This window comes from Lissotriton vulgaris, chromosome 7 (assembly GCF_964263255.1).
Source record: "Lissotriton vulgaris chromosome 7, aLisVul1.2, whole genome shotgun sequence".
Classification (NCBI taxonomy): Eukaryota; Metazoa; Chordata; class Amphibia; order Caudata; family Salamandridae; genus Lissotriton; species Lissotriton vulgaris.
Genome location: NC_141695.1, coordinates 385324908 through 385396996, shown reverse-complemented (window position 1 = coordinate 385396996; position 72089 = coordinate 385324908). Strand labels below are relative to the sequence as shown.

Sequence of the window (72089 nt, the reverse complement as noted above, 5' to 3'; positions counted from 1 at the left end):
TGCAACTTCTATATATACTGCATCAAGCAGCACACATAGAAGTTACAAAACGACATTTAAAGAATCTTTCCCTACAACGCAGAAACCCTTGTACTATGGTTCAAGGGTGTCTGTGGTGGTGCTAGGCAGCTAAATTTAGCACCAATGCAGGGGGAAACACAGGGCTGCACCATATTGTTGTAAATATAGTGCAGCCCTGCGTTTCAGAAGTGGCGGAGTGCAGCATTAAGCCAAAGAGGCTAACACTGTGCTATGCCCCTTCTATTGTAACTATGCTCCTCAGTTCTCCTGGGGTTACAGATTTTATTACCCAGGACACATATTGTTTTTTTTATTTTTAATGTCGTTGGTGGGGTGAAGCACTCACTGTGGCCCCCAGCAACATAAAAAAATGCTTGGTGGTGTCCCTCTAGAGGCATCACCAAGCTAAATATAAATATAAATAGCACTCGCAGGACATTATGGAGTGCTCTTTCAAGGAGCCGTAAAAAATAAATGTGCGGCTCCTACAGCTCTTTTATCGTTGACTTTTGTTTTTAATATTATTTTTTTGGGTGTCCCGGTGCCCAAGTACTCAATACAAATGAGGGAGAAGGGGCGCATAAAGGTCCAGCATACAGGTCCCAAAAAATCCAATGTAGTAATGAAGGAGTATGCAGTTCCTGGAGGGTGGAGAAAGAAGAAGGAGGCTAGGTTGGTCAACTTCCTTACTCAGTAGTGGAGTGTGGGTGTCTCTCAATTTGGGAATTGGGGCCCTCACACACTCATTTGGGTGTCAAGCTTCATCATAGGGCTTTCTCCTCGTCAGGCCAGCGCTGCAATGCCTGACGGGCATCCTATGAGGGGCTCTTTGTCGGAGATCTTTTTCCCACGCCGTATAGGTGAGGTGCATGTGAGGGGCCTAGTGATGTGGATGTGAGGAGAAATGAAATGAGGTGAGGTGGTGCTCCAAAATGAATTTTAATCTGTGAGCTCACTGATCTCCATTAAAACCAGAATAGGGATACTGCTATTTATAATGGTTGGAGGTGTCTATATGTGTGTACATATGTGTACATAGGGCATGTTTCTTGCCCTATGTGTGTAAATCACTCTGCAATTATTCAAGACCTATATATTTTTTTGTGTTTTTTTTGTTGTTTTTGGTCCTCATTTACCACCATTGTTTCAGGTGTAGCCGCAGTCGGGAATACAACAATCTGTCACAGATTATAAACCTGGCAGGGATTGGTTAAGGAAGGCTACCAAAGCTACCAAATTCCCTCAGAAATGTTGTACCCTTAGAGACAAAACATCTAAGAAACCAGAAAAAGGATGAACCACAGATTAGAAAAATACAAGTGGAAATGAAACCATTGAGTACCAAGCTTCCAGATGAATCAGGACTTTGCAGGTTCAATGATACCACAGGTGTATAATTATCGGACCAGGAAAAAAAAAAAAAACCCGGCCAACTCAATGGCCCCAGACCAACTGATGCCAAAATGCTCTCTTAGCTGTGTTTCCAGTTCTTGCTAGATCTAATGTGGAAACTTGCAAAACTGACGCCAGCCAGTCCGTAAATGAAGGGGGAACAGGGTCTTTCCACTTTCTGCAAATCTCCCTCCGGGCAAGTAGAATGGAATAAAACAGCAGGTTCCTTGTGAGAGAGCGCAATTTGAATGAAACATATGCCCGTACCATATTTACAAGCCTATAGCATAAAGTTAGAACTTGTAATGTAAAGATTAGCACTATAGCATAAAGTTAGAACTTGTAGCGTAAGGTTAGCACATGTAACTTTAGTAATAAGAAATGTATCTGTATTTACTCCAGAATGTGCATTAGAATTAGAAAGGCCCGTATACATAGGTTGGGCTAATATAGAAATGTGAAAATGCTTAAGAACAGTAGAACGTGCTAAACAGAGTTCATGTACGTATGTAATTAATTAAACGGAGAAAGAGATGAAATGTAAATTGAAGAAATGTGCAGACTATATAGCACTGTGTAAGAACAAGAGTATAATGTTGTATTTTTATGTAACATGGATTCGATTATAATCAATGATTTGCGAATTCGATTATATATATATATGTGTGTTAAAAGTCATACCGTGTAGAAGAGTTTGTAGGAATTTTAGAATGGTGTGATCATATGCTATTTTAACCTAACGGACCAAGGGTTCGCAAGAGTGTAGTCCACTGCATATAATTTAGTGGCCTCTCAGGAATAGGGGGATAGCTTTGATCTGTACGTGCGAGCCAAGAGTCAAAGGTCTTGTTAAATTAAAGTGACAATACTGGACGAAGTTTATGGCCTAGTGAGATAAGGGACGCTTGGAATTTGGGGTCCTGTTTCGAAGTGTCTGTTTTCGAGGTGACCAAGGGGGTTATAATCACAACTGTAATGAATAGAGCTCTGTTGAAGTGATAGACTTTGGTCTGAAAGTGTCAACTGGAATGTCATGAGGTTACCAGCACGATGACGAAGACGGCGCCTGAGAAGAAAAGGTCAACTTAACAGACGACTCGAAGAGACGTAACGATGGAAAAAACCCAGAAGCGGGACTACGTGAAATGTGTACATGGTGGGCGTCTCAAAGGGGCGTTCCATCCATACTGTGATTTTGTATTTAGGGACAGCACCCCGGGGAGAAGACGGAACGCAACAGAAGGAAGAGCAGAGCAGAAGGAGAGCAGTAGGCCGAGGACCCTTAGAGAGCGGATGGGTAGGCAGAAAGGGTACTGCTTCTCGACATAGGTTTCCATCAGAGATTAAGAGAGTTTGAACTTCTTTGGAAGTCAAACTGCTGACACCTTTTTAGGTAAAGGACTTTCTGAGTAGGGATGTCATCTAGCATAGAGTAGGGACAGATTTAACTTGTTTATTCTTTTATGTAAATGACGCATCATATCCATTTTGTGTCTATGCTATTCAATTTGCTGATTCTAGAATTGATTTTGATTGTATTCGTTTGTAGACTGAGATTCTTTAGGGAATTTATGTTCCTTTTAGTTCCTGTATACTTGTTGAATCTTATCTTGAGAGGATTGTATTTGCAATTAACGTTGGGTTTATATTAAACTTTTTAAACTTTACCAGTCGTAAGTGGTTCTTCAGAGTTGCGTCAGTCTATGGGGTTGATTTAACTTATGTGGGTTTGCCTTTTACTCAATGACAGTCAATAATCGATCCAAAAAGGACGAATGAGATAAGTATCTAGGTGATCAGATAAGATATCAAAATCTCATTCCCCGCAGTTGGTAGCAGAGAAAGATGGTAGGCTTCTTGAGGAAGGCAACCTAGGTCAGGTCTAGATTACCCCAAGGTCCCTAGTCATCGACGACCAGATGAAGAGTCCCTGCCAAAGAAGGTGCTGACGGTGCGAGAGAGAAAAGCAGCAGAGTCGGTCGAGAGTGAGTATAAGGGTCATGCGTTGCCAGATTGCGGTGTTTTGTGTTGTACCTGTGTTGTAATGTCAAGCGGAGTTGAATGCCTGTAGTGTGATTGTGGGAAGGTTGTGAGCGCGCGCAACCGGATAAAATCTTAAGTCCAGAGAAGGGCTTAAGTGGTTCGGGTGTATCGAACACCCAGAGTAATTGTCTACCATTGTAAAGGGGGTCATGAGGTACCATTGATCGCCCGCAGGACCGAGATAGGGGGAATGTCTGAGTAAGTGTATGAGTAACGGACGCTGGTCGGACGTTTACTGTGTGTAAGTAACCTATCAGATAAGGCGAGCGTCTGAACGTGAGAGGAAAGACGTCTCGTCAGTTGAGGTGACAATTACAGTTAGACTGTGGACGTACAGTCAAGAAAAGTGATCGCTTGGTCGGAAGTAGTCATTTTTCGGCGTATGAATGAAAACGCATGCAAGACCGCGAGACGAGCTGAGAAAGGAGGGGAACTGCTGCAGAGGGGACGAGTGACGTCAGCGTAAGAGCCGCGCTGGGATTGGCTGTTTAGCGTAGAGTCGCGCTGGGATAGGCTGGTCAGCGAGAGCCGCGCAGGGATTGGTGGTTTGTCATCGGGAAGTAAATAAGGAAGAGAATTAAGGAAAATCGTAGATTCTTGAAAATGAAGTGTTTTAAACGTTTAAGGGCGATCTTTAAGAGAGATAGAGGAAACTCGTATGCAGGGGAAGAAGCCCCACCGGAGGGCACACCAGCTTATTATATGGCTGTGAATGTAGGGTTACACTCAATACTATGGATCTCCGAGTGGAGTAAGCTAACAGAAGGAAATAAGGAACTGACGTTCCCGAAATACGGGACGTTTCGGTTAGAAGCATTGAATCAGCTGAAAGCGGTAATGCTCGCAACGAGACCTCTACCGAGGCCAACACAGTTCGAAGCCCTCAGTGCATGGTTCAGGGCGGCAAACGACAGGAGCTTGAATAGACGCCAAGAAAGAGTGAGACGATCGGTAAGAGCAGTGCAGGATGCTAAATGGGATGATGAAGCCAAAAAGTGGAGGGTGCAAAGAATAGAAGCAGACAAACTGTACCCAATGCTAGAGGCTACGGGAGAAAAGAAACCTCCAGAAGAGGATGAGGAGAGCGAGACGGAGGAGGATCTGATAGATAGGCTATTATTGGACAGACCACCTCCGTACAACAGAGAAGCCGAAAGTCCCGAACTACAGCAGGGGGACGGGGCTAGGAAGGGGGAATATAGACCGCTCCCCACATCAGAGTGGGAACCCAAGAAAGGTGAGGAAATACCTCAACTTAGTCCCGTACAGAGAGTAGTAGGAAGATTTGTGGTCCAGAAGGTGCCAGAAACGGAGTGTGCAAGGTCGTATCAACTGCCGGATGCTCTACAAGTACCTGTTACCATAGGTCCTATAGTGTCAATCTATAACCCGGAGGGAGCCCAGCAGGAGGAACAGGCACGGTGGGACAGGGAAAGGGCAGAGATGGAAAGTAGGAACAATACGATCAATTCCCAAAGGCAGTTGCTAGGACCAAGGAGTCGGAGTACCCCATTGGGTCCAGTAACGGATCCCTGGATAGAACAGGGGGGTCAGAGAGGACAGATGGATATGAGGGGACCGAAACCGAAATCCTTTAAGGAGTTAAGAGAATACTTGAAAGAATGGGATGCTGCCGTAGAGACTCAGAATAAAAGAATAGAAACAGAAACAGAATGGAGAGATCAAGATAACAGGATCCTCTCTCACTGCGGAGCTGGCGAAAGCAGCCCGGAGTGGGAGGGAGGGAGTCAAGGAAGCAAAGGAGATACTTGCCATACCATCGGTGGCAATAGACAATTGTGTGAAGACAAGAGTACAGGATGTGGGGGGATGCCTCGCCCCATCTTTAGTGAGGGAGAACGAAAGACACAGGAGTACCGAGATAGTTTCAGGTGCACTCACCATGCCCCGGACGAAAATGTGCGACATTGGAGTCACGAGGGTATGGGGAGTCGCGAAGGGTCTCGCCATGCATCCGGTGATCACGGGCGGGATCGCGGGAACATGGAGGGCCGTGAGGGACCTTTCCGTTTATTGAGTGACACCAGACAGCAAGGGAATAGCAGTGATTTAGAACAGAACGGAGGATCCTATCTTGCATCTAGAGAGACCGAGCCAAAAAGACAGAATGCAGTGATGGGGAATAGAACGTTGTTCCACCATACCCCTAGGGAAGATGGGAAAGCTTGGGACCTAGAGAGGTGGGAACAAAGAGAAGCAAGGAGGACTCCTCATAACTCACCTGTGCCTAGACGTAGGACTCGTAGTGGGGGTGAGAGGGATGTAAATGAACCACCTAGGAGTGAGGTACTGAGAGCTGAGATAAAAGCAAAACGGCTCGATGTAACCAGTTTGAAATCAGATTTGGATGAAATAATAGACGGCACATTGCCAATGGAAAGGATCGATCTGTATGAACCGGATGAAATACTGTTTATGTCTAAGGATGTTACTCGGAAAGCGAGGTCAGTTCATGAAAAATTATCTGAGTTGGCAAACAGGTATATGATAGACTTATCACGAACTAAAGCTTTACAGAGTAACCACAGGCTAAACTGCACGGATCAGGATCTAGATGAGCGTAGGACGATTGGTCTGAAAATACACATAAAGGAACTGATCTTGAGTATCAGATTGTGGAGGAATTTGGATAAATGGGAGGAAAGATGGTCCAAGAGGGGATCCGTCAGAAGGAGTACACTTGCGGGGTCCCCGGAGGGAGGGCTAATGCGAATGGAAGCTTTCCCTTTGCGAGAAATCGCGAACGGAAACTACGTGCATGTGCCCTGGAGTAGGGGGGATCTAGCGGCATTTACCAATTCTTTCCCAAAGCTAAGGGAGAATCCCGTCGAATGGTACAAACAGGTAGAGAGGTTCGTGAAGATCTCTAAGGTGCTGTGGGTCGACTTGAACACCCTGTTTGATATTGTAGTACCCGGAGATTTGTGGACGGCATGTAAGCTCAGTGTCGAATGGCCCATTTGTGAACCAGATAGGGATGCCCAGACGAATGGGCCATCAGAGAAAGTCATGGAAAAGTACGAGAGGGTAATGGCATGGTTGAAAGAGAAGGTGCCGTTGCAGGACATAGACTGGGTTAAGATAGATCGAACCACTCAGGAACCTAAAGAGACCGTTCACGAGTACTATGAGAGATTGCTGAAAGCATTCAAACAGTACAGTGGATTGGACGTGATGGATCCTAAAGACATAGGACAGTTTGTGTCGAAGTTCGTCCTGGGATTGAGATCAGACATAAGCCTAATGATTCAACAGCATTTGATCTGTTGGCAAAACAAACCTTTAGATGAGATCCTGAGGTATGCGAGATACTGTAGCGATGAAATAGATTCGAAAGCAAAGAAACTTAAGGAGAAGCTGATGTTGGTGCAGATGCAGTCAGCTGGAAAGGGTGGACAGCGGCAACAGGGAACAGGAACCCTAGGGAAGAAACAGATAAATCAAAGCAGGGATGAGGAGGAAAAACCGAGACCTAGGGTAGATATCGCGACACTGAAAAAGACAACGAGGTGCCATCAGTGTAACGAGGTGGGACATTGGAGACGCGAGTGTCCCTATAATGTCGAGACGGGGGAATTAGAACAGGAGGAGGATGAGGTTCAGAACAGCCTGGTAAAGGGAACCGTGGTTCCGAAGGGAAAGTTTATCAAAGGGGGGACTCAGACTCCTCGACCTCAGTTCCCTCAACCGCCTTGCATTGCAAAGGGAGGGAAAACCTATAGACAACTGCCACTGTTCGTAGGAGGAGAAGAATGCTACTACGTTGATCCCCTTACAGGACAACGAGTGAATAGGGAAGAAGACTGTACCCTAGGGGCAGCCCTGGAGGTAGATCAGAGGGGACCATACGTGGAGGCTGAGGTGGCTGGATGTCCTACGACCTTTTTGGTGGATACGGGGGCCACTCGATCCACTTTGAGATCGGCGGTAGTCCCAGGTCTGCCAATGTCGGGAGAAACGATCCAGGTGGTAGGAGTCGCAAATAGGAGAATGACGAATCCTCTGACAGAACCAGTATCAGTGAAGATAGGGAAATACAGTGATGAACACCAGTTTGTGATTTGTGACTCAAGCCCTGTGTGTCTGCTAGGAAGAGATCTGTTGTGTAAACTAAACTGCACCATATATTGCACACCTGAAGGAGTAGAAGTGCAGACTAACGATGATGATGCCGATTTTAAGGTTGTAAACTCGCAGGGATGCGTGGAACTATACCCTACCCTAACGGTGGAGGAGCTTCCACAGGACTTAAAGGAGACAGTGTCAGCTGAGGTGTGGGATTTTACTGGAGAAGAAATAGGACTGATTAAAGGGGTAGAACCAGTAAAGATCATGGTAAAACCCAATGCCGACTATCCAAGAACACCACAATATAAGTTGACACCAGAGACGATTGCAGGAATAAAGCCTGTGATCGAATCCATGATTAAACAGGGAATACTGAAGGAGATCGTGGGAAGTCCATGTAACTCCCCGATTATGGGTTTGCAGAAGCCTAGTGGGAAATACAGAATAGTGCAGGATCTTCGAAAGATTAATAATATTGTTGTTTCATGTTGTCCAGTGGTACCGAATCCATCAGTGATATTGTTTCAGATACCGTTCCAAGCTGAATGGTTCACAGTGATAGATTTGTGCCAGGCTTTCTTTTCAATCCCTCTAGATGAGGAAAGGAAATATTTGTTCGCTTTTAAGCTGGAAAATCACGTTCTAACATGGTGTCGTATTCCCCAGGGGTATACAGAAAGCCCATCGATTTTTAACCAGCTGCTGAAGAAAAATCTTGAAAGTCTAGTACTGCCCATGAACTTGGTTCTGGTCCAGTACATAGACGACCTACTTGTGGCGTCAGAAACTGAGGAAGCTTGCAAAGTAGACACCATCACCTTACTAAATCACTTGGCCGAGAACGGACACAAGGTGTCTCCAAGTAAATTGCAGTATTGTCTGACAGAAGTACAATACTTGGGCCATAGGATTGAAAAGGGAAAGCGGAAGGTGTCTCCAGACAGAATAGAGGCGATCATGAAAATGAGTGCGCCCAGAACACAAAGAGAAGTCAGGATGTTTCTAGGCATGGTTGGTTATTGTCGGCAGTGGATAGCCAACTTTTCACTGAAGGCAAAACCTTTACAAAAACTGACGCACAAGGGGGTGAGTGATCCGGTACCATGGGACAAGGATTGTTTGATGGCGTTTTTACAGCTGCGGGAGGACTTGTGTCGTGCCCCGGCTTTGGGAATGCCTGATTACGAGAAACCATTCTTGCTTTACTGCTGTGAAAGGGAAGGTTGTGCTTTATCAGTTTTGGCCCAGATACACGGAAATGCCCGTAGACCAGTTGCATACTTTTCGGCTACCTTAGATCCAGTAGCCGCAGCGTTGCCCGGATGTCTCAAATCCGTTGCTGCAACGGGTGTCAGCATTGAAAGGTGTGAAAATGTGGTTATGGGACATCAGTTAGTGGTGTACGTGCCGCATTCTGTGGAATTGTTAATGACTAGGACCAAGACTCAGCATCTGACGAATAGCAGGCTCACACGCTATGAGCAAGTCATATTGGCTGCTGAGAATGTGACCCTAAAAAGATGCTCTGTCTTGAATCCTGCTACTTTGATGCCACTTCCTAATGATATTGATGATGAAATTTGTACAGATCATGACTGCCTTGATGTGACTGAACTATGCACCAAACCAAGACCAGATATCGTAGATGAGCCATTGACTGACCCTGATGAAATATTCTTTGTTGATGGTTCATGCGTAAGAGACGATATCGGTCAGCTGAGAGCAGCATATGCAGTTTGTACCATTACCGGAGTAGTGGAAGCCGCCTGCCTGGAAGGAGTACACTCCGCTCAGGTAGCTGAAATCATTGCTTTGACCTGTGCCTGTTTGGCAGGCAACAAAATTCGAGTCACCATATACACCGATAGCCAGTATGGTTTCGGGGTAGTTCACGACTATGGGCAGTTGTGGTCTCAAAGAGGTTACATGACCTCCTCGGGTTCTCCTATTAGGAATGGAGAATTCGTGAGATTATTGTTAGAGGCATTGCAAGGTCCAGCAGCTATAGCGGTTGTTAAATGTGCCGCGCACACAAAGAATACAGATTTTGTGTCGCAAGGTAACCAATATGCAGATGAAGTCGCACGTTACTGTGCGGAACAGGGGTATTCTCTCACAGAGGTAGAAGTGGGGGGAATACAGGAAAGAACTGATTTGACTATGTTGCTAGATACTGTAGAGACGTGGGATGAACTGAAGTGCGTCCAGGAGAATGCACCTGATTTTGAGAAAAAGGCATGGGAAACAGCTGGTTGTACCAAAAGTGAGATGGATTTTTGGATCTCCGCAGATGGGAGAGCAGTTTTACCAAACGAACTTGTTAGTCCAATGGCAAGGAGATTGCATGGACCAGCACACATAGGTAGAGATGCCATGGTGAGAGTATTCAGACAAACGTGGTACAATCCGAAGTTTAGAGTAGCGGCAGAAGCAGTATGTCAACGTTGTGTGATCTGTCAGCAGCTAAACGTAGGAAAGAGGACACCAGTCACATTGAGTCACATAGGGAGGTCTGGGGGGCCTTTCAATAGAATGCAGCTGGATTTTATTGAAATGCCCAAGTGCAATCGACTCAGATACGTCTTAGTGATTGTCTGTATATTTTCCAGATGGGTTGAAGCTTACCCTACACGTAGGTGCGACACACTTACAGTAGCAAAATTGTTGCTTAGAGAGCTGATACCGAGGTTTGGGGTGCCAGCCTCTTTGGAATCGGACAGAGGAACACATTTCAACAGTGAAATAGTGAAGATGCTATGTTCAGCCTTAAGTATTGACCAGAAGCTCCACTGTAGTTATCGACCAGAAGCTTCGGGGATTGTAGAGCAAATCAACAGCACCATAAAATCCAGACTTGCCAAAGTTTGTTCATCGACATCCTTGAGCTGGCCTGATGCACTTCCATTGGTTCTTATGAGCATACGTAGCACGCCAGATAGAAGAACAGGTCTCTCCCCACACGAGGTGCTAATGGGGAGAGCTATGAGACTGCCATCGGTTCCGACTGCAGCACTATTGAACATCACAGACGATTTGATCCTGGACTATTGCAAGGGTCTATCTGACGCCATTCATTCTGTGTCCCTCCAGGTGCAGGCTGCAGAGGTTCCATCAGCTCAAGACCTGTGCCATGACCTGTGTCCTGGTGACTGGGTCCTGGTGAAGAAACATGTCAGAAAGAACTGTCTAGACGTGCGCTTGCGTGGACCATTTCAAGTCATACTAGTTACGAACACTGCAGTAAAGTGTGGAGGTTTGCCCAACTGGATACACGCCTCACACACCCGAAGAGTTCCAGCACCTCTGGAAGAAACAGCTCCTCTCTCGGATGAAAATCCAGCGGAAAGCGGAGAAGCCACAGAGAGGGAAAGTCAAGCTGTAGAGGTGATCGAAGAGGCTGAGCCTGTGTCGGAACAGGCTGAGGACGGTCAGGACACCAGTGAGACCGAAGTTGCCTCAGAAGAGGAAAGTAGCTGGGAGTTCGGATCAGACACCGAACAAGCTGTAAGTGGTCAAGATCGAGTCCAAGAACAAGGAGCGGGAGGACAAGGAATGGAGAAGCTAGTTGGCCGGAGAGAAGGAGAAGGTCAAGCTTGAGAGCGAATCCAGAGAGAACCCTTGTCCCGATCTCTGAAGATTCAGATCTAGACGAAGGAGCTACGGACTCAGACTCTGAGAGTCCGAGAAGATCAAGGAGAGTACGTGTGCCCTGCAGAAGATACGCCACCCCTGAGTGGACCTATCTAGCAGCAGATGTCTTGGGGACAGAGATCTGGGAGAGTGAGAGAGGTGCAGGTGACCAATCTCGATTCAACTGTGACAGTGGAGATATGGATGTTGACGCCTGGAATCGAGACTGAGGGGTTACTGACCTTCACACTCCCCATTCCCCTTTACCTAAGTCGGATCAAGAACCTGGTGCTGAATCGATTAGAGTTTCCAACTTTGGGTCATCCAGTACCAGCACAGGAAGAAAAAGTCATTCGTTAGAACTGTTGGAATATGCCATTAGAGCTGCAGGTACTAGAATCATTGTAGATGCATAAAGACTTTTGTGATTAAGCCATAAAGAAGAAGATAACCTAGCGCCGAGTGGAAAGAAGAATAAAATTAGGGATTACATTTAGAGGACGGAGAAGGGTTAGGGTTGTCTGTTGCTGAAGATAAAAAGACATTGTTGTGAAAAAGAGACTTTTGTTGGTTAAGAGTGCTTCACAGACTGAGAAATCAAATAAAGCAAATAAAGACCTGAAAGAGAAAACTTTTCCTCGAAAAAGAAAAGAGCCACGTTGTTTGATAACATGGAGAATGGCAACCCAAACCGAAAGGTCAAATGCATAATAGGTACACAAATAGCAGTAGTAATTTTTCTCATTATTACAGTAGTTACCATATCATACATAGTAGGACATGCAAGTGTACAGGAGACAACAGATGTAAAGCCTGTAACGACTTTGAAACCTGCTCTTGTTGGGAAGAAGGGGGAGAGCAATGTAATCCGTGAAAAGGCGTTACTGGCAGATGAAGATCGTAGGTTACACGTAGACGAGTCGCAGGGAAATTTTAGATCAAATGCATATGCCAAGTTATTGTACGAGTATATTGATGCCATGGAGGCCAAAGATTGTTATGTTTGCATGCAATTGCCGGCTTCTGTAGATGAAGGCATCAGATATCATCACCTCCCACTGACATATGGGATAACATGTAGTTTATTGCTTAGTATATTTTATGGTAGAGAAGGGTTTGAGTACTACTTTTCAAATTATGATTCGGTACTGCCTGAAGTCCCGAATTATAAACAAATGAATAAGTGGGACTATCACAAAAAGGAAGATAGATTAGCAAAATTCTTTCTTCCTTGGGATACATTAGATACTTCATATGCACGCCGAAATAATCTAACTTGCAAAGTGTCAGAGGTTGAGAAGAAGTTTATTGGACAAGTAGATGACAGGTACAGGAGGCAGAAGATTCTAAAAATGTCAGGACAATGGAAAACAGATTGGACCGAAGAGGAAAAGGCACACAAAAAGAAGGGTAGTAATGGTCCAATAGCTTTGGATAGAACGCAGAAAGGAAAGTTATGTTTAACTCGAAGCAAGACATATTATGAGAGTGTATTTGTAGGTGAAGTTAGTTGTGAACATGCTTTTCGGTTGGAATATTACACGAAAGATTTCATGAAAGGGATGCAAGCGATTCCTAATGTATATTTTGTATGTGGAAGAAGTGCCTATGTAAAATTGCCTGACAATTGGTATGGTTCATGTTATTTGGCAATTGTCTTCCCCAAAATATATCATGCAAAGGATTTAGAGATCATAGAGGGAAAGGCTTCGACAAGAGGGAAAAGGGAAGTAGGAGATGTTGAGGTAGTTGGAGACGTATTCGGAGCAATGTTTCCTCTTTTAGGTTTGATACTTAATGATGTTAAGATCAGGAGACTAGCTACAGTTGTGGATAGATTGTCTGCAAGTACTGCAAGGTCATTGATGCTAGTAGAAGGAGAGATGCAGTCGATTAGGGCAATGGTTCTTCAGAACCGTCTTGCTTTAGATGTTCTGCTAGCAAAAGAGGGCGGAGTTTGCAAGGCTTTGAAGGTCCAAGAATGTTGTACTTACATTCCAGACAATTCAAAACCACTTGAGAAGGTTATACAGAACATTACTGAGATACATCAAGAAATAGAAGATTTGACAAAAATAAATGTGTGGGAAAAAGTAGGTCATGGAATGGGAAAGGTTGGAGGTTGGTTTGCCAACCTTGGTAAAAGTGTTGTTTGGTACATTTTGAAACCTGTCTTAATAATATTGATTTGCATAATCACATTGTGGGCTTTAGTGAGACTGTACAAATGGTATAGGTCAAACCGGTTACAAAGGTCCATGAGAGAGCAAGAAAGAAGATTAGCTGCTTTGCAAGATCAGCAGTATAGATGTTTAAGAGCTCTCAAGACGATAAAAAGAGGGAGCCTTGTAACTAGTTCTGTGTAAAGCGACATTCAAATTGAGGTGTTAGTGATGACCCCTAGAGGTCATCAAAGGGGGGAACTGAGAGAGCGCAATTTGAATGAAACATATGTCCGTACCATATTTACAAGCCTATAGCATAAAGTTAGAACTTGTAATGTAAAGATTAGCACTATAGCATAAAGTTAGAACTTGTAGCGTAAGGTTAGCACATGTAACTTTAGTAATAAGAAATGTATCTGTATTTACTCCAGAATGTGCATTAGAATTAGAAAGGCCCGTATACATAGGTTGGGCTAATATAGAAATGTGAAAATGCTTAAGAACAGTAGAACGTTCTAAACAGAGTTCATGTACGTATGTAATTAATTAAACGGAGAAAGAGATGAAATGTAAATTGAAGAAATGTGCAGACTATATAGCACTGTGTAAGAACGAGAGTATAATGTTGTATTTTTATGTAACATGGATTCGATTATAATCAATGATTTGCTAATTCGATTATATATATATATGTGTGTTAAAAGTCATACCGTGTAGAAGAGTTTGTAGGAATTTTAGAATGGTGTGATCATATGCTATTTTAACCTAACGGACCAAGGGTTCGCAAGAGTGTAGTCCACTGCATATAATTTAGTGGCCTCTCAGGAATAGGGGGATAGCTTTGATCTGTACGTCAGAGCCAAGAGTCAAAGGTCTTGTTAAATTACAGTGACAATACTGGACGAAGTTTATGGCCTAGTGAGATAAGGAACGCTTGGAATTTGGGGTCCTGTTTCGAAGTGTCTGTTTTCGAGGTGACCAAGGGGGTTATAATCACAACTGTAATGAATAGAGCTCTGTTGAAGTGATAGACTTTGGTCTGAAAGTGTCAACTGGAATGTCATGAGGTTACCAGCACGATGACGAAGACGGCGCCTGAGAAGAAAAGGTCAACTTAACAGACGACTCGAAGAGACGTAACGATGGAAAAAACCCAGAAGCGGGACTACGTGAAATGTGTACATGGTGGGCGTCTCAAAGGGGCGTTCCATCCATACTGTGATTTTGTATTTAGGGACAGCACCCCGGGGAGAAGACGGAACGCAACAGAAGGAAGAGCAGAGCAGAAGGAGAGCAGTAGGCCGAGGACCCTTAGAGAGCGGATGGGTAGGCAGAAAGGGTACTGCTTCTCGACATAGGTTTCCATCAGAGATTAAGAGAGTTTGAACTTCTTTGGAAGTCAAACTGCAGTGCTGACACCTTTTTAGGTAAAGGACTTTCTGAGTAGGGATGTCATCTAGCATAGAGTAGGGACAGATTTAACTTGTTTATTCTTTTATGTAAATGACGCTTCATATCCATTTTGTGTCTATGCTATTCAATTTGCTGATTCTAGAATTGATTTTGATTGTATTCGTTTGTAGACTGAAATTCTTTAGGGAATTTATGTTCCTTTTAGTTCCTGTATACTTGTTGAATCTTATCTTGAGAGGATTGTATTTGCAATTAACGTTGGGTTTATATTAAACTTTTTAAACTTTACCAGTCGTAAGTGGTTCTTCAGAGTTGCGTCAGTCTATGGGGTTGATTTAACTTATGTGGGTTTGCCTTTTACTCAATGACAGTCAATAATCGATCCAAAAAGGACTAATGAGATAAGTATCTAGGTGATCAGATAAGATATCAAAATCTCATTCCCCGCACTTGCTTGTCCTTGAACTTCGGCCGAGACCCCAAAGGTAGCACTAGAGAGATCCAAAACTACTTGCCTACACAAAGATGTAGAAAGTGTGTTGCTTATAGTATCCCAAAAAGGGGTCAGGCGAGGGCATTCAAAGAACATGTGGGCATCCGATGCAGCAGCCAGTCCACATTTAGCACAAACTACAGGGTTGCCTTAGGAAAATTTTGAAAACATGAGGGGAGAATAATATGCCCTATGGAGCGTAAATAGATGATTCCTACGCAACCATGCTGGCTTAACAATGTCCCACAAAACTTTACACGAAGTGCTCCACAGATCTTCCACATTGCAGCCTAACATGGAAGATCCCCAAAGCAGATCTGGTAATAGGAAATCGCCATCAACTTCTTCCAAAATCAGATTATACCAGAGGGAGATTTCCTTTTTGGCCGGTGGATTATCTGCCAATAGGGATACTAGATGGCTTTAGCCTCCAATAGGAAACCTATTTGCCAGAGACGGCCGTGCAAAAAAGGAGTGGGTCCAACCAACCATTTGCATATATTTAAACCTTGAAAGGTTCGGACCGATCTTGCCTCTTAAACACTCCCACGGAAGCAGACTACCATCCATAAATAGGTCCCCCCAGACCACCAACTCTGCTTCTTTGAGTGGAACAGCTAAACTATCGCACAACCACATAGGACTCTCAGGAAGGCCCCAAAGGGGTGCCCTACTGCCGTAATAGCTAATTTTTATGTCAACCATTAATTTGGACCAAGTTTTTATAAACCCCTGCAGGATCTTCAATTTGATATTTTTAAAAAACTTTGGGTTGCCAAATTTAAACAAAAAGCCTGACTGGCTAAGGCCTTCCCCTTTAAGTAGAACTGAAAATAAAGAACCAACTCCATAATCTGCCTGCATCTTTAAAAGCATAGGGCATGGGAAAGTTGAAAAGCCCAAGTGTACACCTGGAGATCTGGAGCAGCCAACCTGCCCTTCTCCCTACGCCTCCTGAGTTTCTTCCAGGCTATCCTTGGAAGTTGCTTGTTCCAAATAAAGGAAGTAATATCCGCCTGCAGTTTTGCTATTAACAAGGGATCAAAATAAAGAGGAATGGTGTTAAATAAAATTAAAAATTGGGGAAAATGGTCATTTTGATCAGATTTACTCTTCCTAGGAGAGATAACGGAAGTTGAGCCCAAGATCGCATTAGCTGACGACATAGCTTTGCCACAGCTGAAAAATTGGAGGCCACTAATTGATTTATATCCTTTGTTATGTTAAGACCAAGATAACGCATAGATGATCCTGGCTGTAAATTGATTTCACATTGGTCATCGTTCCAAATTATTATCTCAGTTTTTGAGGCATTCACCTCGAACCCAGATACTTCTCCAAATTCTTGTGCTGAATCAAGTACCACTGGAAGTGCAGTGTGTGCATCTGGAGAGAAAATAAGCACATCGTCCGCCAAAAGGGCTACCTTCCTCTCCCATCCCCTATAAGTAAAAGATTTAATATTAATATCATCCCTTAAAAGTTGAGCAAAGGGCTCAATATACAGATCAAATAGGAGAGGGGAGAGTGGGCAGCCCTGTCTCGTCCCCCTAGTAATATTAAAGGGGTCCGATAGTACTCCAATAACCAATACACGAGCAGCAGGACTCTGATACAAAAGGTTAATGGCACGCCGAAAGCATCCCCTGATGTTGAATTTAGCCAAGGCCTCAGACAGGTATATCCAATTTACCCTGTCGAAGGCCTTGGTAGCATCCAATGTTAAAATAACCAGGAGAAGGGACTCAGCTGTAGCTATGTCTATAGCGCCTATTAAATCGTATGTTAATTCGTGGAGCTGGTGCCCCCTGACAATCCCCTTCTGATCCTGGTGTAAAATATCGCGAGCCAAACAGCCAGCCTCCCTGCCAGAACCGTGGCGAAGATTTTATAATCTACGTTTAAGATTGAAATCGGCCTATAAGACCCACAGCTGGAGGCTGGCTTACCTGGTTTCAGAATGAGGGTAATGGAAGCACTATTCCAAGAGTCAGGGGGGAGCTGGCCATCCATCAGGATTTGATTGAATAATGTGGTAAGAGGGGCCTAGTGATGTGGATGCGAGGTGATGTGAGGAGAAATGAAATGAGGTGAGGTGGTGCTACAAAATGAATTTTAATCTGCGAGCCCACTCATCTCCATTAAAACCAGAATAGGGATACCGCTAATTACAATGGTTGGAGGTGTCTATATGTGTCTACATATGTGTACATAGGGCATGTTTGTAAATCACTCAGCAATTATTCAGGACCTATCTTGATGCACTATCTACATGGGTGGTTGGATATAGAAAATGAGCCAATCACTCTGATGACCATTAATGAGGTACTTTAATAATCCGAGTCATGGGACCAACCGAATTCGGGTTCAAGTCACGCCACATCAATAGTTAGGCTGAGCAACAATCGTTACAAAAGTTAATGTCATGAGTTTTCCTGGAAAACATGTGCTGGGAACCTAACCCTCGCTCTGCCTCATTGGGAGGAAGTCAGGGCACCCACATGTTTACATTTAGTTGGGGGATGCAGGGGAGTCCCAGGATCCTGAGCCCCCAGCCAGCTCCCCAGCCGGCACATATTGCCTGTGCTGGCAGGAGCAACATGTTTTTATTATCCAATTGGGGGACCCACAGCCCCATTTTTAATTGCAGGGTGCAGGTGGAGTCCCATGCCCAGCCAGATTCCCTCACAGGAACATCAGGAACTGGCCATGTCCTCAATCATAGGTGAATGCCCTGTTGCCCACCTGGGGCACCCACCAAGCAGGGGTACTTGAAGGGTGCAGCGGGATCCTCAGCCCTCCCCCCCGCACCAAAGCCCGCTTCCCTTGTGGGAGCTGCCTAATTTGTTAATTGTAGGTGAGTGCCATGGTGCCCACCCAGGGCTCCCACAATGCAGGGTCATTGTGGGATGCAAATGGGGGGCCCAACCCCCCACAGCACCTGCTGGCTCCCCGGCCAGCACCATAATAGTTGCTGTCGGGGGCAGGTATTTTTTCTTTGTTTCCCCCCAGGTGGTAGCAGTCATTTCTAACGGCTCCCTCGGGGTGAGAGCAAAGCTCTGTTCCCTGCATGGGAGAGTGCGGGCAGGGTGTGGAGTGTCGTACATTGTTACATTGCTAGCAAATGGTCTGTTAGAATGACGGTCAGTGTGAAAGGCAGTGTCTCATGACCCTCTGCGAAAAAGATAAAGCAGCCCAGCTGGGAAGGGGATCTGAGCTGTGAGATCCCTGTGGGGGGAGAAAGCTGCACAGTAGCATGGGCATGCAGAGCACACATGGGGCTACTTAGGGACCCAATATGCGGCTTTAACTTACACCGCATATTTCACTATTATCCTGGGGGTGGGAGCCGCACAAAGGGGCTTTTGCAAGATTTGCTCTCTGCCACATCTATGTGGCATGGAGCACAAATTGACCTGTTTTTAGGAGACATTTAAAGGTACAGAGCTGTGAAGTGGCAGCGTTTATTTACAGGGCTGTTGGCAAGAAGAATCTGCAGTTATGGTTGTCATCTTTCCAGGAGAAAAATAACGGCCATTTGTTGTTGTTTAGGAGTCTCGAACTGTAAACAAAATCGAATGTACTCATTAGTAACAGGACTTTTCTGCCTTTGTGTACCTTAATTATTTGTAAGGGATTTTTAACTCTGCTATGGAACACATTTGAAAGTGTTTTGTGTTTATGTCTCCTGATGAAGTTATGCAAATGAGGGCTACAAATAATGGATTAAGGGCACATGCATCATTGCACCCGTTTGCGATTCCTAAATTGCGAAAATTAAGGAATCGCAATTTAGAAATCGCAAACGGCAATGCATGATTAAATCGCAAATATTTTTGCGAATTCTTAATTTTCCTTAATTGCGATTCACATTTTGCGAATCGCAATTAAGGAAAACCTTCCCATTGATTCATATGGGCCAAAAGGCCCATAGGAATCAATAGGAAGGCATTAACATTTTGCGATTTTCATTTTGCGAATCGCAATTTGTTAATGCATTTCAAGGGTGCTGAGGGGGGTCCAAAGGACCCCCCCTGCACCCTTGAAATGCTATTTTAAGTACAAGTTTCACACACACATGTCCAAAGGACATATGTGTGTGTAACATGACACTTTCAAAAATGCTGTTTTTGAGCATATTTGAAAGATTTTGCAAATTAACACGAGGTTCATCCTCGTGTTAATTTTCTCCCCCTATTTGGGAATTCGCATTTTTTTAAACATTCATGCATTGCATTTAAGGAATCGCAAAAATGCAATTCCTTAAATGCAATCTCATTTTTAGAAATAGCAAAAAATTGCGATTTCTAAAAAATTGTTTAATGCATCCTAAAAAGTGATTTTGGAATCGCAAACGGCCGAATTTTGCGATTCGCACCGTTTGCGACTCCAAAATCACTTGCTGCATGTGGCCCTAAGTGATTGTGCTTATTTGTGTACCATCTCAGACATTAAATACCAGTCGAAAACCAACCAGGTGGCTATCCTTGCTGTAGTCCATCATTCATCCTGGATAAAGAAAGTACACCACCTGGTACAGTATTTATGAAGCCTACCCAAACCCTGGCAAGGCACTGAAGCACTTAGTTACTGCTGAGGAATATAAACAGGTCCACCAAATGGGACGAACTGAGCAAAGTGTTAATGTAGCCCATGTGAGGGTCACTCGAATTATGCGGCAGGAGAGGGCCCAATTATGCAGCAGGGTTGACAAAATTAGGAGGCATGAAAGGGAAAATTATACAGAATACTGCTGCACATTTTGTCACTAACACACTTGTTAACACTTTTTGGACATAGGTTGCACTTAATTAGGAGCGGTTTAACACTCACATTTAGCAATAAGCAACAGAAAGGTGACCATTCAACCTTTGCAAAGGCCTTTCACTGTAAGTAACACATGTTGTTGCCTTTTTAGTATCTTTTGAATTCTTTGAGCTAGATACTTATTTTTAAAGTTATAAGTCTTAGATAATTCATATGCTTTGTGACAAATGCGGCAAATCCATAATTATGTGAAATGACATATTTGCCGTCGCAAGGCCCTTGACGTAGAGGTCAGTGACCAGCACCCTGTACAGAAAGTGTGCACGTCAGGGAGCCCTCTTATCAGCTGGTGAGATGCTAAGTTGAAACAGTTGCCAATGTAAATTATTCACTGACATTACTCATTGCCTCCCATGGCAACCATTGCTTTGAATGCAGGCCATCTTTGTAGCCATTAAAATCAGACTCTTTCTTTTTTAACTGTATGTGTTTATATTTCTAACTTTTGGGGAAGGAAACAGTCATTTATTTCAACTACATACTTTTGTTTCCTGAATGAGAGACTACATGGAAGATAGCCAAGTGTATTTTATTACCAAAACATTAGAAAGCATGAAGTGAGCAAAGGGTATGAGTTTTCTGAGATTTTTGTGGCAGTTACAGTAGCAGGAAAACTGTATTTGTCCTTCAAGCAGCATTGGCTTGAGGTTCAAAATAAAGCCGTTTTTGTTCCTGTTACCAACGGTGGTTCCTCTCAGGATCAGACTGGGACAGAAAATATGGTGAATTAGCTAAAATTGTGGCCCATGCTTGCGAACTGAGGCCGTGTTCAACTTTTACAGGCACTCTGTATAAGTATTTTGCATGGTATGGTAGACTGTGTGGCTGTGAGCTTGCTGTGGGCAATGGTTTTTAATATCAGGGAAATTAATAGAAAAAACATGCCCATCACACCATAAAACAGGCCCAAAAACAGCCAAAAACAGCCAAAAAACTGCCAGGAAGTGCCCAATGAGTTATCAGGCCAACCCATTGGGAACTTCCTGTTTGCTCTATCCGCCAGTCCAACCGTACTTGCTCTTGTAAATGCAGGTAGTTCTGTGACCATTTTATTGTAAAATGTAAGATCACCCTTTGCTTGTGGAGCCATACATTATTATGTTCAAACCTCTCAGCAGGATGTGCAAGCAAACTAATAATGTAATTAATATCTGAGCACCCGCTGCATGTCTGTTTGCAATGTTGATTGTGTATTATACAGAGATATAAATATCAATTTAATGGGCATTTGTTTGGACATTGCACCTGATCTGAGAGGTGCTGTTGCTGTGTGTCTGTTGAACAATAAATAATATTCTAAGAATGAGTTGGAAGGCATCAAATGCTAAATCAGTGGGCCCGATTCACAGAACTAACTTAAGACAAAATCCTAAACTTATTACCATTTTGGTATTCACAGAAGGTACTTACTCATTTTGGTATTCACAGAAGGCACTTACTCATTTCGGTATTCACAGAAGTTAGGACTCCTAACTTTAGGACTCCTAATTGCCTTCTGTGAATACTGAAAGTCTTAAAGTTAGGATTTTTCTTAGTTTAGGATTAGTAAAGTTAGGACTTTCTATTTGCAATTTCTTATTTTGGGAATCACAAAATATGATTTCTACTTAGTAGAAATCGCATTTTGAAACCACATGTTTCCTTTTGTTCATATAGAATCCTTCTTAGTATTTCATAGCAGCTTGATATTGTGATTTGGTCAGTTCACAAAGGTTGGATGTCTTTGTACATAATGGCCAGAGTTTGGTAAAGTAGAACTACGGCGGTACATTGTAGTTTTTAGTACACACTTACTAGGAACCTTTAGGCTGATTCTTAGTGCTACCAAATTTGGTAAAATGGAAACAGAAGAAAACATTAAAATAGTAATTACCCAAGAGCATATCATTTAGCTCAATAGGGAGGCCTATATTGGGTGGTGTATGCCCACACCGCTGTGCTGCTAAACGTTTGAGGGCTCTAGTGACGTTTTTTTTTACAGCATTTGGTACCCAAATTGAGCCTATGACAAAGAGCTCTCTCTGTTTGAGACAAAGGAATCATGACAGAACATTGAGATTTGGAACCCATATCTGTAAGTGGTTACTCGCTGAATCTGTGGTTGACACTTTTGTTTATTGTTTCTCTCTGAGGGCCTAAGACACTACCACCAATGGAATACCATTTATTTGTTTTGTACAGCTATGTCTTTATGAAGGACAGAATATTAGTCAAGAACTTGATGAAGCGGGAAAATATCTCACCCTATAGAGCGATGCATTGTCATCCAGTTAAGGTTTGCACCCATGTTTTTAGCCTAAACCTATGTCTCCTCAATTATTTCAGGAACCCATGGATGTTTAATTCCCTATCCCCACTTTCTTTCATAGAAATGCGCCTTAATTTTCAAGTGATCTCATTAAATTGATATAGTTGAAGACATATGTATTTTAATATATATGATTGTACTGTAACGTTTGTACAGCGATTGATAACCCGCAGGAGGCCACAGCGAGTTTTCTAGATTTCTGAGTAAGTAACTTTGCTGTAGTGCGGTATAACTGGCATAGTGTTTGTTTGCACTGACCTGAATGTAGTATGGTCGGTGTCATAAGTGAGGTTGAAGGTGTGCTGCAATTGAGATGCAGTTAGTCCGTAGTAGCATTTTTTTTTTTTTTTTTTTTTTTTTGGTTCAAGACATTTATTGAGCATTGCCAGGAATACACAGCGTCTCGCCAACAACCCGGAGGCCGGCCGCTATCAGTGCATATAGAAATACACAACAGTTAGACAAGTACGTGCGCTAAAACAGTTCCGCCAACAGTACCATACATTTGACAAATGCAGCGTCTTCACAGCTAAATAAATGAGTCCCGAATTTTTAAGTTTTTATAGAACCATTAACATGTGCAGTGTCTATACAACTCAGAAATACTAGGTGGGGGGCGGGGGGGCACATGGGCATCCAGGCGGGCATATCTGATCTCGGGAGGCACATGACCGGTAGAGCAGCAGAGTTATGAGACCATAACAGGTGGAAGGGTGAGTCACAGTACGGTAAGTAGCGGGCTGCCAGGCACTTGGGCGATGTCTCGGACGATGGGGTTCCTCACAGAGGGTCCTGATGTGGGGGGGGGGGGCGGGAGGGGGGTAAAGTGGGGGGGGGGGGAATGGGGGGGGGGAGGAGAGGAGGAAGCAGCTGACATAACATGTCCTACACATTGGTCATGTAACCGTAGTGTAAGTCCAACAAATTATCATCCCCGGATTTCAACTTCCCCACTTCAAGTGTCCTCAATCTCTGGCGTGAATGGGGGGGGGGGGGGGGGGGCGGAATCAGCAAACATATCATGCCATATACAACAGCCAGGTGGTGCACTGCAAGATCAATAAACATCATCAAATGGTCTCTATACCCCAACCTCAATTGCTGTCATCCTCGGGCGGATCAGTTATCAAATAACAATGCAACGGGGCCCAGATATCAGTAGGCCTAGAAGCAAGCGGCAAGAGTTCGGAATAGGTATGCAATTGTTCCTGGCAGTACACCATGTCACTCATCCAGTCCTTAAATTTGGGTGCTCTTCCCCTCCCCCATCTACAGGCCACCCTGCGTTTAGCCAGAAGCATAGCCAGTGCCACATATTTGCGGTGAGCCGCTTGGAGAGGAGCAACATATCCCAGAAGGGCCACTAATGGGGATGGATCTACCGTCATGTGTATCATTTTGGAGAGGGCCTGGAATACTTGTGTCCAGTATGTATTCACTTCAGGACATCCCCACGCAAGATGAAGGAAATCAGCCCCTGGTGCCCCACACCTGTCACAGTTATCTGTAGGTCGAAGGTGGAATCTGTGTAAGCGCGCCGGAGTGTGATACAGCCTATGCAGGAATTTATAGTGGATTATCCTAAAATGGCTGTTAGCTGATATGCGCTCAGTTTGCTGTAAGCAAAACTCCCACTGTGTGTCCGTGAATGTCATGTCCAGATCCTGTTCCCATTTCTGCTTAGCGGGCAGAGCGGTGTATGTCGTGTTAGCCCGTACAGATTTATAGAGTGTAGACACCAGCTTAACAGGCTGGTCTCGAAGCAGCATGGTTTGTAAAGGAGAAAGTACCTGGGGCTCGCAGGGGAACCCAGGCGTGATAGCCTGCAGTCCGTGTCTGAGCCTAACATAATAAAACAAGTCTAGAGCGGTTGGATGGATGTTCTCATATAAATGTTCCCTAGTCCGGAAGACGCCATTTAGATATAGGTCCCCCCACGTAGCGACATTAATTTTTTTTAATAACTTCCGAAAACCAGCCTCCTGGAGGAGCGGTAATTGTGGGTGATAGGCCAGCGGCAATCTCGGTGCGTATAGGAAGTGCAAGTCCAGCTTAGACACAATAGAACGCCACGCTGTCACCGTGCTTGACACAGTGGAGGGGGTCTTGTCCCTACCTTCAACCTGGGAGTAGAGCGCGCCTTCGATAGGGATCGGGTGTGCCAACCAGTGTTCAGCTGCAAGTTGAGGCATATACCTCTGCTGGCGCACCCAAAAGTATGCATAGTGGGCCTGAGCAGCTCGGTAATAGAGCTCAACATCAGGGATATCGAATCCCCCTTGTGAGAAGGGCCGGATCAATATCTCCCATTTGAGTCTGGGCGATTTACCACCCCACACTAGTCGGATCAATTCCGAGCGTAACAGTCGAAAAAAATGAGATCCGGGGTGATAAGGAATGTTCAAGAATAGGTACAGAAGTTGAGGGAGTATGACCATCTTGACCAATGAGGCACGTCCCGCCATAGATAGAGGGAGCGTTATCCATCTAGATATATTGTCCCTCATCTTGTCCATCACAGTGCCATAGTTCGCGCGAATCAGTTCCTCCCTATTCTTTTCCACATATATACCTAGGTACTTAAAATCCCCTGTGCTCCAGGCAAGTGGGAACTCCAGCGGAAATGGATTCGTCGCGGCAGTGAGGGGGAAGATGCATGATTTCGTCCAGTTGATCTGAACCCCCGAAAGGGCACCAAACCGAGTGAACTCACGTAGTATAGGATGAAGATTATCACTGGGGTGGCGAACATAGAGGGTGATGTCATCAGCATACATAGAGACGAGTAACTGCCTCTGAAAGCAGCGCAACGCCTTGTCCTGATGGTGCTGTCGTAATTTAGCCGCCAGGGGTTCGGTGGCTATGGCAAAAAGAAGGGGGGACAGAGGGCACCCCTGTCTTGTCCCCCTGGTAATCGGGAAGGCAGACGACAGTTTTCCATTGATGAGTACCCTGGCAGTCGGATGCGTATACAGTAATTTAATCCAAGAAATAAATAGAGGTGGGAAACCCATGCGCTTAAGAACCTGAAACACATAGTCCCATTCGAGCGAGTCAAACGCCTTGGTGGCGTCTAAAAAAACAGCTGCCATTGGGAGATCCTCGTGGACTGAGTCGTATACCGAAAAAAAAGTACGGAGATTATGCGATGTCGCCCTACCAGGGACAAATCCGGACTGGTCCGGAAGGATAAGAGCAGGCAGGAGGAGGGCTATGCGCGTCGCAATTAGTTAGTCCGTAGTAGCATTTGTGCATGGAAATGAATGTGAGTGACAAATAGCACGTCGGTTTGCTTAAACCTCCTATTACATTCTGTCACCTTCACTTGATGGACCGTTTGCTAGAGAGAAGTTAGTCCTTTTTTGCTTTTTAGTGATCTTGACAATTATTGATTATCCTTATTCCTTCCAGGAGGGTGTACCAGAGCTTGAGATTTTCTGAAATTTAACAAGTAATGAAATCATGTAATTTCTTCAATGGATTCCACACTGGTGTATCTTAAATGTTTAATTATTCAAGTCCAGAGACTGCTAGAGGTGACAGACTAACCTTCAAATGAATGTAAATATGTTTGCCTCCCTATGGCGACCACAAGGGTAATTGGAATCAAATCAAAGCACACATTTAGCACTTGGTAGCTTATACACAGCATGTGCTTACTTAGGGATTTGTTGCATGTAGGTCCATGCCACATTAGCTGTGGTGCACAGACACCCTTCTTTGCTGCACACACAGCAACAAAATTAGAGGGAACATTTGTCAAGAGTATCATCTAAGTTAGCCCAGTTATCCATGAGCTTGTTAGACTTTGTGTACAAAGTTGAGCATTGACCAGGTAAGAAAAATACAGTAGCAGACTTGTTATCTAGGATGCCCACTACATTACTAGAAAATCAGTAGAGTTTGTTGAAAAGTGATAACATTGCGTGGATGGTTGAAATAGGGGAACACTCATTAAATATGGAGGAATGGCAAGTACCGAGTGAGAAAGATCAAGAACTGAAAAAATTATTAACTTTGTAAGGGAGGGATTACCCAATAAAAGTGATATGGGAGAACTCAGAGCATTCTGGGAGGTACGCGGTGAACTGGCAATTGAGGAAGTATTCTTAGAAGGTAAAGATACATCCTCGTTCTGCTTTGAGGAAAAAAAATATTTTTGTATGCCATGAGGGGTACTGAGGTGTAATAAAAACTCAGGGGCCGATTCACAGAACTAACTTAAGACAAAATCCTAAACTTACTACTTTTGGTATTCACAGATGTTAGGATTTTGTCTTGAGCTTGTCTTAAGACAAACTTAAGACAAACTTAAGACAGACTTACGACAGACTTAAGACAGACTTAAGACACATTTAAGACAGACTTAAGACAAACTTAAGACAAAATACTAACTTAAGTCTGTCTTAAGTCTGTCTTAAGCCTGTCTTAAGTTTGTCTTAAGACAAACTTAAGACAAAATTCTAACTTCTGTGAATGCCAAAAGTACTAAGTTTAGGATTTTGTCTTAAGTTAGTTCTGTGACTTGGACCCAGTATTGACAAATAAAAGTTTATATTGGTGGCCAGGTATTGATAACAAGATAGAAAGGGAAGTCAGAGACTGCCATGTGTGCATGTCAGCTGATAAATCTTTGAAGACATGGAGACTTCCTATGAACAATACATTTGAGTGCCCGAAAGCTACTTGAGAAAAATTGGCAATTGACATTAAGGGGCCAATTTGGGATACTCTAGTTTTGATGGATGGTTATTCACTGAATGCACAGGTTCTGGTGATAACCTGGGCTTCTATGGGAATTCACAAGGGCATATTATCAAGCCCATTATTGCCACCTTAGCGGCAGTTTTCTGCCGATAAAAGCGGCAATAATGCATCGCCCTTTCTTGATAATATGGCCCTTAGTTCTTATTTTGAACATAAACGCTTTAAACAGGTGTTAAATAATGCTGTGGAATTAGAAGCTCAGGTGTGGAATTTAAGGAGAGTAGCTGTGATTTCTAAACAAAGTAGAAATGCCAGAGAAACAAAATGATAGGACACACAATCTTGAAGAAGATATATTAACTAGAGAGCACCAAAAGAGTGTTGTGAACAATGAAATAACACAGAGGGGTAAACTAGTGGAAGATTAGTCAAGGAGTGGTGAAGGTAACCTGGAGCAAAAAGATAGTGGAATTGATTTAAATTCCATTCCTGTGCCTTCCACTAACAAATTGACTAGAAGACAAAAGAGATAAATTAAGCGGCTTGTGAAGTTAGGTGATTATCTTTGTGTTTAATTGATTAAATTAGATGACATACCTGTGTTTTTTCCATAGGCTACATGGTGAATTTCACTTTATAAGATGTATCAATGCAATGATTGTACTTTTCAATGTGATGTTTATAAGGAATTGTATTTGTGTTTAATGGGGGAGATGCATAGAGGTGGTGTAAAGGAAGTAATGACATCAAAAGAACATGGAATCTTGAAGTTAGAATCTGAGAAATGACAGTCCGGGAAATCAGTTGCTTGGAAGATGCAGAGCGGTTGGTCGCATGATAAAGGAGCTTATTTAACTTTTGTTTGTATAGATTGTTACTGCAAATGTCCATGTATAAACAGGTGTTATATTAACAAATGTAATGGTATTTAGTGCTAAGAACTTTTGATGCTTAATAATTAAACCTGTTAACTTTGGCTTTATAATTATGCTGTCTTTTTTGTAATTTCTTATTCTTATAATGACTTGAAGCAAGTTCGGTTAGAACCTCTAAACATAAAAAAAGTACAGCAGAAAGAAACAAGGCTAGAAAGCCTCAAAAATGTCATAATTTATTTTTATTCTCACTAGAATTATCTTGTGTACCTCCTAGGATTAGAGAACCGGTGTTGTGATTAGAATAACAAATAACAAAGCACATTTTTCATTCAGTTTCAGTTTTTCCTTTAATTCTGAATACTTCCAACATCATCTGTGGCAGAATCAAAAGCAAATTAATAACGGGCATCTAACAAAGTGGACAAATAAATAAGAGCATCTTTTTGGTCACAATAAATACATTTTTCCTTGTTCAATATATACAGACATAGTCAATAAAATAAATAAATAAACCATAGAAGAATAAATACATTTCATAAATAAATAACAAAAGTGCCCTCTAAAAAAAGAGCAACTTGCATAACATATATAAAGCACTTCTCTTTTCAACAACCCGCGTTGCTTGCATATGAGAACAAAACTTCTTTTGGGATGAAGGGCATCAGAAGCAAAGACCTAATACTTCTAGAAGTTCCAAGAACAAATATATTATTAAATTATTGTTTCTCTTGAAACACAAAAAGATTTGGAATGCGCTATTATCTTGATCCATCTTAACCCATTTTCAAAAGGTATCTCAAAAATAGCTTCTTTCACAGACATGATTATCAATGCCCAAACTGTCCTTGTTGAGCTGATCAGATGTCGCTGTATTCTATGGTTAGGGCACCATTTTTTGACATTACTGTACCAGGCTCTACCTTTGTTAACAACTCTGCACCACTTACTCTTGGGAGCAGATGACACTATACAAAAACCAAGAAAATAAAGAAATAAATAGTAAGCCATTTTCTATTGACATTGCAGCAGTGCAGGATTGCCCAATCAAGAGAGAAAAACTGTGTATGCCACAGGTTGCGCATCTTCCTCTGCTAGGCATCATGGTTTAATACTTAAACTACACACATAAAAATGCACTTGAGCTCAGCCATCAGGGCAGCACCAAGTTCAATAGCATGGTCAAATCATGATCACCTTTGGTTTGATCATGAATTATGAAGATTGGCTAGTGACCATGAAAACATGACAGGTTTGAACAATAGTTGACCCTAATAATGGCATCATTAGGGAATCTTGGTTCTTCCAGGTTGAATAGATCTCCCTTGTCTGAATGTGTCTCAACCTAGAAGTACTGACCAAAATAAAGAAAGGCATGCATTACAATGGTGTCCTGATGTGCAACCCCTCTATTAGCATACCTCACAATATTCTTATGTCCAATATGGATCTTTGCTCTGGCTAAAATGTATTTAATGAATACATTCTCAGTTTAACTGGAGTCATTTCATGTGGCACAATAATTAAGGGATGATATTTTGACTTCATGGGTAGTGTTTGTTGAAATAAGCTTGGCCGTCCTCCAACTACAACAGCATAGAACATTTCAGGAGTACAAAATAATGGCACAGTGGTCTTCCAATGGACTCTGGAAGCGGAGCCTTATACCAATAGTTCTCATAGTCATTGGAAAGATTTCCGTCTCAAGAGTGCTGTATAGCGAGAATAGAAAACAATGGCCTAGATCTATTAAGACTTAGCGCTTGATTTGTGTTACTTTTGTAATGTAAACCCTATGTAAAGCGGTATAATGGTATTTACTTTCCAACGCAAATCAGGATTTGTAACACAACATAGTGATATTTGATACTTTCCACTACTTTGCATCAAGGGGGCGTTCCATGAGTGGTAAATGGGCATTAGCATGCACCCACCCAGGTGTTGTTATGCAAATCCCTACCTACCAAGAATAGTAGACACGGATTTGCACCAAAACCTCAAGCCTTCTTGAGCCAGACACAACAGAGAATTGTTTTCACTTCTCCATGCTTTTCAAATATTACGTGTGCTGCATTGTACAGAACACTCACAACGTGGTAAAAGTATTACAGCTTAGCAGTTGTACTAGGGGGCTCCACTTCCAGTACAAAATGGATGCTTCACATCATGCGCGCACTTCTGCATCATGGAGCAAGAGTGTGTGCATTGGCACATGGCAGCCTAAAATGCGCTGGCGCTAGGGAGAGAAAAACAGCACAATATCTCAGTAGATATGTCGCTGGGTTTCACTCTCCCTTTCATGCAATGCAGTACACCAACTTTAGTTACTTTGCTTCGTTGTCTCACATTTCAGTGAACATCCCCCAATGTGTTCAAGGCTACTGAGCCCAAATTTTGAATTATGCCTGAGAAGGGCATGGTGTGGATGGCGTACACCCAAGATACAGTCTATGAGGTGCATATAAGATGACATGCTCTCCTCTCTTTTAAATTGACTGTCTTTCGATGGTAGTGACCCTTGTAGGTGCAGGTGGGGACGATTTTTGAACGATGCGTCAATGAGGTTTACCAGAAGATCACTGCTTTTCTTGACCTAATCCAAGACATGTCCATAGTGGCTGGCCTCAGACTGAGTGTTGAATGGGTCATCAGACTCCACGTCTAGGATTCTCTTTCTCAGACCCTCGAAATGGTCGCTGTTCATGAACATCTCCTCAAGCGGGACGGTGTTCTGCATCGGCAGGAACTGCGTAAGGGGCGGTCCTTTTGAAGCCTTTAAAGCCAATGAGGCTCTGTGCTTTTCAGAGTAGTACAGGACATAGCCGTCCTTCAGAGCAACTTCCCGGAAGTTGCAGTCTTCTTCTTTGTAGGACTCCTGCAAAAAGAGAGAACAAGCAAAGAATCAGGGTAGGTAACCGGTGCAGCACATTACTTAGAAGAAGACAGTGTGAACTTCTACATTTTTCTTTTTAAAAAAATCACAAATTTGGAGTGCTTGAACATTACTCCATGCCGCCCACCTGACTTCCGGGGGAAGGGGGGGGGGGGGGGGGGCGGGGATTGCAAAAAAATTCGAATTTGTTGGTTTTTTTTCAAAATAAAATACTTTACTGAGAAATAGAATTTTGAATACCATAGCACTTGAATTAAAAACTATATTATTTTGAAACGCCTTTATAGATTTCATGACTTTACAAAAAATATATTTTTAGAACTCTTACATTTACAATCTGAGTTTTTTTTTGTTAAATGCTCGTATTTGTTCAAACCGTTTCCTTCTGCAGGCAGAATGCTCGAAAGTATGTTGCAAAGAATAGACTATATTTTATAAGAAAGTGAAGACCGAACAATGATAATTTCTGCAGTGGGCAAAGCTAACACAGATCAAGTGCAATTCTGACATTTAAAAATGATTCTTATAATGCTTTTATATGTTTTAGCCGCTTTGGAAAATATATAATTATGAAGCAAATTGACAAAATAGAAACTGACAAAAACTGATTACATAGACATGATAGTTTAGTGAGCAGAGCACCTGCTGAAAATATAGAAGTATAAATGCTCACAATTGGCTATCGTTTTCAAACCTTTTGGATTTTGTCCGCAAGCACAGCCCAAACTATTTATTTTTCTGGCTACAGTTATCTTTTTTCCCTACTCCAACTTACATTGTATATTTATGTTTTTGTTTTTGGGAGCAGAATATTAGGTTTTATAATTTCTCCCTAGGAATGTGACGGGCTCTGCAACATACACAAATGCAAAAAGAACATTTGATGCACAGAATGCAGAACAATGTCATACATTCACCCCAGTACAGAGATCTGGGCCTAAATCCATCGTTTTTTGCTCACCATGCCATTCCACTTTGGACCCAGTCATATGCAAATCAGCCATGGCCCTGTGCCCAATGGGAAAAGTCCAGCCCGAACTGCCTGGTCAAGTCCTCCCTGGACTGGAAACAAGCATCCTAGGACCGGTTTCGGGCTTTCAGCCCTCTTCAGCCAGGATAGCTTGACTCCAGTGGCATGGAGAGCACAGGATTCACCTCTGAGCATACCCGTTCCACTTGGGGTGACAAATGCAAAAATAACAATTGATGGACAGAATGCAGAACAATGTCATACATTCACCACAGTACAGAGATCAGGGCCTAAATCCATCGTTTTTTTGCTCACCATGCCATTCCAGTTTGGACTCAGCCATATGCAAATCAGTCTCGACCCTGCGCCCAATGGGAACAGTGCAGCCCGAACTACCAGGCCAGGTCCTTCCTGGACTGGAAACAAGCATCCTAGGACCGGTTTCGGGCTTTCAGCCCTCTTCAGCCAGGATAGCTTGACTCTGCAACATACACACTAGCCTTTTTAATACTTTGTTCATATGGACCAGCTTAGCCCCAAAGTTTGAATTTCCCTCTGAACACAAAAGCGCCAGGGTTTGGGCTTGTCCTAGTGCTGCGCCCAAACCCGTTTGTGGGACTCCTCTGCTAATGTATGCAAGGAGGAGTGTCAGGTCCAGCCAGTGCAAAAACCTGATTTGCTAAAATAATGTGATCTGGCTTAGTCAAGGCGCTGGGGGTGGGTGTGAACAGCTCCGCTGGGGTCATTGGAAGAGCCAGGTCTTGAGGCCCTTCCCAAATTGGTGCAGTGTCGGGCTTTGCCGGAGATGAAAGTGGAGTTCTGTCCAGGTCTTGGCTGTGAAGTAGGAGAAGGACCTTCCACCTGTTCTGGTCCTGTAGAAGCGTTGGGCAGTGGCTATGGAGAGGTCGGCTGAGCAGAGGTTTCTCTTAGGGGTTTGGAAGTAGATGCGGCAGTTAAGGTATTGGGTCCGGTGTTGTGGAGGGCCTTGTAGGCGTGCGTGCGTGAGCAGCTTGAAAGTTCTTCTTCTTTTGATGTTGAGCCAGTGGAGGTTGCAGAGGTGTTGGGGGATGTGGTTGTGCCATGGGACATGGAGAATTAGTCTGGCTGCAGCATTCTGGACGGTCTGTAGTTTGAAGAGGAGTTTTTTGTTGATTCTGTGAGTAGAGGACGTTGCCGTAGTTCAGTCTGCTGGTGACGAATGCGTGAGTGACCGTTTTTCGGGAGTCGGGGGGGAAGAGGGGAGGAGGATCTCTTGAATTTCTTGCATGGTATGGGGAGGGTATTGAAGCATGGTGAAGAGATGGCGTTGATCTGGAGATTCATTATGGTGAGTGATGAGTCCAGTATGATGCTGAGGTTACGTGCATGGTCTGTTGGGGTGGATGGCTTTCTGTGGGCGGGGGGCTACTAGGTGTCATCCCATGCGGAGGACGTGGAGCTGAGGATAAGGACTTCTGTTTTCTCCAAGTTGAGTTTTGGGCAGCTGTTCCTCATCCAGGTTGTGACAGCCTTCATCCCTTCTTGGAAATTGTGTCTGGTGATGTTGGGTTCCTTGGTGAGGGAGAGGATGAGCTGGGTGTCATTGGTGCAGGAGACGATTTTGAGCCTGTGGTTTCTGACGATGGTTGCAAGGGGGCCATGTAGACGTTATAGAGGGTGAGGCTGAGGGAGGATCCTTGGGGTACTCCTCATCTGATCTCTGTTGGTTCTGGGAGGATGGGCGGGAGTCTTATACTCTGTGTTATGCCTGTGAGGAATGATCGTTGCTAGTCTAGGGTCTTTCCTAGGATGCTGGCATCATGGAATCTGGTGGCTAGTGGGAGGTAAGAGACAGTGTCTAAGGCTGCTGATAGGTCCAGCAGGATGAGCGCTGCAATTTGGCCTTGGATGAGGAGGGCGCAGATGTCGTCTGTGTTGGCGAGAAGGGCAGTCCCGGTGCTTTGGTTGCAGCGGAATCCAGATTGAAAGGTGTCTAGGATGTTGTTGGTTTCAATGAAGTGTGCTAACTGGGTGTTGACAGCTTTTTCAATGATCTTGGCTGCAAAAGGGAGCAGTGAGATGGGCCTGAAGTTTTTTAGGTCTATCGGTCAGCAGAGGGCTTCCTTAGGAGGGGTTGACCTCGGCACACCTCCAGTTGTCAGGGAATGTGATGGTCTCAAAGGAGCAGTTGATGGTTTGAAACAGCTCTAGTACGTTGGCAGTGGCGGCCCTGTTGAAGATGTGTGGCGGGCAGGGATCAGAAGGTGCTCTGGTGTAGATGATCTTCATGGTCTTTAGGGTGTCTTCTGTTATGAGTGGGGTCCAGGTAAGAAGGGTCTGTTGGGTGGTGTCACTGGGGGTGGCATTGGGGTGGTGCAGAGGTCTTGGTCGTCGAAGCTGTCAGAGAGCATCTTGAGGTAAAAGAAGGAGCTGAATCTGTTGTAGAGGTTTTGAGAGGGAGGGATGTCAGAAGTTTCACTGTTGGGTTTTGCAAATTCCTGTATGATGGCAAAGAGTTTCTTGGAGTTGTGGGCGTTGGAGAGGATTCTGTCTTGGAGGAAGTTTTTCTTTGTGGATTTGCTGAGTTGGCAATGTGCCGTGGTGGCTGTTTTGTAGGCGGAGCGTGCTGCCAGAATTTTGCTGTTTCTCAATGTCTTTTCCAGTCATTGGCAGGAGAGCTTGGATTCTTGGAGTGCCGTGGTGAATCAGTTAGCTTTCTTGTTGTGTCGTCTCATGGAGTTCTGGAGGGGGGTGAGTGTGTTGGCACAGTTGGCAATCCATTTATGGAGGTTGCTTGCCGCTGTGCTGGTTTCTGTCGTAGTTGGAGGTGGAGTGCAGGTGAGAGTGGAGGTGAGGTGTTCATTGGAGATTTTGTTCCAGATTCTGCACTGGAGGCGGCGTGTGTACATGTGTGCGGCTGGTTCAGTAAAGGAGAAATGGATGCAGTCGTTGTCAGTCCAGAGCAATTCTGTGGTGTGGCTGAAGAAGATGTTGTTTCCTGCTTCGAAAATGGGATCGAGTGTGTGTCCCCCTGTGTGAGTGGGGCGGAGACAAGTTGCTTCAGCCTATGTTGATGAGATTCCCTAGGAGGATGGTGGTGTTGGGGTCGCTGTGGTTGTCCAGGTGGAAGTTTAGGTCTTTGAGTAGTATGTAGTCTGTAGAGTCGAGGGTGTGGGGTGCGATGAGGTTGGCGATGACGTTGGTGAAAGTGGTCTGGGGGCCACGTAGTCTGTAGGCAAGTGTTGCACAGGGCGTCGTTCTGGGGTTGGGATGGATCTGGAAGTGGATGTGTTCCATGGGGGGGGGGGGGCGAGGCGTCGCCTGAACCGGTGGTTTTCAATTGGAGGGAGCTTTTATGGATGATTGTGAGGCCTCCTCCTGGTCAGTTGGGGCGCTCTTTTCTTAGGAACTTGTGTCCATCAGAGATGGCGGTTGCCATATCAGATGCAGAGCTGGAGTTGGTCCAGGTCTTTGTGAGGAAGGCGACGTTGAGCGTGTGAGTGTTGAGGAGGTCCCAGATTTTTACAGCATGTCTGTGCAGGGAGCATATGGTGAAGAGGCCTTGGATCAGTAGTTTGTGTGTGCTGGCGAGCAGTGGGCTGGGGGCTACTCTTGGGGTCTGGAGGTGGGTGAAGGTGCACCATCAGTGTTGGCAGGAGATCGGGCCTTGGGTGTTGCTTAGCATTGAGAGCTGGCAGTCGCTGTTGCATCTAGGATTGAGTGCATGGGGAGGGCTGTGGTCATAGCCGCGGGGGCTTGGGACACCAGGGTCCCTGTCGCTGGTCGGGTGGTGGATAGGCACAGACGGACTTGCTTTTGGGGTGCCCACTGCCAGCTGCCGCAGCGCAGCGGCTGCCATTAAATAGGGGGAGGGCGATCAGCTGAGAGAGACATGCTGGGGGAGGGGCTCCGTGGCAGCAGCGGCGGGGGAGCGTGGGAAGAGGGAGTGAGGAGGGCGAGAGGGAAGAGGGGCAAAAAGAAAGAGGCAAAAAGAAAGAGGCAAAAAAGAGAAAAAGGCAATGAAAGAAGAGGCAAAGAGACAGAAAAGCAATGAAAGAGAGGTAAATGAGAAAGGCAATGAGAAGCGGCAGAGAGAGAAAAGGCAATGAGCGAGAGGGAAAAGAGAAAGGCAATGAGAAAGCGACAGAGAGCGAAAAGGCAATGAAAGAGAGGTAAATGAGAAAGGCAATGAGAAAGCGGCAGAGAGAGAAAAGGCAATGAGCGAGAGGGAAAAGAGAAAGGCAATGAGATCGCGGCAGAGAAAGAAAGAGGCACAATGGACACAGGACAGAGTGGAATAGCAGAAGAGCAGGGTGCTCTTCCACTAGACCACCAGGGATGAGGTGCAGGCAGGAGCCTGCGGGTGGAGGAGGGCCTCCAACACCTACCTGGAAGGGGCTTTGACCAAGAAGGTCAAAGGTCTTGCCCCAAAAACAAACACCAAAAAAAGCAGGCGCAAGCAATGGGTAAAGGCAATACTTTTCCTGATATACTAAAGTGTGAGTGTACCCTAAAGCACATATCTTATAGGTCTGGCCATTGTTGGGGTGTCTACTCCTAGCATTTCTACTAGGAGGGTGTACATCTAATACAAATCTAAGGCTGGAAGGTACAGAATCAACGTTGTACCACAGTGCACAGCTCTATGTGATGCAGAACAGATAGACATAGATTGCATCTTCAACAGGCTACTCATGCTAATTCTGCTCATTCCACAATGCAACGCTGCTCAGTTCTTCCTTGCGTGGAGGACAGTAAATCTGGGCCAAACATGTTTGATACATAACGTCTGACATGTTTCAGTGATGTGTGATAGGTGGTTGAATGATAAGCTATGTTAGGTTACCAGTTCTTGTATAGCAGGCCTCTGCCACTGATATAGCTTCTTATTGCATTGGGCTGTCCTAACCATTCATGTTCTTTTCTGTCTGTACTGTGCTACGCTGTTATGTTACCAGTACTTTTTAGCAGGCAAGTGCCATTACTATAGCTTCTACCTTCTGTGAGCTATTCTACCCAGACTTGATCCTGACTGCCTGGACTGATACTACAAATACCTTGAATGTCTGACTGTACGTTGTCAAATGACTGTGGGAACCTTGAGATCCAGGTCCATGGCAGTCTGGCTTTCTGTGAGTGTGTGTGTCTGTGTTTGAAAGAAAGATAGGACGTTGTGTGCATGCCTATACAAGTAGTTTTGACCAACAAACTCACAAGTGGACTAAAGTTACCTGAAGGGGGGATGTTTTGTGGCAGCTGGAATAAAGTACAAGAAGAGCAAATGGAATGATGTTGCAACAAAAGACACCCTTGTGTCTAAGTTAAGTTGCAAGAAAATGCAAATTATGGCGCATGAAGCAGCGCATTATATGGCACAATCATTTTGGTGTCTTGTCGTTTTAACACATTAATTGTGTCTGGACATCTGTAATACCTCATTAGTACCAGTTTTACTTCTGACTATAGTTATCAGTAACTGAAATTTGACCAATTAACCTTTGAAAATGGTTTGACACTGAGCAGAACCATGTGTGATGTTTTTGATTACTTTTCATCCATTTGAGTTAAGAAAACGATACAAATTATAAAGCAGATGGTTGATTATAAGGCAAGTAAGGCAAATCCATAATTATGCAGAAAACACCACTGCTGCAGAATCAAACTATGCCAGTGGCCTGGTGTATAAGTGTGATTCTAAAAGTGTTAAGTTGCTAACCTATAAGTATTTGATTTTGAAGTGGTTGTGTGAATGCAGAAAGATTTAGTGAGATGGTCCAAGGTTAGGAAGACCTGTTGGCAGATGCTAAGCAGGCATGAAGGCTTCTTAGATAGCTATTAATGGCTGCCCGCCCTGTCTATACCACATATTTTGGATTGGCTGCTCAAAATTGATCTTCTACTTATCCAATGGAAATTATTTTGAATTATATACCACTGCCAAGGGCTACATCAGTTGGCACATGCTCTCTGAACAAATTATAAGCATGCGATGGAAGCAACCGGTACAGCCTGAGGCAGACAAACTATAAACCAGAAGAATATTCCACCCGCAGAAGAGGGAATGTTTTAAATTAAACAGAAAACAGAAAGAGAAACATTAGAATGTTGGAGAGAAATTCTGGCGAAAGTTATTTTTGGCCAACTACAACTTCACTGTCTTCAGTGGAGCTCTCAACATTCAAATGTTCTCATTGACTTTCGTCCACAGGAGTTGGAAGGAAGCCACTTGGCCACTGAGCTGTCTGTGTAGAAGCACTGTTATATCCCAGTCATAGCAGAGATGTTGCATTCTCTGTGATATTCCAACAGCTGGATAAACATCTGTCAGCACTTTAACTCCGGCTCATAACTCTTCCTTCCTGTTGTCCTCACCAGCAATGAACAGCCAAATGCTGCAGAGCCAACGAGTTCTGCATGAGCTCACACTGTGTTAATAGCTGATAAGTAACCCCCTATTCATATCACACTTTTAGCCAGCACTGGCTTCATAGTTAATAATTCTTATCATTCTGGGAATAGTATTTTCACTTTTTGTATGTTCTAGCATCAAGCCCCAACAATGAAAGTGTGAAACGCGTGGAGGCAGCACCAATCGTGAAGTAAATCGAGAGAGGCCAAAGTTTTACAATAAATATGTACTAGTCACATTTAAATATGTACCAGAGACATTTGGGGCATGAAGAAACAATACATTTTCTTCCCCTCCTCTCTTAATATCAACTTTATGTTTATTCTTATTTTTATTTTTTAGTTCACTTCCTCACGCTTCCCTTCCCATTATTAATGTATTGTTTCTTCATGCACCCAATGTCTCTGACCTGTGGTTGTATAAACTTTGTTCTACAACTAATCTAGTTGTAGCTATTTTGGAGCTATAGGCTTTCCTTAGTTAAGGCAGCAAGTTCCTATGCTAGTACATATTTATATGTGACTTTGTTATGTGAAGTGCCATCTTCTATGTTCCTAGATTCTGTATAACTTTTTTTTAACCCCTTCACTGCGGCGGCTATTCCGCCGCAGTGCTAAGGGGGTGGGGCGGCCGCGCGGCGGCCGCATGCTGGTGACGGAACTGCTCCGTCACCAGCGTCGGTGGTGCTGTGCTTATGACGGAGCGGTTCCGTCATGGCCCGCCCCGCTCAATGGAACGCTCAGCGCAGGCGCGGAATTCGCGCCGCGCAGGCGCTCCGAGCGGGCCATGACGGAACCGCTCCGTCATCAGCACAGAGCCACAGCAGCTGATGACGGAGCGGTTCCGTCATCAGCAGGCAACGGGTTAATTATGTATGTATTGTGATGTACCTTTAAAATGTCAGTATGTGTTCTTAATATATATGTATATTTCACGTTGTTTTCAGCCCTGACGGAGCCCCCATGGTTGGGGAGCGAAACGCGTTGGCTGTTCTGTGCACTTTGAAAATACGAAAATAAAAAGAAAAATCTATTTTTGTAAAACTTTGGCCTCTCTCGATTTACTTCACGATTGGTGCTGCCTCCACGCTTTTCAAATTTTCTATCTGGGATTCGAGTGGGACCGAACCACAGCAGGTCTTGGAGGTTGGACAGCACAACAAGATTGAACATTTTATGGGACTTTGGAAATTTGAGGTGCTTGCTGGTTAATCCGCTGTGGAGTTTCTTTCTTTCCCCAACAATGAAAGTGCTCTGTGCTTGAATTTGAGGAATGCGCATGACATAAGGCTTCTCGCAGGATATTACCCGGAGGATTGTCTAACTAGAGAGATAATATCTACTGCTTGACGTGGAAATCAGGTCTATGACAGAAGAAACTACATATAGCTGTACAACTAACCACTAACAACAATGCATACAAGCTTCCAAAAGAACACTTTAGATAAAACACCATGCACAGATCACACCCTGCACGGCATGCCATGGGGTTGGGCATCTAAGGGCTCACAGCATTTTCCCCTTAACATGCCATGCAGTACCATCCAACAGCAGACGGCCTGGACGAACCTACAACTAGATGCACTATCATGGTGCCCAACAACACTTGCTGCCAAGCCACAACACACAAGCATCTCTAGCGGCTGGACAATGTCCCTGTCTATCAATCTGAAGATCTGTAAGCATTCGCCAAAGCCTTCTGACCTGAACCCTTAAACATTCAAATCATAACCCACAGCTCAACGAATACTACAGTCACCAAAGCAAGAATAGGACAATAATGCACCACTGTACACACATAATCAGCAGCTGAAGGAGACTCCTGCTTTTGATGGAAACTCAGGAACCATCTGGGTAGTCACCAGACTCCTGAAAGTGCTACCCAGCCAGACAATTAGCAGAATATGAGCTATACAGAAGGCAATGCCATAACATTACATACAAGGTTTTAGTATGTGGCCCAGAGCTCCATGGCATGTCAGGGTCCCAGAGGCTTCATATAACACCAGATTAAACAGTTTCTTGCGGTTCTCTCCATCTGTTTCTCACAGATGCCAACTGACTCAATAGTATGAAGGTCATCTTATCCAGTCTTCGATATTTATTCAACCATACTTTTCATTACGGGATCCACATTTGCCACGTTTAGAATGAAAGACCCGGCATTCTACATACTGTTAGCTGAATAGCCAGAACTGGTGGAATGCGGCCCTCGTGAAATCAAGCCACTGAGAAGTTATGTTCTCTGAACAAAGTTAAATTGCTTTTTCAAAGATGGAGGCAGTGTTTAGTTTGTAAAAGAATAAGTGCAACATTATGCTCAAACTTCTGTGACTGCTATTGTCAAAAGTTGGGGTTACCGAATACCAACACTGCATTGTCTGGATTCCACTTCATGCCTCTTTCATCCCCCAGCGCACACTCCCTGCACATTTTTTGAACTTTTATAAATAAATGATTCCGATATGTAGAGCGCGAACATATCACACCGTTAAAGGTTTCATGGCCCTGGGTCCGTCGGGGAGATTAAGTGAGCTATTGTCTGAGTCACATGATGCTGAGCTGAGCTGCTGCCGGCATCGAACGGTGGGCCCCGCGCTCCGGAGTCACCCGCTCTGGCTGCTGCGCCACATCCCCACCAACTCCTGGGCGTTCCCTTTCATCCCTGCTTCCTCCTTTAACCACAGTTTCTCTGTCTTTCTTTTCCTCCCTTACTTTCACCAATTGCTGCCTTTCTCTGGTTCTGGGTTACAGTCTGATGATGCAAAATAAGTCACACCGCACAAAAATGGGTGCTGGCGGGCCCCACCTGCAACCGAGGGTTCAAAGTAAGGACTGAATGGGGCCGAGCTGCAAGGACACGCAAGGGCTGTACCTGCGAATGGGCCGTGCCCTCGAATGCAGACCGAAATCAATTGGTTTCCCTGCTTTTATTACTGTATTTATTTTTAAAAACGGAAAATGCTGAAATTGGTCCTTCATTTGAGCTTCTCTCCTAGGTGAAGCTAATGAGTCAGTGGCCAGTAGCTGTACATATTAACAGCAAGAGTTGCTCGCCCCTTCCTGTTTCCGAGCTGTGCAATCTGCAGGTCACGACCAACTGAGATAACTTCAAACTTGGATCTTTGGGCTTTAAGAAGGGGACACACTTTACATTGCCAAGCACATAGGGTTATAATAATGGCCCCGGTCTCCCTAGAGTCTAAATAGCCACAGATGTGACCATGTGTTAGTGGTACAATGGTACCTTTTGCAGCTCATTTTACTCGTTATATATCATGGCTACTTAGCACACTGAAGTCCCACAGAAGTCAAAAGGCCAGTAAACATTTATGCAGTTAAATACATGTAAAAATATACTGCTTGTAGCTTTAGTTTTTTCACAAACTAGAAACAAAAAATGGCGAAATACCAATAGGATGATAACAATATGACGAACACAGGGTTAAATGTTAAAAAACGGAAAAATAACTTAAACCGAGGAGCTCTACCAAGGACTCACTGGCAGACAGCGACAGGATGGAGGGTCAGGACCAGAGCCGGACAGACAAGTTACAGCACCTGAGTACAGTACCTGCAGCTGAGAAATAACCCCAACCTAACCAGCTTCCGCAAACACCTAAAAACCCTCCTCTTTAACAAATAATAACCTTGAGGGCATCATCTGTTTTTTTAGCGCCTGGACGCCTCAGGGCAGCTGCATCGCTCAATAAATCCCATTTTCATTTCATTTCATTTCATTTCATTTCAGTACCTGAGAGTAAGAAAAGCTGACCTGACACATGAGATTTCAAACCTGGGGCCTGCACCTGATGCCCAGAGCTCTGCCTCAGGTGCATGACCCACCCGGGCTACCTCCCTGCTTCATCCCTCTTGGTCCAGGCACAGTTTCAAGGCTGGGCCCTGGTGTCCTTGACACACTGCGAGCTCACCAGCCGTATCCCAGAATGTTATCTGGGCAGCAGTGTCCGGAATTACCAGCTCTGCCCGGTGCACGCCACTGCTGATAACTAAGAGTAGAAGAGACTGCATATGGTTACATAATGTCTCAGCTGACTGATAGTGGCACCTGCGATAAGCCATGCACCCTGATTGCAGGGCAGTTTTTGTTCTCACTGAACTTGCAAGTTCGACTGGGGAATTAAAGCTACAAAAAAGACATGTTTCATGAAAAGCTCCTCGGATAAAAGTGCCACATAAATGAAAGATTAATAAAAATAGCAATTATTATGACGATGAGGATTGTTATTACCCCCAGGTCCCTCCAGTCCTCGCCCCATTCATTACAAGTGGAAATAACCATCTCCCAGACAGAAAAGAGAACAGAGGCATGCTGGGATCCCTACCCTGCCCCTCCCACTGGTAGCTCTTAACCAGTCATCACCCAGCATTCCCCCTGTTCTTTTTTTTCTGTCTGCTGACAAAATGGGACGAGGATTGTGATGGATGCTTCAACTGCTGGGCAGGAGGGGTGGTCTCCTGAATTCCCTATCAAGCTGTCCCTGACTGGTTTCTCTGTGCGGCTCATGGCCTGCTGGGCTTGCTAATATTATTAGCATTATTAATAACGTCAACGGTATTCTTATTAGTCGTGGTAGTATTAATGACTTTATAATTATTATACTCCTGGTGAGCATGTTCACACCTGCTCTGCTAAGTAGAAAGAGCACAACCCACACCCCTGCAGACATATAAGGAACCAGCCTTAGAGTGTTAGAAAGGTCATAGTAAGTAGGGGCCACTGTGGATGCTTTCAGTATCTTTCTATTTTTTGGGAAGACTGAAATACAGCTCAGACTGCCTAATGTGGCTCCTACATCAATACCTTGATCCTTATGAATAGTTATATTTCTACATATTAAACAGCTACTTGAAACATTTTTTTATATATTTCTGGTGCCCTAACCTGTTTTTACAGCTATAGGTGGCCTTTTGTATGCATATGCTGCTGGTGTCACATTTGCTATCTAAGACAGGGGCGTTCAAACGGATTCACATAAGAATTTCAAGATATCCAACAAGAGTGCATAAAGTGATTCTAAACTGAAATGATTTAAAAAAGCCTGTCATCCTGGACATCTGGCAAGGGACTGACCCTCCTAAACTTATGGTGGATACGCCTAATCTATGTAAATACATTGAATAGGAGTTCTATAATTCACATAGACAATGGAAACAAAGAAATTGTCTATCACTTCTGCCCAGAAAATCAAGTTATATGCATACATGTGAATTATATTTTGTAAGCCTGGAGGCTCTAACTTCCATCACTGCTTCAGTATCTGTGCGCGTCCACCACTTACCGAGCCATACAGATGGAGAGAATGGTCCATACACAGGTAGAGGCCACTTTTCTTGCCACGGATGACCAGGATACCGGGCTTCACGGCCTTGATCTCCAGCAGACCTGGAAAGCAAGAAAGACGCCAAGGGTTGGGGTCAGAGTTTTCTGAATGATTTGAATACACCTTAACACAGGCAATTACTTCAGAACCAACATAGATTAGCTTTTTGTGAAGTCTTGGGAGTAAAGCATGAAACAGAACTTGAACTAGGTAGATTTGTACAGGAAATAAAAAAAAAAATAATAACTGACAATAATGTTTAGCAGCCAATTCCTACATTTTAAAATGTATCACTATTCTTGATGAAGTTTTTGGTGAAGAAGGCACACATTGCTCTAAATGAAAAGACAAAGTTTGACTCAATTCAAATTTTATTCAGGAGTCAGCGCTGATCTCCGCATTTCTGCACCAAGAAAGAAAAGCCTCAATCAAGTTTGACCCTGAAGTTGACATATTTTGCATAATTAAAGGGATGCAACTATATTTTGTCAAACGTTTTTCGATCGAAATTGGAAGGAAGCAAATGTGCAGGTTGGCCAACTTTTTAATGATTTTTCCCAACGGTAGGAAGATAAAGGAGGCGAGAGTTGTTAATTTTGCACAAAGAAATACACCAGGAAGGCGCTGCATGCAATAAGGGACGATCTGAGTGGATTGCAGAACACTTCAAATTAGCAACCAGTTCATTGAGTTTACAGGGGCTGAAGTCTAAGTGCCCGCAAGACACATTTTGTAATGAGAACTGAGGCAAATGAATTTAATGAACAATTATAGAGAATATACTGTGTGTGTTGTGCAACTCTCCAATCATCAAGCAGGTACAGACATGTATGTGTCTTGCGATTTGATTACAAATCAACAGATGTGGAAAGTTGCCAAGGGGTGTGTAATGTCACTTCTAATTGAAGGCACTGCGGTAGCCAAAAAGCAGTTTCGAACCAGATGAAAATGTAATGAAGCGTTGAAAACACCTCATTTTCTCTCACCCAGTCCCATCGGCCTGGAAGGGACACCGGTTTGCTGGATATTGTCCTTTATTCCAAATCTCTAAAATATTTGGGCTGTCAGACACATGCCTAATGCTCAACATGCCTGGGCAATACACGAATCATCAGGATGATTGGTATATTGCCCAGGCATGTTGACATTTGGGCATGTGTCTAACATGCCACAATATTTTACAGATTTTCATCCTGAAGGATGATTTGTGCATTGCCCCGGCATGTCATCTCATCCCGCCACCCTTATCTGAGCATCACAGGGGAGCAGAAAGAAACACAGAAGTAGTCGAACATCACAAAAAACATAGAACCCCACAGCATGACATTGAATCCCAACCGGCTATGCCGGGGAAAGGCCTTTGACTTTATTAGACTCAGTCACAGTGGAGGAGCGTCGCCCCACTGCTCTTTGAGCTGTGTAAAAACAGTACAAGAACATTATCATAACAAGACGTCATTTTACTTGTCTGTGCGGGACTCGGAGCGGGGGCAGGGCTAAGCTTGCCTGGGTCGAGTGAGGAGTGGTTTGCACTCCCTAAGTGCGCATGACTGTTTGGCCGGCCCTCTTGGGCTGCCCAAACATTCATGCACACTTAGCATGTTCTCTGCTTGGCTGTGTTGCACAGCCCGGTGGAGAACATGCACAGGCTCCCATGCACTGCCTGAGCAGTCAAACAGGCCGCTCAGACCAATCATGATGGTGCTGCAGCATCGTAATTGGCTGGGAGAGTCCGGGAGCCTGTGTGCTTCCGGTGCTCAGAGTAGACGATGGAGGAGAGGCATGTGGCAGTGGGGCGGAGGGTAAGTTTATTGTATTTATTTTTTATTACCCTCACCTCACCTCCCCCATTCCGAGGCAGCCGCCACTAACAGGCACTGAGTGACATATGCTGGACTCTGTCCGTAGACCTTCCTAGAGATTTGAAGCTTCTGGGTTTTTGGTAAGTCTCCTGAATCCCTGTAACTCATCTCAAAGCTATGAGCGAATATCCTGTGAAAGAAGTTTGAGAGGACAAGGGAACCCAATTGTAAGGGTCAGGGACCTTGGGTATTTAGTAAGTTACATACACAGTGGTCCCTGACAGGGAGAATGCTAAAGAAAGGAAATAAATATAGACTCTGAATTAGTGCTATATTAAGGCTGGCTAGACGGACAGGGATAATTTAATAATATTTTAGTTCAAGACACAAATAAAGTGGGACACAATCCTGCGTCCAACACATACATTTAACACAAAGTATAACAGAGAAACAAAAACAAAGGCTCAGGCAGGCAATAACGCTTGTATGTTATGCAGGAGATAAAATGAATGAAAATGTTGAGAGTAGCCCTTTCAACAAAGGGAACTGGGCAAATGACACCAATACATGAAAAAGTATTCCCTCTGTGTGTTGGTTCCTATCTTATTATCTCTCACATACCTTTACTCAAATTCAAATTCAAACGCACTCTATATGTTGATAATATTTATATTATTTATAATTGTTAACATATAGAGTGGGTTTGAATTTGAGTAAAGATACAGGAGATAAAACATGCAAAAATTAACGACACTGTTACACATAAGTAATGAACGAGTTGGGTTTGCAGTGTGCAGTAAGTTCACTTACTGCACACCGCAAACACAACTCAATTCATTACTTATGTAATTTGACTTACTGCACACCGCAAACACAACTCAGTGAATTACTTATGTGCAACGTGTCGTTATTCATTTATGCTTGTTTTATCTCCCGTATAACATACAAGCTTTATGTCCAGCCTGAGCCTTTGTTTTTTTTTGTTTTTTGTTATTCTTTGTGTTAAATGTATGCGTTGGACGTAGGATTGTGTCCCCCTTTATTTGGGTCTCGAACTGAAATATTATTAAAATACCCCTGTCCGGCTGGACAGCCTTAATTTAGCACTGATTCAGAGTATATATTTATTCCCTTTCTCTAGCATTCTCCCTGTCAGGGACCACTGTGTTTGTAACTAACCTGTGAAAGAAGGCATTCTTTATTTACATTGTCAGACACTATGCTGATCTGAACCCCAAAATACAGCAGCCTGCACTCACTTCTATGTCCTGGGAACAGAAATCAGACCTGAAGAGTGCATCGTTTTACCTTAATGGATCCAATGCTGCTTACAATGACACCAGTTGGGTTGCATGACAGAGGCACGTATGGCTAAACCACCCGTGCCTCTACTATGCAGCCCCAGTAACGAATGCGTCTAAACGGCGCATTCCTTTACCACGCATGCCTTGACCACGCAATTTTGTGGTAGAGGCATGACTAGTAAAAGGATGTGTGGTAAAGATCACATCCCAACCCCCTGCCCTGAGCCCTAAAAACTGTGCTGCCCCTGATCCCTAAACACTACCCCAACCCCTGAGCCAAAAACACTAACCTGAGCCCCCTTGAGCCCTAAATACTACCCCAACCCCCTGACCCCTAAACACTTCTCTGACCGTTCTGAGCCCTAAACACTACCCCGACCCCCTGAGCCCTAAAAACTACCCCAACCTCCCTGACCCTAAACACTACCCCGACCCCCCAAAGCCTAAACTCTACCCCAACCGCCCATGAGCCCTAAACACTACCCTGACCCCCGAGCCCTAAAATTACCTCACCCATTAAAAACAACCCCCTACATTCCCAAAACCTGTTGCGAGCCTCACATACCTCATCTCATCCTCTCCCGATCCTTCCTGTTCGTGCACCCACCCATCCCAGCATCTAGACCGCGCACTGCCTTAACCACGCATGTGCGCGGTTAAGGCATATCAGTGGTTAAGGCATGCGTGGTTGAGCTTGCGCTGAAACGGCTCAGTGCCTGCCCGCATTCTCAAGGACGTTTCCCCACTAGTTGCCCCCACAAATGATTTCATTCGAGCAATATGAATCAAACATATGCTACCTACTTCTGGAGGATACACCTATACTAAATGCAGTCTATTGGGCTCAGACTTGGCGAATACACAAGCCCAGAACCAGTAGACACATTTTAACAGTTTTACTGCAAACAACTCACGTCAACGAAAGCGCAACAGATTCACAGGATTGTCTAATGGGCTGACAAAAATGTGACTAAACTTATTTTTTTTTAACAGGAATGACGCTGTTTGGGTGAATCGTCGAGGGAACCTGAACGCACGTGGCACACAAGAGACAGCAGCTGCTTCCTTCCCCAGCTGCACCACTTGAGCATATTTCTGAAGGGAACAGCAACACCACACAGACTCAATGAAAATAAACCTTTGGGGGCAGATTTACAAGGTCTGGCGCATCTCTGCAAATCATCAGGGATGCGCCAGTACACTTGCGACCAGCAAAACCACCCGTGCGCCACCACTGATGCGCCGCATTTACAATGAGGCGCTCCATGGCGCACGGATGGGCAGATGCGTGTTGCATCCCCCAGCGGAAATGCGGCGCATTGCTGGAGTAGCGTCGCACTTGTGACGCGGCTCCAGCAAAGCTCGGAGTGCCCTATACCTAACATGCTGCGTCAATCCTTGCGCCAGCTTCATGCAGGCGCAGGGTTTTGATGCAGCATGGCCTTAAAAGTGACTCAGTGAAATCTTGTAGATTTCACTGCGTCACTTTTACGAGGCGTACCTGCGAGGGAACGCCCACCCTGCGATGGAACGCCCACATGAAACCTAAGGCACGTTTCATGTGGCGCAGGGGTTTACAATGTGACGCATCTCCCTAGTTGCATCATGTTGTAAATAAGGCGCAACATGGTGCATGATTTACGCCGCTGCTGCGTCACAGAAGTGACGCAATAGCGGCGTAAATGTATCGCAAGGGGCTTGTAAATCTGCCCCGTGGTGTTTGGAGAGATTTGCAGAAAAGTATCACAAAACGCAAGGCAGCTTTTAAAGGTTGACTTGAGACACTTATTAACAATGTTGAAGTCCTTCTCCAGTGCCTACGCTAAGGCAATATGCAGGCAGGCCTTTAAGTGTTCCGGGTCTCACTGGTGCTGAGTACCGGCAATTTCTAAAAGGGGACCTCGAAACGGGTCTCTATTGCTACATTAGTTTATTTTATCGTTAAACAACAGCAAAATAAGCAATAATCCACCAAAAATCTCTCAAATATAAAATTCAGAAATGTAAAAGAAATTTGCACATTTTTCAAATGAGAGCTTTTTGGCAAATTCCGATGCAGCAAAATATCCTTGGTGCAACACAATCAAGCAGAATTTGGGAGATTTTTGGTGGACTACTGCTTATTTGATGCTGTTTAACGATAAAATAAACTAATGTATATACATATATTTCATATAGCTCCTTTCTGTTTTCATAGTGCTCAGTCAACAATACCAGGAGGACACATTATCAACTAAAATATTTTAAATCCAAAAAATTCATAAGAATTTTGCCTATGCTGCCTATAAAGAAACTACTACACAACTTCCAAACTTTTTAGATCTTCCCAAAAATTCCCAGACCGTCTTAAAAAAAAAAATCACAAACCCTAAACCTGGAGCCCTGCCCCTGTAGCAAAGAATACCTAGTCACAGCCTGTTATTGGTTGTAAAAGCAGTAAGGATACTCACTATATAGAGTCTGGCCCAACGATCCGCTCACTTCGCCACCTGGGGTGATCTGCAGGTGTGCTTGGCTGTCTTCGTTAGCAGCATAGAGATGTCGTAGGCGCACCTGGTCGGAGAAGTTAAGGAGTGGGTTTGAGTCGTGCACCGGAAAGGCCCCCGTCGTGCGGGAAGAGACCAAGCCCATGACCAAGAAGAGAAGGTGGGACCACCCCATCAGAGGGGACTCCGCTGCGAGGGACGAGGACTCTCTCATCATCTGAAAGGTGTGCACGAGCAACGCAAAGGCTCGCGGGCTCACAGGATAAGGTGTCAAAAATGTAAAACGCGTCCAGAAATGATAGGTTAAAAAAATCAGTGAATAAATTAAAAAGTATATTCGTGATTCAAATTTTGCCTTTTCGTTTCCTTATTGGTGTAGCAATATAGCAAGGTGAAAAAAAAAAAAAAAGTTCTAATAAATACACACTTATATATAAATATATATATAAATAATTATATAGTAGAAACCGGATTCTATTTTGAGTCTTCTTGCAGCCCTGGGTCCTGGTGATCCCGCACACAGGATAACTTGCGCTTCCACTCCCAAATAATGTAACAGGGTGAAGTATTTATACCGTCCTGTCTTCAACCCCTACCAGCCCTCCCCACCCCCTACAATCTGAGTCATCGTGACAGATATATACACAGGCACACTTTGGGCTCCATCTAACGCAAGCCGTGTTTACTTTTTTCATTGCAAACATTTTTTTCTTCTTCTAAGGTTTCCGACAAGTGACAAAAGGGAAAAGTTAAAAACTATGATGCAACTGCCGGCGGCCGTGCTGGAATGGAAGCGAAGTCACCCGGCCGGCTTATCTGCTGACTGCCGCGGGCCGGCGACTGGGATGGGGTTGGCCATTAGCGCACGTGGCTTTTTTTTTGTTGTTGCAATAGTTAAGTGCCAAGAAGCCAGCACTCGCTTTGAACTTCACTGACGTCTAGGGGGTCACAGTTCATCTCCCAGGGTTACCTATTGAGCTGGAGTCGAGGTTAGCATATATGGTCTGTGGAAGCAAAAGCAGACACGTGTGCTGGCAGGAAAGGCGCTGTCGCGGTAGAGATTCGTACTGCACAGACAGAAGTTGGAATTTGGCGCGTGCTAGGGAAGAATCCTGTAGTCTCCCTACAGCCAGAGGGTGGATACCCAGATAAGGTGGACAGCCTAATGGAAAAGCAGATTGTTTCTTAACTGGTCTCTCTCTCTCTACCTCTGACCTCTACCTCTGGGGCCGGGGTCACACCAGGTAACCCATCTCCTTCGGTTCAGCCTCAATGACCCTTCAATGTAGGCTCGGGACCCTGGCTCACATCATTATGCAAGTTCACTAGTGAGTACAATCTCTCAGTCCAGACCCGAGTCCCTGGCTTTCTGTACATGTGCTCTACCTTTGTTGAATCCTCGGTTAATAATCTAGGGCCAGATGTATGAAGTCTCGTTTGCCATCTTCTAATAATGAATTTAAGCGATTCGCTATTAGGAAATCACACACTGTGATGTACAATAATGTGTTTGACACTGTTAGCGATTCGCAGTGGGTCGCAAATGGACCTGCCTCATCAATATTCATGAGGCAGGTCACAATTTGTGGCCTACTGTGAATGATTAAATAACAGGGATGGTGACCTGCTGGGGTCAGCAGACCACCATGTCTGCGATTGCTTTTCAAATAAAGCAATATTTTTTTTGTAAAGCAGCCCATTTACCTTAACCACTTCGCTGCGGCGGCAATTCCGCCGCAGCGCTGGGGGGGGGGGCGAGCGGCGCTCGCATGCTCGTGACGGAGCCGCTCCGTCACGAGCCGCGGTTGCGCTGTGCTCTTGACGGAGCGGTTCCGTCATGGCCCCGCCCGCTCAATAGAACGCGCCGCGCAGGCGCGGCGGCAGGGCCATGACGGAACCGCCCCGTCAGGAGCACAGCGCAACCGCGGCTCATGACGGAGCGGCTCCGTCATGAGCATGCAACGGGTTAAAGGAAAATGGGATGCATTGCTACAAAAGAAAAGCTACCTTTTAATTTTTTAAGGGCCGGCAGTGGTCCATTGTACCACTGCCTGCCCTTAAAAAATGGTCGCGCCCACATTCACACAAGCTTTAATTTGTTTGTAACTGCGAATGTTTTGCGCTCCCATTCCCCGTCGCAAAGCATTCATACATTCTAGTGCTGTATGGTATTAGGAAGGGTCGCCCTAAAAACACGCACCTTCCTAATACCAAATCGCAATCGGTAAAATGCTTTATACATCTGGCCCCTAATCTCTGGTGCAACCCACTGCTGATCAGTCTCCAGACCCTGTTTGTCGATGCACATGTACTAGTGTTGATGACCCTAAATAAATACTTCAATACCTGATCGATCGTTTCAGGTCAAGATCTGTTGGCTGATGATCCTTCAATCAAGAGTCTAGACCTTAGTTAGCCATGATCTCTCAACCCCACTTTCGCAGCTTTCGAAGAGCTTTTTTCCCAAGAGAGTTTTTCAAGACTTGCGCGTAACCAAAGATCAGTCACTAGGGGCAGATTTAGCATAATTGGAACAGGGCAGTGCAGCCATAAAACTTGCAATGCTACAGTGGCAAATGGAGAGGACAGAAATGCGACATATCTATCAAGTTATGACATATTCCTGCTCTCTCAATGCACTGGTGCTCTGGGTACTGCCGAATGCCAGCACAGGCACCCTTGCACCATGGTGCAAGGGTGTGTGCACTGCATGCAAGATGGTTTTTGTGTACGAAGGGGCACCTTTCTGCACAAAAACAATCCTTAGATGTGTTTCCTCTTCCTAAGTGTCCTGCAGAACGCAGCACACTTACAACGAGGAAAACAAGGAGGAGCAATGAAGTGAGGCGTCATTTCACCCCATCCAAGCCCACTGCAGAATTATGCGCCATTCCATGTGGGGACTAAAATTCAAGAAAAAGAGTGAAAAACGAAGGATACAAGCATAATGAAAAGCAGATGAAATTTTGGATTAACTACGTATGCATGATTGCCAACGAGGCGCGTATTGCAGTGTGCTTGGATGGGGCGAAATAATGCCTCACTAGGATTGCTACATGTTGATAACATTGTCAATTGGGCAAGGCACCATACCAAGCTGCACACACATTAAGAAATACCAAGAGATTAAAAGCATTGAACTGGGAGTGCATCCCGTCATAGTTTATGTATGAAAACAAGGAGGAGAAATAAAGATATTTCTCCTTGTTGAGCCTCTATCCAAAAGGCATACCATTTTGACACATTCCCAGTTTTGTCAGTCTTAGTGAAGCTGAGAATGTACCTAAATACATGGGTTGATGCTTGGGAACACCCATGCTCCACTCATGTAACACCTTCCAGGCGCAAAATAATGCAAAGCATTGACTCTGCCTGCTTTGCATTACTCTGACTTTACCAAGTCATGCAGGCAGCCGCGGCCGGCAGTAGGAGTACCTGCAGGGCGGTGATTTGGGGAGGGGGAGGGGCAGGGTGGGGGGTAGTAATGTATGGATTACGGAGTTTTACAGGTAAGTAAACATTTAAATAAATAAAACGAATTTCGTTGCGCGCACTGCATCGCATTTGGGGATGCAGTGCACTCAACAAAATTTGTTTTATTTATTTACATGTTTACTTACATGGGAAGCTCCGTAATCAATACATTACCACCCCCCACCCTGCCCCTCACCCTCCCCACGTCACCGCCCTTCAGGTACTCCTACTGCCGGCCGCGGCTGCGTGCAGGGCTACGCAAAGTAAATCTGACTTCAGGATTGCATGAAATGAAATGAAATGAAATGAAAAAAGAACTTGATTAAGCGCACTGCGGCCAACCGGCTTCCTGGCGCTGGGGGTTCTGACCAGACTCACAGAGGGGGCACGGGGAAACTAGCAGGGGAATGCCTGGGAAAACAGGAAGGTTTTTAGAGCTTTACGGAAGTGGGTATAGATGGGGATAGAGCGGATGAACAGAGGAAGACTGTTAGAGAACCAGGGAGCCAGAACCGAAAATCGGGTGCCTCCCGTTCTGGATTTACGAAAGCGGGGGACGTGGAGGAGGGAAAGAGAGGAGGAGCGGAGAGTGCGGCTGGGGACGTGAGGAGTAATGAGAGATCGGATAAAAAGAGGAGCTGAGTGGGTGTGAGCGCGAAAGGCCAGACAGGCCAACTTAAAGAAAGATCTAAAGCGCACAGGAAGCCAATGAAGGGACTTAAGTGCAGGGGTGTTATGGGAAGATTTGGGAAGGCGAAGAATGAGGTGGGCAGCCTGGTTTTGAATGGCCTGAAGACGGCGGGTTTCATAGGCAGGTATGCCCACGTACAGGCCATTCCCATAGTCAAGGCGGGAGGTGATAAGAGCCATGACTATGGTTTTGAGGGCGTCCGCGGAAAAGTACCGAGAGATCTTCCGAATGAGGCGGAGGGACAGAAAGCAGGAAGATACTACGGAGCTGACTTGGGCATGCATGGTCAGGTCATGACTGACCTTGATGCCCAAGGTCCGAACAGAAGAAACCGGTGAAGGGGGAGAACCGAAAGAAGGGGGCCAGTGAACCGCGGACCACGGATTGGAGGGACCACCCGTGAGGACAAGCTCCGTCTTGTCCGGATTGAGCTTCAAATGATTGATGCTCATCCATTCGGATATGAATACTAAGGTGGAACAAAATTTGGGAAGAGAAACAGAGGGGGAAGAAAGATCAAAGACAAGCTGGAGGTTATCCGCGTAGTTATACACAGAGACCCCCAGCTCGAGAAGAGAAATGATAAGAGGGTAGATGTAAAGATTAAAAAGGAGAGGGGAAAGGGAGGAGCCTTGGGGGACCCCACAGGTAACCAGGCGAGGAGGAGCGGAGAAGCCTGAGAGTTGAACCGCTTGGGACCTGCCCTGAAGGAAGGACGCGAGCCAGGAGAAGGCAGCGCCCTGGATGCCCGCTGCGCTGACACGGTCGAAGAGGATGGAATGATCGACCGTGTCAAACGCAGCGGACAGGTCGAGTAGGACCAGGGCCTGGGGGAGATTGATGTCAGCTTTCCCTTTGAGTTCGTCCAGGACCGCAGTAACCACTGACTCCGTGGAGTGGCCTGGACGAAAGCCCGCCTGATGGGAGGCCAGGAGATGGTTCTCCTTGATGTAATTGGACAGGCAAGATGTAACATGGCTTTCAAGGATCTTACCCAACCTTAACGTGACACAAGGATCATGCAATCCTATGATAAGCTTGGCCCTAGAAACGGGGGCATGGCCGGGATCACAAACATGGCGGTCGCGTAAATGCGAAGCTCCGTCCCGGACAGGCAAATATTCTGTATTTCTCCATTCCTGGGCAAAGAGGCAGCCCCCTAAAAGGGGATAAATCAAGCGAGAGTTGCAGAGTCACCAGGAGAGTGAAAGTGAGAGCTCCCGGGGCCACGAGAACATGGAGATGTGAAGAAGAACCAGCTGCGGGCTATGAGCCTGAGACAACAGAGGCTCGGCAAGCGAAACAAGCCCCACGTGAGTTCCCACTTGGCCTGCCGCTGAAACGGGCTAGCCTACTGAACTCCGGAGGGGAGACGCCGGACTGACGCCTGGACACCTGGAGAGTGAGGGACCCCAGAGTGGACGGAGGTGCAGAGAAAGGAGAGTGCCCGGAGGGGTGTTCACACCGGTCGTGAAGGGCCAACTCGAACCTTGAAATTTGACCCCAAAACTTCAGGAGGAGTGGAGCTGAGACCGGCGAGACCGGAGAGGCCAGAAACTCGAGGCGAAGGGAGCGAGAATTCGAATGTCGAGGTTGGGAGCACAGCATCCTCTAAGGCCTACACCGGGGTGAGTCTGGCAGCTGCAGGCTGAGTGAGAGACTTAGGAGGGAAAAAGGCAGCCTGCAAAGGAGGGAGGAGAGTCCTCGGTGGAATTGGAGGCAGGAAAGCAGACACAAAAGCTCCCGAAAACTCGTGTAGGTGTCGCACTGTGGGCTTGTGACACATGCGAGCACTGGGTGAGAGGGTGGGGCCCATGAACTGCGGAGTGAGGCTAAACTGATGGTATGGGCACAACTGAGGGAAGGTCTGGACCGGAAAGGTAGTATGAGTATCCATATGCCTCCAGAGGGCGGACCTAGGTGGCCAGCTGCTAAGAAGAGGATCCCAATCCGGACCTGAGCAAGGGGTGAACGGGCACCCTCCTAGGATCTGCGCTAGCGGTGAGGGAGCTGAGGAGCAATTGAGTTCACTAAAGCACTAAGGGTACTGGGGTGGTGATGATAGGGGAGACACATAGATTGAGGGGAGTCATGGTGGATGGACGTCCCAACCGTTGGGTCCACCCTACCGCCGGTTGAACTCAAGATTTAAGTCTTGAGGGACCCTTTGGCCAGAAAAGATACAGAGAGTACGGAGCGACTGGCAGGTACTTGGACTTCCTTTGCACGACCTCATGCCTATTAATGAGTGGCAAGATACCGAAACCGAAGGGAATGGTTGGGAACGCCCAGCCCAAAACGAGCAAAGCTTTCCCTCAGCCCACAGAAAAAGATGTTGGAGAACCCACGGACAGAGAAACCTCACTGCACAGACATCTAGACAAAGTAGTCGTGGTGATAGAAGATACTAAGGCGACGTTACAACTAGATATATGGGCGGTATTGGTAGGACTGGGTCTGTTGCAGGCTGAGCACTGTAGGCTATCCGACAGGGTCAAAGAAGTGGAAACCACAGTGGATGAACTTCTTCCGGAACACAAACAAGGGGCTTCGTGACTGGACGACCTCACATCGAGAATGACTGAGCTGGAGCGATGGACTGAAGACACCGGAGGACACAATCGAAGAAACAACATCAGGATAGTGAGCATCCCAGAAGAAATGGAGGGCACGGACATGCTGATGTTCGTAGAGAAATGTCTGAGAGACATAATACCCTCGGACTCTCTCTCTAAATTCTTTGCACTTGAGAGAGCACATGTAGTCCCTGGGCATGCGCCTGTTCCGGGGAGACCTTAGCGAACAGTAGTCGTTAAACTTTTACATTATAGGGGAAGGGATTCAATACTACAGCAAGCACGCGCACACTGGTCATTGCCCCTGGATAATAGCAAAGTACTGATGTTCCCGGACTTCGCAGCCCATGTGCAAGCGCAGCGAGCATTCGTTTATAGAGGCCAAGAAAGCCCTCCGCGAGGCCGGCTTGCAGTACTCTCTGATCTTCCCGGCGAAGCTCAGGAATATTCTGGATGGCGCTACACATTTCTGCAACTCACCTGAGGAGACTTGGTCTTGGTTTGAAGTGCATAAAAAAGGGACTCCACTGCCCAAACCACTGCGGGGCCCCCGGGGGACAAAAAGTGAAGCCAGGAACAGACAACGGTGCTCCAGGAAGGCGAATGCACTACAGAAACCCACAACCTCTCAGATGCAGCAAGACAGAAAAGCTGCGTTTCAGGCCGTGGCCTTGCTGATGTCGCCTCAAAAATCAGACAGACAAATAGACTCATCCTCGGAGCAAATAGCTCAATATACAAGCTCAGAGGACAACACAGGCAATGAACTAGACCTGCCGAAATTGACTGCTTGCTCGGCGGATGACATTATCTAAGGATGCGGATATTGGGAGAACTTTGCTACTTCAAGTGCATGAGACACTGAGGCTCTATGCACTGCGGTTTTCTGGCGGAGACAACAGGGTGGTCCCCCACAAGCTGTGGTACAGTGATGAGACCAACGCCCTTCAAAGGCTCTTTGACTTTCCCACCCCCCTCCAGAGTGTACCGCCTGAGGAGCTGAAGGCACCAATCTAACCAAATTGATGTTTGTTTACATGTTTCGGCAGCTGGCCATTGCCAGACCACTCTTGGGACAGGGAGTTATAATGTTGGGATTGTTATTTGCTACACTGGGGGAAAAAAACAGGATTAACAACACCGCCATAAGCAACTAACACCACCAAATTCGAATATCTGGCACATCTCGAGCAAGCACAATCGTGCGATATCTCATTTTTCCCTGATGAAGGGTTTGTAACCCAAAATGCATTGGATAAAGAATGAGGCAATTTTGAAAATGTATGAATGAAGATTATAACAAAAATGAATAAAACTTTTGAAGAATAAAAAAAAACGCCAAAAGTACTTTCTTTGGATGAACTTTATTTGATAAAATTGGCTGAAAAATATAAACCTCACACAAGAGGACACGAGTAGTTCCCAGGGGGACACATCCAACTGTGATGTGCAGCCACATACATTACATTTAACACCCTCGACTGGGGAACGTTGCCCCAGGAGCACACCAGAGCCACAAAAAAACAGCACAATCGAAACTCCAAAGGTTGTTGCGCGCACTATTCCTATTTAGCTACTCTGGGGTCCGCCACACATGACACAGTTCGAGGCCTTTTGGTTGAGGGTGTGGGGGAGCAGCCGGTGGTGGTAATGACCCGACCCAAGGCATAGTAGAGGATTTCAAATTGATATCCTGGAACATTCGGGGCATGGGCTCACCCTCTTAGTGCTATAGTATACTAAATTACATTAGACATAGAGGCGCACAGATAGTGATGCTTCAGGAAACCCACTTGATGACAGAAGAAGTCGCCAGGCTTAAGCATAGATGGCTGGGCCAGCTGTTTGCAACGAGCTACTCGGCACATGCCAGAGGAGCCCTTATATGGATCAAACCCAGCACCCCCTTCCTTGAAACTCATAAAATCATTGACACAGAAGAGCGATATGTATTGGTAAAGGGGAGACTGAAGGGGAGAGAATTAACACTGGGGCATATATGTCCCGAACCAGGATCAAATTCATTTTCTACTACAGCTTTCTAAACCATTGTAGGAAATGGCTTCATGTGATCTGATCCTGGGGGGGATTACAATAGTGTGATTGACCTGGACATGGATAGATCCACGCCACCTCTATGGGGTACATCAGCAGCCATGACAGCTAGGGGCATACAGGAGTGGATGTCTGGGTGGGAACTCTTAGATATACGGAGTATACAAAGCACATTAACGAGCGAATACTCCTTTTATTCCCCTCTTTATGACTTAGATATCAGACGCCATGTTTCTCTGTTCTAGGCAATTAGTATCTACCTTGACGGGGCAGGATACTGAGGGCGCTCCACATCGGACCACAGCCCTCTCCTTTTGAAATTTTCCCCAACTCCGAGAAGGCACCTTTTCCACTATGGAGATTAGACCCCAACTTACTCGAAGACGACTGCTTTAGGCAACAGCTATATCAATTTATTTTGCATGAAACCAGGGCGCGGCGAGCACCCCCTCGATAGAGTGGGATGCATTTAAAGTGGTGGTGAGGGGCAATGCATGGGCCAAACAGTGGGCGCTAGACGAGAGATCAATCTGGAGCTCCAGTCATTGGAAGCACAAATTCGGACCCTGGATTGGGTCATCCAGAGAGATGAAGAAGATGAGAATCATTTATCAGAAATAAAAAGCTAATTCAATGAAACCTGGGAACGGATGATACTGCTAGATTCCTATACATATCAAGAGAGACTGCACCTGGAAGGTGGGAAGACTGGGAAAGTGCTAGCATGGTTGATTCAGCCTGAGAACAGGGGCTCTCCGATCCCCAGTATATTAACATCAGAGGGGGTGACAATCTCCTCCCCCAAAATTATTAATGACATTCTCAGAGACTATTATGTCAGGCTGTATAGCAGTCCAGGGGAAATTCACGAAGAATCGTAGTGGCGTACCTGGAGGGCTTGAGATTCTGGAAGGTAGATTGGGAGGCATAGAAAAGTCTAGGGATGGCCCATTCTACACCGGAAATAAGTTTAGCAATTAAAGAAATGGCCAGAGGGAAGGCACCAGGGCTGGATGGTCTCCCTGCAGATTTCTATTATAGTTATGTAACGCTTAATCTTGAGAAACTGCATGCTGCGGCAATTCAGCCAGGCCGCCTCCCAAACTCAACCAGGGAGGTGTTTGTGGTTCCTCTACCCAAGAATAATTGTGACTCGGCAGGTACAGCTGACTTTCGTCTGCTGTTAAAGCTGAACCTAGATTTTAAATTGCTTCGTAAGGTGGTGGGCACTAGACTTGCCCAGCACATGCAGAGTCTAATACATGCAGACCAAAATGGTTTCATCGCGACAAGATCGACTTCTAACAACCTGAGGAGATTGTATCATGTCTTTTTCCAGGAGGACTTAATGAGGTTCCCAGATGCCATGGTAGTAGCATTCGACCTAGAAAAGGCCTGCAACTCACGATGATGGGACTTTCTCCTACAGGTGATGAGGAAAATGGGCCTGGGAGACGAATGGCTGCGATGGGTTCGCTTATTATACTCGGACCCAATCTCAAGGGTACGCACTGGCGAAGTGGTGTCCTCACCTTACCCCATATACAGGGGGACCCAACAGGGTTGTCCACTGTCGCCACTGCTTTTTGCTCTGGCGGTGAAACCCTTAGCGGAACGATTCAAAGCTGAATGAGGAAATCATGGATTGGTACTGGATGGATCGATGCATATGATTTCATTATATGAAGATGACATTTTATTATACATCCGGGATGGACCGCAGGGTATACAAAGAGTGATTTACATTTTAGGAGAGTTTGAGAAGGTATCAGGGCTCTGAGTTAGATGGAAGACTCAGATATTCCCAGCGAGGCCTACACTGGCATGGCCCATTGACCTGCCGGTGGGACCTACTTGGTCACCTAGCTCCATCAAATATCTAGGTATTCAGGTGTTTCATAACCAGACCGACCTACGGGAGGGGAACCTAGGCAGGGCACACCATGCGTTAAAGGCAAATGTGACCTTCTGGCGTTCCCTCATACTTTCAGTTACGGCCAGAATAGCGCTCTCCAAAATGGTCATATTGCTGATGCTGTTATACTTTTTGCAAATCTCCCTGTGCTGATCCCCAAGAGATGGTTCAGGGACATGGATGTCTTATTGAGGGAACTAATCTGGGATGGGAGTTGGAACAGAGTGTCTCTTATGATCCTAAGACAACCCTTGACAATGGGGGTTTGGGTACTCCGTATTTCGAGGCCTATTATCTGGCGGTATAACTTCAGTGGTTGGCACAGTGGCTAGACGGGAGGGGGCTGGAGACAATGGCATTACCAGGGCATCCCCCCGTGAGGTATTACTTCCAAGGATGCTGAACTCCAAATATAAGATCAAATATATGGGGGTGCTGTTAAAAGTAGCCCTGCAATGCTGGGATAGATGTATGAAGTGCGGAGGGGGGATGCCCTTCTATGCACCTGACTTACCAATCGTAGGACTGCCTCAATTAGGTGACAGCTCCCCCTTCACTCAACTCAATTGAGGGAGTGGGTGGAGGCGGGAATGACCACAGTCCGGGATTACTTCCCCTTCCAGAATTTCTGGAATATCACAAACTGGCTCCAGGCCAGTTCCCTACATACCATAATGTCCAGGGAACTTTGGCCACCCTCTGGGGCAGAAACACACAAGAGCCCAACACACACCTGGCCCTGCAGGCAATGGTGATGCTGGGATCTGCCGGACACCTCATAAAATGGGTGTATACAGTAATAATAGAAATGACAAAATTAACCCTAACACAACTGTGAGAGGAATAGGAAGACCTAGTTGGTAGAACCTTGACCAGTGCCAAATGGAGTAAAACCTTGGAGAGTCCTAAGAAGATCTCCCGAAACGCCAATTTTAAACTCATACAGTTCAACACATTACATATGCATAGCTCACACCTCACAGGATTAATATTATGTATGGGGTAGAGGATCAGGTATGTTCTCAGTGTGAGGAACTAGACGCTAATTTTGCACACATGAGCTGAAGTTGTACAGATATTCAGACCTACTGGCAAAAAAATCACAGAAATGCTGAATGGGATACTAGCAGGCACTAAGAAGTGTCGCCCTGAAGGTTGCCTGTTAGGACTCTTCCCGAGGCCCAAAGCCCAAAAACTTGGGCATAGGTTTGTTGATCTAGCCCTGCTTTTAGCAAGAAGGCAACTTGCTCTTAGATGGCGTACTACCGTGGGCCCCAGAGTGTCTGACTGGAAGAAGGATGTATTGATTTGGGCTAGAGCTGAGGAAAAGGCGCTAGACAGAGATGACGGAATAACCAAAAGGTGCAAACCCTTGGCTGATCCATGGGCTGAAGTGATGAGGGCCTGGGAGCTCCGAGGAGCAGGGGAAGATGAGAACCCTGCTGGGGATACCCTGCCTGCAGTATACAGTGGTTTTATCTCCCACCAAACATCACCCACATAGAACTTGAGGGGAATGCTATGCTAAGGAAATAGGATACACAGGCAGATGGGGTGTCAACGGGGGCCCCCTTGCTTTCTCTCCCCCACCTTGGCCCATGTCTCCCCCTCATGGGTGTGTAAGAGACAGGAATTATCAATAAAATAGGCACGTAAGGAAGTAAGTGAGTGTTGACCTCCGGATGAAGTAGCTGTTATTTGTTTAATTCGTTTATTATAATCAGAAAAAGTAGATATTAGAAGATATTAGCAAGCGCTTTATACTCCACACATAAACCAATTCTACGCCAGGAACATGTTTAGAGTCTATAATACATAACTTACTCCGTATTGAAGGTTTAAGAACTGTATGTGGAAACAGCTACATTTTGATTTATCCGCATTTTGCTCTCTTGTTTTCCTGGCTGTATGCGGAACAATTATAATGAACAAATAATTTATGCTCATGTAAAAGAAATTTTATGGTAAGATGTGGATAATCAAAAAATACTAAGAAAAAGGATATTTAAAAGCTTAGCCCTAGAAACCTTCCATGAGAGTCCTAGTTGCGACGGGGACCTTGAAGTGGTAGGGTGCCAAAAAATTCCAGGGCCAGATTTATCATAGGAATGACCCCGGGGACCCCATTGCCAGGGCCTTTGCTTCTTATTAAGTGGAGGAAGCTGTGGTCTCCTCCCTTAGCCACTAAGGGCCCTGGGGACCCCATCCTCTGAGGCCACTTTCCATTCGGGAGGGGGGCAAATGGCCCTCATCTCAGATCTTTAATAGGCTCCAGTGAACCCATCCCCAGGCCAAATTGCTTTGATAGAGGTAGTGGGGCTTATGCCCCCCTTCCTGATTCTTAATAGGCTCCGGGGACCCCATCCCTAGGGGCAGAATGAATTATAAAAGGGGAGAGGGTAATCGTGTCCCCTCCCTGAGTTTTAACAGATGCCAGGGTCCCCATCATGGAGTTCTGAAAAAAAGGGGAGAGGGCAAAGCGGTACCCTGCCTTAGCCTTAATAATGCATTATAGGAGGGTAGAGGAGCGCAGGGCCACCCTCCTCGAGTCTTACTAGGCTTCGGGGACACCATCCCCGGGGTCTATACACATTTTATGTGGGTGCCCCGGTGCCCACCCTGGGCACCCACGTAAAATGTAAATGTAAATGTAAATGTACAGGAATTTATATAGCGCAAATCACCGAGCGGTTTCTAAGCGCTTGCTTAGGGAACCCGTCCTGGCATTCCCCTGTGAGATAACCCCGGCAGGATATCCGCAAGGTGAAAGCCAGGTATCCCGCCGCGAGGGGCCATTGTGGAGATTAAGCAAGCTATTGCCCAGAGTCGCAGAGTGTGAACCCGTGAATCGAGTAGGCACCGGAGCGAGAATTGTCGAGTCCATGGAGATTTTTAGGACTCAAGACCCCGCTGAGCCAGGAATTGAACCCTGGTCCCGGGCTGACCTCTGCTTCCAGGTCTTTCTCTTCTAACCAGTGAGCCACAGTGAGCCACCCACCCAACAATAATGGGGCTGTGGGGTTCCACCCAGATCCCCACATACGGTGGGAGCCAGCATGGCTAAATAACCTGGTTTGTTGTGAAATCCCAGCCTACAATACAAATGCTGATATTTCTTGAAGTGTTCTATCTGTGATTACCACAGGAATATGCAATTATGGCTGGGTAGACCATGTATGTGATGAGAGAGTGTTAATGTGTTGTTGCATGTGAGGGTAAAATGGTTGTGTATCTGATTAAGGGGACGTAGTAAATGTTTCAATATATATGTATAATTTCCAAACTGTAATGTATTAAAATAATCGTTACATGCATTTCTAAGTGGAACAACTGTCTATTTGCACTAATTAATTTCTTGTGGTTTCATAAACATGTTTTAATTTTTTTACAATCAGAGAAATTGAGAAAACATGAATAAATGTAAAAAAATAATAAAATGATAAATAATAGCATGATTACATGCATGATTGTTACCTCTAGTAATGGCCAGCTCATAGACCTCTAGTGAGCCTATAAAGAAAGAGAATAGGTCGAGTGGGAGTTTTTCTTATATTTTCTGGAGCCAGCATGGCTCCCACCCAGTGGGAGTAGCTGTTTTTTTTTGCTCTTGCCCGTCAGTGGCAATATGTGTTACCCTTACAGCTGGGGCGCAGGCAGTGAAACATATGACTGCTACCAACTGGTAGGAGAGTTTCTTAAGCGCCCACTGAGTGAGAGCAGACATACCTTCCCAGCCTGTGCTCCTGCAGGCAGGGAAGGTATGTTTCATCCCATCCAGCGAGAGTTTTAAAAATGCTCCTGCCGGGTGCAAGCAAACATATGTTTACCTGCCCGCGATAAAGTCTATAAGCATAAGATTAACAAGTTCCATCCACGCCAAGCTGAAAAATGACAAAAGTCTTTCACCACTCCAGACAGAGTATTACAGACTGGGATTTGTAAAATACCATCGAAGCCAACCTGAATTGAATAGAAGCAACCTCTGACACTTGTTTCATTCAAATTAGAGCTCATCACAGAGGTATAGCTTTGTTCAGACACAAGGGAGCACCAAGTATAAGTCAAGACAATACCCTTTCAGACTTAGAGTGCAGCATAAATTATGCAAGAAAGGAAGCAGGTAACTCCCGGTAGTTCCCAAGTTTAGGTGGAGAGCAGGTCCTTTAAATAGAGCAGTGATTCAACACTGTTCCTCTAGCTGATCTTTTAGGCATGGAGTTATGCAAGCTGAGCTCCAGTGGGACAAAGCATAATTTACATAGCACTCTAAGCCAGAATATTCTTTCAAGCGTAGAGTGCCACATAAATTATGCTTTGTCAATCTGTAGTTCGGAGTGCATAATGGATATAAATAAATAAATATATATATATATATATATATATATATATATATATATATATATATATATATATATATATATATATATATATATATATATATATGTGCTGTTTATGTATTGACGTGCACTTGTGGGCTAAACTACATTGGTAGTACTAAGCAACCAGTGCACGTGAGAATTTTGCAGCACATAAGGGCAATATTGCATAACGACCCTGCCTACCCTGTGGCCAGACATTTTGCTAGCTGTCATACCAAAGATATTAATTGCTTATCTTATTATGTTGTCAGTGCCATTCCTAAATCTAAGAGGGGTGGAAACAGAGAACGTCAACTAAGACAACTTGAAACAAAATTCATATTAGATTTCGACAGCAAATGGCCACATGGACTTAATAATACAGAAGATATGCATACTTTTCTGTAAAGATACAATGGGTCTGTTGGGCTTTCAAAAACGTTGGTTAAAGGTCAGTTGTCTTATAATGTAATGAATGCCTTTTTTGCTAGTTATTGATTAGTATTACCATACAGTCGGCTGATACCTTTTCTACACCTCGCCTTGATTATTGTTTTTACAATGCACGGAATTTTCTTTTTAGCAATATGGTAAATTTTGTATAATGTTATCAATTTTAATATTTTACCCGGATGGAGTATTTTATTAATGATGAATTATAATACATGCTTGCTATTAATTCTGTATATTGTATTTTATAATATTAATCAAGGTTTTATTGTATATACTGCACTGCACTTTTTTATATGCTAATTTGCACATAACTATCTTTTGCACTGTCTTGTTAGTTCCTACTCATAGGACCTGTCTGCACTAAGCACTTTTCAATGGGTATTTTGGTTGCCCGGATTTATCCGGTTATTATTATAAAACATAGGAGCAGCATTACAGTGTAATGGTTTAGAAAAATCAACGTGATACAAAATGGATTTATCCAGATAGGAACTCATGTGCACTTATGTACCAGTTGATTTTTGTATCTTACTAATTTACGTTGTGAAAAAACGCTATATTTTCTATATATAATGTTATGTGTATAATATACAAGCATTTGAAATTTTAAAGATTTAAATAGCGTTTGAGCATGTATCTCATGTCAGGTATGGAAGAAATACTTTTGACACTGTGTTGCCAGTCTTTTTACACTTTTTACACTGTTGCCTGAATTACTACTTTGTATGCAACCCAGGTGTGCAAGTTTACCACGTGTATATAAAAGAAACTAATGACGCAGTTTAAAGCTGAATGTGAACAAGGGCTGCATAGCCCGAAACGTGTCGTCGTGAGGGGTGATAAATAAAAGTATTTTTGCCTGAAAAACTTTGCTGCAGAGGCCTGAGTTTCCTTCCTCGCCGGGGGCTCCCTGGAAGTGGTTGGGTATTTCTTCGGATATATATATATATATATATATATATATATATATATATATATATATATATATATATATATATATATATATATATTCACTGAAAAAACCATAGGTTTCACACCAGTTATAGTTAGCTGGAAATTTTACTGACATAAAACCATTGAAATTCCACGTTATAGTTAGTTGGACTCACTATAACTTGCGCGCCTGCAATGCACTGCTGATGACGTCACATATTACATCACTCATGACATTGTCAGTGACATCACTCATGACATCACTGATGACACCATCCAGTGAATGTGTGTCTTTCTATAAAATAAATATGTTTTACAAATGTATTTGGAAAGGTCGATGGAAGAATACATTTTTAAATAAGTGTCTTAATGGATGTTTAAAAAAAAAATTGATTGGTTAACTGGCTTATTAAGTGTATTTTAGTGAATACATATATTAGCGAGTATTGTTTAAATACTTAAATGTTTGTATCAGTGTTTCACTTTGTGTATAAGTGGCTGCATGGGTTGGTGAGTAGCTACATGTATGTTTATATGGGTTATTAGATGTTTTTTTAGTATCAGTATGAGTGTCTGTATGGTTTGGTGGGGGTGTTACTTAGCACATAGATGCATCAATGACTGACTCACTGTTTGTATGTGTTTTGAAGACAGCATATGTGCAGGACTGTATGGGTGGATGAGTGTGTATATATGTGTGTTAGTGAGTGAATGACTGTCTCACTAGTGTCTTTATCAGTAACTACATATGTTTTAATCTAGTATATGTGAGTAGTGATGTATATAAGTGAGTATATGTGAGAGTGAGAGATTATAAGAGTTCCTGTTTAAATAAGTATCTGTTTCTATAAGTGATTGTTTAAGAGAGTAAGAATGTGTAAGTTTCCTTAGAAGTAAGGTGGTAGTGTGTGTATAGCTGTATATGCAAATAAATGGATGTTCAATAGTTTATTTCCATGTGTGAGTATGTGTGTGAGTAACTTTTGGATGACTGTTGGTGTGTAACAGGATGTACAGGTGTATCACTACATATGATGAATGAGTATATGTGTGAGTGACTATATAGAACTGTTGGTGAATGAGTGGATGTGTATATAGATGATGGAATTACTGAATTGGTTGTTGTAACTGGTATAGGTATCTCCATTTTTTTGAAAATGTTAGTTTCTATTTTTTAATATGTGTTTCAAGGGTTACATTACAGTGAAAGGAGGTCTGTCACTCTGTCACAAGGATGGTGTCATCAGTGATGTCATGAGTGATGTCACTGACCATGTCATGAGTGATGTAATATGTGACGTCATCAGCAGTGCATTGCAGGCGCGCAAGTTATAGTGAGTCCAACTAACTATAACGTGGAATTTCAATGGTTTTATGTCAGTAAAATTCCAGCTAACTATAACTGGTGTGAAACCTATGGTTTTTTCAGTGAATTTCATAGGTTTTTTAAATGCTAATTCCTAACCATATATAGGGCCTCAAACCTCTGAAATGTAATATTTTTTATAATGAATACTATAATATATATTTATATAATTTTACTTTTTTATTTTTTATTTTTTTGCCCTGGAGCGCTCCCGGGGCTCGTACCGGGGAGCGCCCCGGTCGGCGCACTTTTGCCGCGCGCCCCGGGGCGCGTACCGGGGAGCGTCCCGTTCGCGCTATTGCCGCAAACGAAAACATCATCGTGACGTATCGCGTATCCGCGTCCGCGTGATACGCACGGTGTAAGCGCACCCGGAAGCACTCGAGCGAATACGATCGCGCAACGTAAACATCCGACGCGCTTACGCGACGCGACCCGGCGTAAGCGCGTCGGGTCATGTGACCTGAAAATAACACTTTTTATTGGTGCAGAACAGTTTTGGTTTCCAAATGATGAAAACCCGGGTCATGTGACCTGAAAATAACACTTTTGATTGGTTCAGTACAGTTTTTTTTCCAAATGATGAAAGACCCCACCTTTTTTCCTTATTCTGACTTTGTCCTTTGACTGAGGAAGACCTGTTAGAACAACTTAGAGAAATATTTTGTACTTTAAAATGGCTACAGTAGCAGCAGCAGCTGGAGCATCTGCACCACCACCACCACCACCAAGAGGACCACCACAACATTACATTGGTGGTCAAGAAGAGGAGGAGGAGGAAGAGGAAGAGGAGGCGGGGAGAAGATGGCTGCAAGAAGACAATACCCCATACAAGCCAAGGCCACACATTGTATGGGAGTTTTTTTCTATCCCAGAGGGCAAGAAGAAAGTCAATGCGGCCAAGGTGACTTGCCTAATCTGTGGCATGGAACTTTCAAGGGGGAACCCTAACAAAAAATATTCTTTTGGTAATAATACAATGATTAGACACATGCAGCGCAAGCATCCGAACAACTATTCAAATGCAGAGATGAGGGAACTGGCCAGTAACCCTCCCCAATCTTCAAGCACCACCTCCAAAAGAAAGCAACCCACTCCATCGGGACCAGAGACAAGGGAGACGATCCCTTGCATTCAACCACGGTTTGAGGATTTCCGAATTACATGTATTTATTGTGGTAAGACCATCTCCTATGGTGAAAAGAGCATAAAGCTCATCGTCCTTGCTGTTGACAACCACAATTGCCCCAAAAAACCCTAATTTTTTCCATTTTTTTTTGCTCCAGTTGAGCCATTTTCAATTCCCTGTTTTTTGTTTCTCCCCATAAAAAATACAAAAAAAATATAAAACTGTGTAGAAAAGCCAAAAAAAGTACAAAATGTTCAAAAAAACAATAAAAAAAAATAAAACAACAAACAGAAGAAAAAAAACTGTTCTTTTTAGAACTACCTCCAATTTATAAAAAAAGCTACATTTTTTAAAAACTGTCATTCTTTTTTCCCCATGGTACGCTCCCCGGTTCACTCCCCGGTGCGCGTACCGGGCGCTCCCCCTGCGCAAATAAAAAAAAACACAATTTTTTTGCGCCGCGGGGCCCTTTTATAGCCCCCACATCAAACCTAGGGGGTCAGGGGGGGTCTACCCTGCCCCCTTATGGTCATTTCCCCCTTTGTTTTTGCCACCTCTTGTGTCTCAATCCTACCGAGACACAAGATGGCGGCCGCTCCGGACTGTTTGGAATGTTTACAGACACCCGAGAGCCAATCAGCTTTCTGTGCGCAAGTCGCATGGCGCGCCCGCTGCGCTCCCCGGTGCGCCTACCGGGGCGCGGCCATAGATATATATATTATTTTGATCCTAAATCACTCAAAATCCACTGGAGCACATATCTTGAGACATAGCAAAGGCACATCGGGCTACCAGTCCCTACAATTTTGCCAAGTTTGATGGAAAACCATTCAGCCGTTCGGGCTAAAAGTGAGGTCGACCGCCCTATGGAAATTAACATGGGGAAAATACGTTTTGGGACCCCCTTTTATCTTGGCCCCCGCTTGACGAATCCCCCCAACATTTTCAGGGAAGGAGCGGAGCGGAGCGGGCCATCTTCTTTGAGAAATTCGCAAAGATTCGTCCACCGACGCCAAAGTTATTCCCAATAGAATGCTGCGGATTTCCTATGGAAAGTAGATCCTAACTATAACTACCTAGGTTATATATATATATATATATATATATATATATATATATATATATATATATATATATATATATATATATATATATATATATATATATATATATATATATATATATATATATATATATATATATATATATATATATATAAATATATATCCATCAAACAGGAACCAAAATTGAACGGAGACCACAGGAGCTTTTTGAATTACTGCTCTTTATTCAGAAACGGCAGCTAGCTGGCAGCCCCCGCCATGCATACATGTCCCAAATAAAAAGCCAGACACGTTTCGAGAATGGAATCTCTTCCTCAGCGGCGTAAGTTCATGGTGGAAACGAGAACACACTTTCTTGCGCACTCGTTTTTTAAACATATCCCTGCTCTGGTAGGCGTGGCCACGCTGTAGCCTTCTGGGATACGTAGTGCCAGGATGTCTTCCCCAGTGGGCGCGTTGTCATCTCCATCAAATTACAAAAATTAAAACCCATGTGGGCTGGCATGCAGTCATGGCGAGCCTCTGCTGTGCTTTTTAGATGCAGTCTCGAGCTTCAAACAGGCTGCTCCCTGTAAAGCGCCGGCTTGCACTGCCTTCCAATGTTCGAACACCGGTTGTGTCCGAGCTGACCCGCTCCAGCAGGGGGTGTCTTGTTCACGACTAGACAAGCCGTAATATATCCATCAAACAGGAACCAAAATTGAACGGAGACCACAGGAGGTTTTTGAATTACTGCTCTTTATTCAGAAACGGCAGCCTGCTGGCAGGCCCCCGCCATGCATACATGTCCCAAATAAAAAGCCAGACGCGTTTCGAGAATGGAATCTCTTCCTCAGCGGCGTAAGTTCATGGTGGAAACGAGAACACACTTTCTTGCGCACTCGTTTTTTAATCATATCCCTGCTCTGGTAGGCGTGGCCACGCTGTAGTCTTCTGGGATACGTAGTGCCAGGACGTCTTCCCCAGTGGGCGCGTTGTCATCTCCATCAAATTACAAAAATTAAAACCCATTTGGGCTGGCATGCAGTCATGGCGAGCCTCTGCTGTGCTTTTTAGATGCAGTCTCGAGCTTCAAACAGGCTGCTCCCTGTAAAGCGCCGGATTGCACTTCCATCCAATGTTCGAACACCGGTGGTGTCTGAGCGGACCCGCTCCAGGGGGTGGGTCTCTTGTTCACGACTAGGCAAGCCGTAATATATCCATCAAACAGGAACCAAAATTGAACGGAGACCACAGGAGGTTTTTGAATTACTGCTCTTTATTCAGAAATGGCAGCTCGCTGGCAGGCCCCCGCCATGCAGACATGTCCCAAATAAAACGCCAGACGCGTTTCGAGAATTGAATCTCTTCCTCAGCGGCGTAAGTTCATGGTGGAAACGAGAACACACTTTTTGTAAATTTTGTAATTGACAGCGCGCCCTCTGGGGAAGACGTCCTGGCACTACGTATCCCAGAAGGCTACAGCGTGGCCACGTCTACCTGAGCAGGGATATGTTTAAAAAACGAGTGCGCAAGGAAGTGTGTGCATTGGGAGTTGAAACTGGGTTAGGTGGATACTGCCAGTGATCGAAGAGAGGTCTGTAAAAAAAAGCCTAAAGGGGCCAAAGAAATGGAAGCAGTAGTCCAGTTAGTAGGTCTAGCATAGTCATTTGAGATGTCATCAGTGGTTTCACTGACTATGTCATGAATGATGTAATATGTGACGTCATCAGCAAAGCATTACGGGGGCGTGAGTATTAGTTAGCTGAACTAACTATAACAGAGGAATTTCTATGGTTTTGTACGAGTCAAGTCAAGTCAAGTCAAGTCAAAAATACTTTATTCGATTAGTTAAAATCATAAAAGTATACTACATGGACACATATAAGTGCATACATAAAACAATACGGAAACATGTACAGAAATATAACGTTGGGGGTGACATTTCATTCATTTTTCAATAACACGGTTCAGTGATGTAGTGTACATTTTAAAAAAGTGTTTAAAAAGCAATAAAAACGTTAAAAGAGCAATTTAGCAATTACGGGTGAAAAAACGGGGGCGGATGTTACATTTAGATTTTCCTATTCACTTTTTACTTGTGCTTTTTGAGGTAAATCTGACACCTCGATACATTCTCACAATATATTCTATAAATAAATAATTCATTGGCATTTCAAGAAATATTAAAAGGCAATATGGTGCAAAATATTTATACAAATCTACAAACATAGGCTATATAATACTTCACCTATATTTACGTGATTCAGTCAATATTTAAGGGATTTATTGATCTGAGACGTTTGGCTCTCATAGCTGCCACCAAAAAACTTGCGACCCCATACATTACAATAGAAGTCTCCATAGTTTGCAAAAACAATAGAGCAGGTTTTACTTGCATGAATCCCCTATTTCTCAGCAGCGGTAATATATATTTTTTTCTCCCCTCCGCAAAAAAGGGACAAAAGAACATAAAATGGGTCAGGTCTTGATCCGAGAATGAGTCACATTCACATGGGATGTTATCCCTTGGTTTATTCCATTTCTGGTATTCCCCCAGAAGAAGGTGCATCTGGTTGAAACGGAATTTGGTGAGAAGCCACCGGTGATACGGCCTATTCACTGCCCTTAAATATGGCTGAATGGACATAGTAGATACAACAATATAATGAGCCCTCACAGTAATTTTCTCTAGTTCTAGTGCTTCTCGCCGCGTATTCTTGGCCTCTAAAAATTGTGTTTTGATCCAATTTACATCTTCCTTACATAGCCTCTCGGGGTTACTATACAAGTTAACTCGACCCAGGTGGGTAGCAGCAGACTTAATATAGCTCAGCCATTTAATATCATTAACTCTGTCTCTCCCCATGCAGTCAGTGATAATTTGACGGTTTAGCTTCAAATTTGGATTCACCCACATTTTCACCCAAAGCAGTAAAGGGGCAA

At 44.5% G+C, this 72089-nt stretch overlaps 1 protein-coding gene across 1 annotated transcript; it reads right to left on the bottom strand.

Moving 5' to 3' along the window:
- Nucleotides 1-28325: 28325 nt before the first annotated feature.
- LOC147701699 (fibroblast growth factor 21-like) lies at nt 28326-49516 on the bottom strand. Its single transcript, XM_086928687.1, has 3 exons — nt 49115-49516; nt 43517-43620; nt 28326-30838 (listed from the first exon to the last, which is right to left on the bottom strand). The coding sequence occupies exons 1-3, from the start codon at nt 49365-49367 to the stop codon at nt 30557-30559; spliced, it is 639 nt and encodes a 212-aa protein (XP_086784813.1). The 5' UTR covers nt 49368-49516; the 3' UTR covers nt 28326-30556.
- Nucleotides 49517-72089: the final 22573 nt, after the last annotated feature.

What these genes read in the sequence shown, in the direction of transcription:
- LOC147701699 (XM_086928687.1), bottom strand. Translation starts at nt 49,367, where the DNA reads ATGATGAGAGAGTCCTCGTCCCTCGCAGCGGAGTCCCCTCTGATGGGG. An exon ending in GTTGGGCCAGACTCTATATA is followed by an intron (nt 43,621 to 49,114) that starts GTGAGTATCCTT and finishes CTTGCTTTCCAG; the next exon opens with GTCTGCTGGAGATCAAGGCC. An exon ending in CTCTCCATCTGTATGGCTCG is followed by an intron (nt 30,839 to 43,516) that starts GTAAGTGGTGGA and finishes CTCTTTTTGCAG; the next exon opens with GAGTCCTACAAAGAAGAAGA.